The sequence below is a fragment of the Biomphalaria glabrata genome, chromosome 2, assembly GCF_947242115.1.
Source record: "Biomphalaria glabrata chromosome 2, xgBioGlab47.1, whole genome shotgun sequence".
Lineage (NCBI taxonomy): Eukaryota > Metazoa > Mollusca > Gastropoda > Planorbidae > Biomphalaria > Biomphalaria glabrata.
The window spans coordinates 20,422,032-20,476,475 of NC_074712.1; the positions used below are offsets into that span (position 1 = coordinate 20,422,032).

At 34.1% G+C, this 54,444-nt stretch overlaps 3 protein-coding genes across 4 annotated transcripts; 2 read left to right on the forward strand and 1 right to left on the reverse strand.

The window, feature by feature from the left end:
- The first annotated feature begins 1,341 nt into the window (after positions 1 to 1,341).
- On the forward strand, positions 1,342 to 13,996 carry LOC129924649 (85/88 kDa calcium-independent phospholipase A2-like). The gene is made up of 8 exons (XM_056021117.1): positions 1,342 to 1,495; positions 3,525 to 3,591; positions 3,802 to 3,934; positions 4,953 to 5,063; positions 6,061 to 6,276; positions 7,018 to 7,195; positions 7,836 to 8,016; positions 13,842 to 13,996. The coding sequence occupies exons 3-8, from the start codon at positions 3,816 to 3,818 to the stop codon at positions 13,994 to 13,996; spliced, it is 960 nt and encodes a 319-aa protein (XP_055877092.1). The 5' UTR covers positions 1,342 to 1,495; positions 3,525 to 3,591; positions 3,802 to 3,815.
- A 1,021-nt stretch (positions 13,997 to 15,017) lies between these two features.
- Positions 15,018 to 36,700, forward strand: LOC106073292 (85/88 kDa calcium-independent phospholipase A2-like). Of its 2 annotated transcripts, XM_056019617.1 has the most exons (18): positions 15,018 to 15,171; positions 17,201 to 17,267; positions 17,478 to 17,610; positions 18,629 to 18,739; positions 19,737 to 19,952; positions 20,694 to 20,871; positions 21,512 to 21,702; positions 21,856 to 21,952; positions 22,425 to 22,610; positions 22,899 to 23,014; positions 26,886 to 27,034; positions 27,289 to 27,398; positions 27,728 to 27,881; positions 28,836 to 28,986; positions 31,202 to 31,332; positions 31,718 to 31,872; positions 32,480 to 32,647; positions 33,276 to 36,700. In XM_056019617.1, exons 3-18 carry the CDS (start codon positions 17,492 to 17,494, stop codon positions 33,498 to 33,500), a joined length of 2,457 nt encoding a protein of 818 aa, XP_055875592.1. In that variant the 5' UTR covers positions 15,018 to 15,171; positions 17,201 to 17,267; positions 17,478 to 17,491; the 3' UTR covers positions 33,501 to 36,700. The 2 variants fall into 2 exon arrangements, with proteins under 2 accessions (XP_055875592.1, XP_055875593.1); XM_056019618.1 differs by lacking the exon at positions 27,728 to 27,881 and having other exon boundaries at positions 28,850 to 28,986.
- A 690-nt stretch (positions 36,701 to 37,390) lies between these two features.
- On the reverse strand, positions 37,391 to 44,612 carry LOC106073293 (beta-lactamase domain-containing protein 2-like). The gene is made up of 8 exons (XM_056019619.1): positions 44,330 to 44,612; positions 43,626 to 43,817; positions 40,778 to 40,877; positions 39,694 to 39,799; positions 39,435 to 39,557; positions 39,175 to 39,338; positions 38,690 to 38,944; positions 37,391 to 38,012 (listed from the first exon to the last, which is right to left on the reverse strand). The coding sequence occupies exons 1-8, from the start codon at positions 44,398 to 44,400 to the stop codon at positions 37,743 to 37,745; spliced, it is 1,281 nt and encodes a 426-aa protein (XP_055875594.1). The 5' UTR covers positions 44,401 to 44,612; the 3' UTR covers positions 37,391 to 37,742.
- Positions 44,613 to 54,444: the final 9,832 nt, after the last annotated feature.

Consider the following 54,444-nt stretch of genomic DNA (forward strand, 5'->3'; position numbering starts at 1 on the left):
TTTGCACAAATTACTTTGAATGAAAGAACGCCAAGAATCAGAACTCAAAAGAGAGAGAGAGAGAAATTCGATACGTTGTTCTTATTGTCAAGTCAAAAAATTGTGAGCGCAATCAAAATTACATTAAGTTTAAAGTTTTTAAATTATAGGCACATCATTCTAGAAGGTTTATCAGACGCCAGGCACATCATTTTAGCAGGTTTATTAGACGCCAGGCACATCATTTTAGCAGGTTTATCAGACGCCAGGCACATCATTCTAGCAGGTTTATCAGACGCCAGGCACATCATTCTAGCAGGTTTATTAGACGCCAGGCAATAGGAGGGCCTTCCTTTTTTTTTTTTTTTGGGGTGGGGGTGGGGGGGGGAGTGGACTCTGTCCGGCTGGCTTTTGTCTAAATAGTGAAAATGTCTGGCTTTTAATCTATTGTTAAGATCCATAGCATCATGGTATATTATTCGATAATCCTTCATATCATCCAGTTTAATAACACCTAGAATAAAAATGATTCGCTATTTGACAAACTCCTTCTTGAACAGTTGTTTATAGTCCTTTATTTGAGTCTGTATTCATAGCAAACATGTTTGTTAGAGCTCCTCAACCTCAAGGTCTGTGGGTTTTTTTTTCATTCCCGGACAAAATGTTTACGTTTAAAGAAAAGAGAAATCAAACATCTATTGACTCACTGTGAGACATTTTGTACATCTAAATCTGAAGAAAATACTGAGCTTAAAGTCCCACACATAATCTATGTTTACGTAAATGGTGAAATGACCAAAATGTTGCTTTGTTTGTTTTTTCAATATAGTAGTTTAAAAACAGCCTCTTATTTACTGATCTATTTCATCAAATAAATTGTAGGCCAGATTGTAAAGTTTACTTTGTCTTTGTTATCCTTCTCTGCAAGGATTTGTTCTTTTTGGACGTACAGAAGTCTGATGAGCTAATTTTTAACTTCATTTAGGTAATCAAACATTGTCAATGTATGCAAGTTGACAATGACTTCACCAGTGACACATAGTTCACCAGAGCAGTTATCATATTCTTGAGCCCGGGCCATAGGGTACCTTGCTACGCCTCTGCAATGTCCTACATTTCATGCACTCTCTCCCTCATTCATCTATATTGATTAGAGTCACACTAGTATTATAGTTAAGCGAAAAATAAAATATTTCAACATAAGTTTGATTTTGCATCAACATGATGCGGATGTGACTTTACTTATGTCGATGTTTCATGTTTATGCAGGTAGAGTTTATAACCTGACAATAAATAATTCATGAACAAAATATTCGAAATGAAAAGAATTTTCTCCCGGAAGTCATTCAATAAAATGCGAAATGTAAACATCAATCATGAGACTAGCCATTGAAAAAATAAATAATCTATTACTAGTCTATTACTAGACTAGATCTACTAGACTCTACTAGTCTATACTATACCTATTAGATCTATATCTAGATTAGATGAAAATAATGTACAAAATCTAGATTAGGTAAAGAGAGGTCTAGATTAGATATTATCATTATTATTTAAATAATATATTATATTATTATTAGATATCTTCTATCGACTAATCACTAGAGTAGATGTAGACTAATTTATGATTTTATCTAATATTCTGAGTTTAGACTAGATCTAGTAGATTCTAGATCTAGACTCTAGTTAATTTAGGCTTAGGGAATTTAGTACATACTTTTTACTTTACATACTCATACTCATAGTATAGACGACATAATAGACTTTAATAGACATAAAGTTAATAAAATGATATAAATCATTAATCATTCATTAATGATTAGTTAGATTTTTTAGATCATAGATGATTAGATCTATTCAAATCTATTCATCTAATCTAATTCATAATAAATAAATAATTATTATAATAATAAATAAACTGTCTGTCTCAATCAGACACTAGATCATGTAGATGATAGATCTTGTAATAAAGTAGTAACTAGTGAGTAGAAGTACTAGACTAGTTACTAGTAGTACGACTAAGTCTAAGTCTATTACTGACTAGAAGTCACTAGATCTATGACGACTATGACTATGATCTAGATCTAATTATTATTATAATTCTAAATATTCTAAATCTTGTCTTCTTGATCTCTTAATTACTACTATTTATGATAGATCTAGATTCTAATTAGTAAATGATAAATCCATTTATAAACTAAATAAATTTATAAATGATATCTAATATATACATCTACAATAATATTATAATTTCCGGGCTGACAGTCAAGTGTTACTCAGACTCTGAGTTACTGATTGTAGTTGCCTGAGGCAGCCAAGACGCCCAAGAAAACCAATGAATTGGCAAAATTTAAGTCATTGGTTAACATGCATGACTAGATCATAGATGCATAACAATGATAACGCATAGTAGGACGTTATCTTCTTTTTTGCCGTAACATCTGTATTTTAAAAGATAAGTTATGGAGATCATCATGAATGAACTTAAGCCATCATAAGGCAATTTTGCTATTAGGTCTGTTAGTTATAAGTTAATAACTAAAACTTATATCCATGTATAATAGCCAATAGCAGCCTGTGATTTACTGTAAGCTATTTAAGTCAAGAAGTAATTTCTAGAGTCTAGTATAGTAGTAGTAGTCTAATTCAAATTAAATCTAGATCTATAGACTCTAGAAGTCTCTACTAGCTAGCAGCTAGATTCGCTAAATCTATATAGATCTAGTGTCACTAGTGAGAAGTCTAGTGTAAAGTAAAAGTGGATCTAGATGCATGTAAACTATTACAGTAAATTGTCTTGTCTAGTACATTAGTATGTCTATACCTATAGAAAGACTGTAGAATACTCTAGACTAGTCTTTAGATCTAGTGAGAATTGTAATTTAAAGGTTAATTCTTTGATAGGGGCCCAATAAAAGCTTAGCATACCAACTACTAAATTTCTAGATCGGGATTATTCTAGATTCTATATATAATCTACATCTAGCACTATTACTAGATCTATCATAAAGAATTACTTTATGACTATGTTAACATTTAGAACTACTTAACTAGGTCTATATTTAGATTTTATTTTTGATCTATGAACAGATCTAGAATTCTAGTTCTAATGAATTTATCAATTTAATGACTAAGTGATACGTCATATAATACTATCACTAATAATGTTTTAATTAATAAATTAGAATCAAGATTTTTATAGTGACTATAATATAGTTTCTTATATAATAAAGCTATACAAGCACTAGATCTAGAAAATTTTTAAAGAAAGAAAAAAAAATATAAAGACATTATTTAAAAAGATCTCAATGGACCTGATCATACTTTGTCCTGCAGTTACTCTGAAAATATTTTAATTTATTATTATTAGTATTAAATATTAATTTATTAAACACATAATTACCATTTTAAAATTTGTTGACAAATTCTTCTATTGTGCATATTATATGTTTTGTTCTTGCTTGGGGATTGTTTTCTTTTCTGTTTTGCTTTCAAACAGAAAACTTGATTAAAAATCTTTTTTTTTTTATTTTCTCACTACACAGTCTTTGAATACATGGACAAGACACAACTTACTGAAAATTATAGTTTAAAAATTGGCATTAATCAATGGTAAGTTACTTTCTGTGACTGTTTTTATGTATATATTCTGTTTTAAATATGTTAATAAATTCATATTTGATTGGGGGGGGGGGGGGGTTTAAGGGAAAAGCTTATAGGACACTATTCATGTTTATATATGTGTAAAACAGCTAAAAGAGCTATTAATGTCAGATGCTTCTAAATTTCAACTAAGAGAATGTTTATTTGTGAAACCTACAGTTTAAGAAGCTAGGATGGCAGCATTTCTGAAAAATCTGGCTACTGGCTTCAATGATATTGTCACTGCTGCACAAGCTAAAATTAGCCCATTTACTGTCCAAAGTGCCACTGTGGACAAGTTTTCACAAAATGGGTAAGTTTGTTTCTCTTCTCTTGTTTTAAAGCCTTCTATATTGTATAAAATATATTGTATTAAATAGTTTTGGTTTCAAATATGTCTGAAATGTAATTTATGATCTATCCACTAATGAATTGTGTCTTGATTTCAGTAATATTTATGTTTCCTTACCTTTCATTGTAGCAATGTAAATAGCCTCGATATTATCTTTTATTTAACTTTGGTACCCCCTCCACTCTGGCACTTGAAGGAGCTGCCCCACCTGCCCTCTCCTCAGTATGCCACTTGACTGATCATACCCTACCATTCTTTAGGAGGTTTGGGTTTAGGAAAAGATATTTTTATTTCATTATTTCCATCATTTGAAAGCAGGACAAGAATCTTTTTTTAAGAGCCTAACTTCCGTAAAGACATAGACCACACATATTCAAGACCATCTATACGTTAAAAGTAAATACATAAACTAATTAAAAACTCACCTTTTGTAGAGCTTCAAAAATATCCATTAGGGTATCAGAACATCTATGCATCCCCTTAATCCAGTTGATGGCTAGAAAGAATTTCTCCTAACATTCAGGCATGGACCAGGAGCTCTTCACCCCAAGTCTTGTCTGAAGGTTCCACAATGCGGCAACCATAATTATGATTGGGTCATGTTCAATTATGGGCTCCGCTAGTTATGAACAACTGGAGGCAGCACTAACTACTGGGAATTTCTTCATATTGATATTCTGTGATGTAAGGACCGTGAGGCAGACTTGTTGGACTGAGAGATCAGGCTTCAATTTGATCCCCACCTTGGAGAGTTAAGAAAAAAAAGTTCAACTGAGATAACCCATATTTGACTATCTGTTACCACTAACAGACATTTCCACCCCAATGCCATGCTGAGGCCTTTAGGGGCTGGAATTACTATTTGTGCCTTATAATAATTGTGTTTGAGTTTTTAGTATTGTTTTTTTTTTTAGCTTGCATGTTTGTTCAACTATTTATTTTAAAAATCCAAACTGTTCAATTTAATCATCTTTGACAGGTGTGTAACCACCAAACAAGATGGATGCCTGACCTTGTATAGAAGAACAGCAACTATTCCAACTTACGAATGTACTATAACCAAACCAGATATGCCTACAAAAATATTTAGGTAATCTCTACTGCTGTACAATTAAATCCTAGAAATCTAAATCTTGGGTAAAGACACTTAAGTGGTGTCCACTTATTACAGAAACAGTACAAGTGGGAGGAAGACTGTCTCTCTGCACAGTTTAACAGAAATAATTGTAAATAACTAGGTTTTATATCAAGTAGCCCTTTTTTATGATTTTACTATACAAATATTTCTATTCATTCCCTTCAGTGTTTCTTTTGAGCCCTAGACATTTTACTTTTTAAAGTTTCCTTGTAAACTGAGCACTTTGAAGAATATGTGTTAGGTTGTTGTGATCTTGTGCCACACTGTGAGTACTGGCAAGAACATAGTCAAGGACAAGAAAGCAGTCTTGGCAAAAGAAAAATGTCAGAGCAGAAAGACACTGCAATCCACATAGGCTTCAGGTGGATGAATATTTAGCCCAGTGTGCAGCCAAACATTTCGGGTTCATAGAGTCTTCATTAGTCCCTTGAGGAGGCACTAAAATGCTATGCAAAAACCTCAGCCCCCTATAGGACAGAAGTGGTTGTGATGGTTGAACTAAATATTTTACAGCAGGTTTTAAGTGATAATAGTGTCAACCTCATTGTAAGAGCTGGGAAGATAAGGTTTGTTTCTTTTAGCTTCGGCTCTTCTGACATGCTCTTCATTTTTAGGAATCCCACTGCGCATAGTCAGCATGACAATTACTTCCTTGTTTATCTGAGCCTTATTTCTCACAGAGCTAGATCTCTGTGCATAATTATTTGTCTGTCTGTGACGGTGAATGTCTCAAGTTCAGTTCAATAAAATTAGAAATACTTTAAAAACCAGCACTATTTATGGTTATAATATAGCCTTTAAAGAAATGTGGTATTTCATATAAGCTATTTCTTTTTTAGATACATGTTCAAACTTTATGTAATGTCTTGTTTTGTTGTTGTTGTTTTTCACAATAATTATTTTAAACTAATGCTTTTACATTGTTTCTATGCACTTTTTTTTTTGCCAGTATCTTTCGTCAAACTGTGGAAACTGAAGCTGTTATTTTATATAATTCTTTGCTGACTATGATGCTTCCCATAGTTAATAGCTGCACTGTGCCATGTCAAGAAGATTACCTGCAGAAGCTACTGGACTGTATCAAGGAGCATCCATCATGGACCTGTGCTCATGTTGCTGCCTATTTGGGTTATCACACATGTCTAAAGTGCCCAGGCATTGTTGAGTAAGTTAATTTGAAATGAAAGCCATAAGGAAGTGGACAGATCATTGAACAATGTTGTGTCTACTTGAAAAGGGTTAGGAGTGATTTCTGTGCTAAATAATTCATTTTCATAGACTCTTGTTGAACATTCATTTGTTATTTCATTACTGTATTCTCATAATGGCTGAGTAGTTAGAGCAGTCATTATTTCTGACATTGATAGGGGATAGTAGAGATGGTAGGTCTTTAGGCTGGTCAAATAAAACCTTTTTCAACTTTTGGTCACATTAACATGTTTACTTGCCTTGTCCTATAGAAAGATTTCAAAGGGAAACATTTTTTTTTTTTACATTTTTCTTATTCTAAAAAAAAGATCAATGTCTTCAGGACATATGTCAGTGATTACTAAAGCATACAGGCTTTCTATGGTCATGAAGACCCATACATCTTATTGTAACCATTGCAAATGCTAAAATTATGTGGTCTAAAAGCGATCAGTCACAACTGATGCATTTATGTGGGTCAACTATATGAAACCTTATATTGCAAATTATGACTATAGATAAATTGAATGTATAACTCTTATTTAATAAGATATTAATTTTTTAAATACTTTTAAAAATATAGCCTTAAACATTCTGTATTCTAATCATTTTCAGGCTTCCTTGAATAATAAAGAATTGATTTCAATAATGTGATAAAGTAAAGCTCAGTTTATAAAAACATTTGTGCTGGTGAATTAAAGATCAACTTTTTTTATAGTTTTATAGATTCCCAGTGCAAGACTCACCAGATGACTCCACTAATGGTGGCTCTGATTGGAAAGCAAGCTCTGGCTGCTGAAGAGTTACTTAGATTGGGAGCTAGTCTAGAAAAAAAAGATAAAAATGGAGACACTGCCTACCATTATGCAGTTTTGAATTGTCCTCCTCTAGTCTCTGTGAGATGTTTTTCTTATTGTTTCATTTTATTTAATTTTTTTTTTCTTTGAAGCAATATAATTCAGACCATTCCGATGGAAAATGCAAATTAAAATTTTTTTAATTTCCTGTCTTAATTTGTAAAAAAAATATAAAGTTAAAGTAATTAACTTATGTGAAATATAAATTGTATACAAACTTTTTCAACATAGTGGAACAAAGATATTTTTGCATATTAGTTATGTGATACTATTTCTCATTGATGGGGAACAAAAATTTAGTTATTTATATAAATATGGAATGATTATTCGACCTGATGGAGAATCTATTGAAACTGAACCAGGATATTGCCCCTCTCATGGCCTCACTATACTCATGGGAGGAAGGGGCAAAGAGTCATTATCCTGACAAATGGAAGAAATCTTTAATGGACTCCATCTCAGGTTTAGCTTAGGTTCACCAGTTGTAGTTCAGCCAGCATTAAACGTATGATGGGATTTAAAGCAGTTAGGTGATGTGCCGGCCAAGTGATTCTCAAAACTTTAGCTCACCTATCCCATCATCCTCTTTTTAATGAAAGGAACTTTACTATCAGGAGGAGGAGCCAGATAGTCACACCCACATTTCACTGGCCAGGTACACAATTGTTTCTTCTTACAGCTCCTGGTAGACTATGACCACAATGGGGTTATCAACTGGTTGAATGGTAAAGGAGAGTCAGCTCTATTGATTGCCTGTGAGCGCAAGCTGTCTGAAGCCACAGAGATCCTGATTGGATCTAAAGCTGATCCTCGAGTAGCCACTGCTGATTGTTTACCTATACATGCTGCTGTCAGGTCTTGTGATAGAGAGGAATCTGAAACCGATAGAGAGGAATCTGAAATAGATAGAGAGGAATCTGAAACAGAGAGGAATCTGAAACCAATAGAGAGGAATCTGAAACCGATAGAGAGGCATCTGAAACAGATAGAGAGGAATCTGAAACGGAGAGGAATCTGAAACCAATAGAGAGGAATCTGAAACAGAGAGGAATCTGAAACAGATAGAGAGGAATCTGAAACAGAGAGGAATCTGAAACAGATAGAGAGGAATCTGAAACCAATAGAGAGGAATCTGAAACAGATAGAGAGGAATCTGAAACCAATAGAGAGGAATCTGAAACAGAGAGGAATCTGAAACAGATAGAGAGGAATCAGAAACAGAGAGGAATCTGAAACAGAGAGGAATTTGAAACCGATAGAGAGGAATATGAAACAGATAGAGAGGAATATGAAACCGATAGAGAGGAATCTGAAACAGAGAGGAATCTGAAACAGATAGAGAGGAATCTGAAACAGATAGAGAGGAATCTGAAACAGAGAGGAATCTGAAACAGGGAGGGAGCTGAAACCGATAGAGAGGAATCTGAAACAGAGAGGAATCTGAAACAGAGAGGAATCTGAAACAGAGAGGAATCTGAAACCGATAGAGAGGAATCTGAAACTGATAGAGAGGAATCTGAAACAGAGAGGAATCTGAAACAGAGAGGAATCTGAAACCGATAGAGAGGAATCTGAAACTGATAGAGAGGAATCTGAAACTGATAGAGAGGAATCTTAAACCGATAGAGAGGAATCTGAAACAGAGAGGAATCTGAAACCGATAGAGAGGAATCTGAAATAGATAGAGAGGAATCTGAAACAGAGAGGAATCTGAAACCAATAGAGAGGAATCTGAAACCGATAGAGAGGCATCTGAAACAGATAGAGAGGAATCTGAAACGGAGAGGAATCTGAAACCAATAGAGAGGAATCTGAAACAGAGAGGAATCTGAAACAGATAGAGAGGAATCTGAAACAGAGAGGAATCTGAAACAGATAGAGAGGAATCTGAAACCAATAGAGAGGAATCTGAAACAGATAGAGAGGAATCTGAAACCAATAGAGAGGAATCTGAAACAGAGAGGAATCTGAAACAGATAGAGAGGAATCAGAAACAGAGAGGAATCTGAAACAGAGAGGAATTTGAAACCGATAGAGAGGAATATGAAACAGATAGAGAGGAATATGAAACCGATAGAGAGGAATCTGAAACAGAGAGGAATCTGAAACAGATAGAGAGGAATCTGAAACAGATAGAGAGGAATCTGAAACAGAGAGGAATCTGAAACAGGGAGGGAGCTGAAACCGATAGAGAGGAATCTGAAACAGAGAGGAATCTGAAACAGAGAGGAATCTGAAACAGAGAGGAATCTGAAACCGATAGAGAGGAATCTGAAACTGATAGAGAGGAATCTGAAACAGAGAGGAATCTGAAACAGAGAGGAATCTGAAACCGATAGAGAGGAATCTGAAACTGATAGAGAGGAATCTGAAACTGATAGAGAGGAATCTTAAACCGATAGAGAGGAATCTGAAACAGAGAGGAATCTGAAACCGATAGAGAGGAATCTGAAACAGAGAGGAATCTGAAACAGATAGAGAGGAATATGAAACAGAGAGGAATATGAAACCGATAGAGAGGAATCTGAAACAGATAGAGAGGAATCTGAAACAGATAGAGAGGAATCTGAAACAGAGAGGAATATGAAACAGAGAGGAATCTGAAACCGATAGAGAGGAATATGAAACAGATAGAGAGGAATCTGAAACAGAGAGGAATCTGAAACAGAGAGGAATCTGAAACCGATAGAGAGGAATCTGAAACCGATAGAGAGGAATCTGAAACCGACAGAGGAATCTGAAACCGATAGAGAGGAATCTGAAACAGAGAGGAATCTGAAACCGATAGAGAGGAATCTGAAACAGAGAGGAATCTGAAACTAATGCAGAAAGAGTTTACAAAAAGTATATAAAAATTAAACACTTAACCCAAAAAGTAAGCAGACAGCTGCAGAGTGAATACATAAACAATGTAATATCTAAAGATAACAACAAAAACCTATGGTCATACATTAAGTCTAAGAAAATGGAAACAACAGGCGTAGCGCCATTAAAAGATGAACATAACATAATACACAATGATAATGAAACTAAAGCAAACATTCTAAACAAATACTTTGCATCAGCATTCTCAGCCCCAGGAGACAAAGACATATTACTGAATTTGAACCAAGTAGACAACATAGAAGATATAGTAGTACAAGAAAATGGAATTCAAAAACTATTAGCCAACACCAAACCAAATAAAGCTTCTGGACCTGATGGTATTCCAGCTAGATTACTCAAAGAACTAAGTAATGAGCTAGCCCCAGTGTTCAAAATACTCTTTCAGGCTTCACTTAACCAGGGCAGAGTACCAAAGGACTGGAAAGAAGCTAATGTCTCCCCCCTATTTAAAAAAGGAGAAAAATCTGACCCAGGAAACTACAGACCAGTATCACTTACCAGTTACCAGCATCACATGTAAAATCCTAGAACACATAATATGTAGCAACATCATAAACCACTTATACAAACATAATGTCCTCACACCATACCAGCATGGCTTTAGGAAATATAGATCATGTGAAACACAACTAATAGGACTAATTGATGATTTTTCAAAAGGTTTAGATAATAGTGAACAAATAGATGCTATCTTACTAGATTTTTCTAAGGCTTTTGACAAAGTTCACCACCATAGTTTGCTTAAAAAATTAAAATATTTCGGCATTAATGGTCCACTGCATCAGTGGATTAAAGACTTTCTGATAGGGAGAGAACAAACTGTAATAATAAATGGTTCTAAATCAACACCGATAACAGTAAAATCAGGTGTACCTCAAGGAACAGTCTTGGGTCCACTACTATTTTTAATTTACATAAATGATTTACCAAATTGCATTACTTCAGGAACAAAAGTCAGATTATTTGCAGACGATTGCATAATATATAGAACAATAAAAACAACACAAGACACAGATATTTTACAAAGAGAATTAGATGAATTACAGAAATGGGAATCAAATTGGAGCATGTCTTTCCACCCAGAAAAATGTCAGTTGTTAAGAGTAACAAAAAAACTAAAACAAATTAATTCCACTTATCTTATTCATGGCAAACCAGTAACACAGACTAAAAACGCAAAATACCTAGGTGTTATAATAAATGAAAAACTGTCATGGAATCCACATATTGATGAAACTACAAAAAAAATCAAACAAAGCATTAGGATTTATTAAAAGAAATTTCTATAAATCAAATAAGAACATAAAACTAAAATGTTATTTAACCTTGGTTAGGCCAATAATAGAATATGCATCCTCTGTTTGGGACCCCTCAACTCAAGAAAACATTAAGAAACTAGAACAGACACAAAATAGAGCAGTGTGATTCATAACAAACGAATATTCACATTTGACTAGAGTAACACCTTTAGTAAAATCACTAAATTTAGAAAGCCTTCAGGACAGAAGGCTCAAAAGTAAAGTAGCAATAATACATAAAACACTGAACCATAATCTTCAAATACAAAAACAAAATTTAATAAAATACTCTGAAAGACACAAAGATAAAGGCACATTCCTCGTCCCATATGCTAGGACAAATTTGTACAAATACTCCTTCTTCCCTAGTGCTATTAGAGCATGGAATGGGTTGCCTGAGCTAGCCAGGAAAACCAGTGACTTGGCAGAATTTAAGTCATTGGTTAATATGCATGACTAAATGCATGACGCGTAGGACGTAATCATCTTCTTTTTTGAAGTAACGTCTGTATTATATAAGATAAGATAAGATAGAGAGGAATCTGAAACAGAGAGGGATCTGAAACCGATAGAGAGGAATCTGAAACAGAGAGGAATCTGAAACCGATAGAGAGGAATCTGAAACAGATAGAGAGGAATCTGAAACCGATAGAGAGGAATCTGAAAGCGTTAGGAGGGAGACCTATTTAAACAAAAAAACGCAAGAAATTAAAAAGAGAGATTTTGAAAAAAAAATAATAATAAAATAAAGAAAGACCAGTAACGTAAAGGACTCCACTGAAAGTTTCACTGTTGACAGATAAGTAATAATACTAGCGAAGGGTTTAGAGTTAGAGGCTTAGACATTTGATTCTTAGTGGGGAAAAAAAAGGGGGCACAGAGATTATTATATGGTTTAGTAAAATACTTTGCTTATCAATACTTCCGTATTTTGTACACCGTATACGCATAAAAAAAGATTGCTGTTTATGGATTTACCTCATCTTTGAAAATCTCCAATAGTGCTCAAATCTATTATATATTCGTAAGGGCCATGACTGATGTAGCCTATTACTTATCACTAATTCTTTTGACCTGGACAAAAAAAATGACAAAATTTAACCCTTAATCTTTTACCTTGAATCTAGGACAACTAAGATATTTGCATGATCGAAACGGTTACATTTACCAAAAAATTTTTATTCACAATTTCGACCCAACTTGGTTTTGTTTTGTTGTTGTTGTTTTTTTAGTTGTTGTTTTTTATAGCAGACATATTGAAAAGTTCTCAATATTATACTTAAGTTGTTGTTTTTTTTCTGTTTTTTTTTATCACTTTTTCTTTCGGTAGAGCATCAGGGGTTCAAGTCCAAGTCCCTAATCGCTCGATACATTTTTTTTATTATTTTAATAGCATTTTTCGTACAGTTTAATTTTAATAATTCGAAGTTTTCGAACTACATAAAAATTAAAACGGAATTTAAACCCTCGATCCTTAGATGATTTGTAACACTTGATGAAACAATATATGGTGTTTGAAAGCATCAGAGAGGCTTTGGAATATTTCAATAAAAAGCTGAAAAGTCAAGGAATACTCATAAATTGTATGTAGGACTATTTTCTAAACCGTAGAGTGGGCGGGGGGGGGGGGGAGGGTAGTGATATTGGTTTTTGGTAATCAAATTTTCTGGCCAAAAAAAAAATGTGTTTGGAATGGATATTTTATATTATATTTAGAAACGTTACTTTAAAAAATAGGATGATTACGTCCTACGCGTCATACATCTAGTCATGCATGTGCAAATTAGATGTAACATATTCTAAAATAAAATGTGTCTTCAGGGGCGAGGCGAAAAAAAACGGGGGGAGAGAAAAGTGGTATAGGGTTCTCAGGCCAGAACTGAGTTTGGAAGGTCGATTTAAAGTGGTCCGTTCCAACTAAACCTAACATATAGTAGAATACTCAGGCCAAAAGAGAGTTGTTGAAATGTGATCAGTTTGATTGGAAGTGCAAAAAAAAATTATTATTTTCTAATATTATTTCGAGATATCCGTTGACGAAATGGCCAACACATAGAAACTCAAGAGTCATTTCTCGGAGACAAGAAGAAATACATACTAGCAATGAAAAAATCATCCATTGTCTTGTAATAAGCTGCATACCTCCTAGATCAAGCTATGATTGTGCCTTCAACATAGCTAGACAGAACTATGACGTCATATCAAAATAGGCGTTTCTGCAATTCAATATGGCGAGTAGGCTTTAGTCACTCAACATTGTCATTAAAGTGTGCTCTCTTCAATGTAGGGTGGTCTAAAAGCCATGCAATTGATATATTTTAATGTGCATGAGATGTTTGCACAAATTACTTTGAATGAAAGAACGCCAAGAATCAGAACTCAAAAGAGAGAGAGAGAGAAATTCGATACGTTGTTCTTATTGTCAAGTCAAAAAATTGTGAGCGCAATCAAAATTACATTAAGTTTAAAGTTTTTAAATTATAGGCACATCATTCTAGAAGGTTTATCAGACGCCAGGCACATCATTTTAGCAGGTTTATTAGACGCCAGGCACATCATTTTAGCAGGTTTATCAGACGCCAGGCACATCATTCTAGCAGGTTTATCAGACGCCAGGCACATCATTCTAGCAGGTTTATTAGACGCCAGGCAATAGGAGGGCCTTCCTTTTTTTTTTTTTTTGGGGTGGGGGTGGGGGGGGGGAGTGGACTCTGTCCGGCTGGCTTTTGTCTAAATAGTGAAAATGTCTGGCTTTTAATCTATTGTTAAGATCCATAGCATCATGGTATATTATTCGATAATCCTTCATATCATCCAGTTTAATAACACCTAGAATAAAAATGATTCGCTATTTGACAAACTCCTTCTTGAACAGTTGTTTATAGTCCTTTATTTGAGTCTGTATTCATAGCAAACATGTTTGTTAGAGCTCCTCAACCTCAAGGTCTGTGGGTTTTTTTTTCATTCCCGGACAAAATGTTTACGTTTAAAGAAAAGAGAAATCAAACATCTATTGACTCACTGTGAGACATTTTGTACATCTAAATCTGAAGAAAATACTGAGCTTAAAGTCCCACACATAATCTATGTTTACGTAAATGGTGAAATGACCAAAATGTTGCTTTGTTTGTTTTTTCAATATAGTAGTTTAAAAACAGCCTCTTATTTACTGATCTATTTCATCAAATAAATTGTAGGCCAGATTGTAAAGTTTACTTTGTCTTTGTTATCCTTCTCTGCAAGGATTTGTTCTTTTTGGACGTACAGAAGTCTGATGAGCTAATTTTTAACTTCATTTAGGTAATCAAACATTGTCAATGTATGCAAGTTGACAATGACTTCACCAGTGACACATAGTTCACCAGAGCAGTTATCATATTCTTGAGCCCGGGCCATAGGGTACCTTGCTACGCCTCTGCAATGTCCTACATTTCATGCACTCTCTCCCTCATTCATCTATATTGATTAGAGTCACACTAGTATTATAGTTAAGCGAAAAATAAAATATTTCAACATAAGTTTGATTTTGCATCAACATGATGCGGATGTGACTTTACTTATGTCGATGTTTCATGTTTATGCAGGTAGAGTTTATAACCTGACAATAAATAATTCATGAACAAAATATTCGAAATGAAAAGAATTTTCTCCCGGAAGTCATTCAATAAAATGCGAAATGTAAACATCAATCATGAGACTAGCCATTGAAAAAATAAATAATCTATTACTAGTCTATTACTAGACTAGATCTACTAGACTCTACTAGTCTATACTATACCTATTAGATCTATATCTAGATTAGATGAAAATAATGTACAAAATCTAGATTAGGTAAAGAGAGGTCTAGATTAGATATTATCATTATTATTTAAATAATATATTATATTATTATTAGATATCTTCTATCGACTAATCACTAGAGTAGATGTAGACTAATTTATGATTTTATCTAATATTCTGAGTTTAGACTAGATCTAGTAGATTCTAGATCTAGACTCTAGTTAATTTAGGCTTAGGGAATTTAGTACATACTTTTTACTTTACATACTCATACTCATAGTATAGACGACATAATAGACTTTAATAGACATAAAGTTAATAAAATGATATAAATCATTAATCATTCATTAATGATTAGTTAGATTTTTTAGATCATAGATGATTAGATCTATTCAAATCTATTCATCTAATCTAATTCATAATAAATAAATAATTATTATAATAATAAATAAACTGTCTGTCTCAATCAGACACTAGATCATGTAGATGATAGATCTTGTAATAAAGTAGTAACTAGTGAGTAGAAGTACTAGACTAGTTACTAGTAGTACGACTAAGTCTAAGTCTATTACTGACTAGAAGTCACTAGATCTATGACGACTATGACTATGATCTAGATCTAATTATTATTATAATTCTAAATATTCTAAATCTTGTCTTCTTGATCTCTTAATTACTACTATTTATGATAGATCTAGATTCTAATTAGTAAATGATAAATCCATTTATAAACTAAATAAATTTATAAATGATATCTAATATATACATCTACAATAATATTATAATTTCCGGGCTGACAGTCAAGTGTTACTCAGACTCTGAGTTACTGATTGTAGTTGCCTGAGGCAGCCAAGACGCCCAAGAAAACCAATGAATTGGCAAAATTTAAGTCATTGGTTAACATGCATGACTAGATCATAGATGCATAACAATGATAACGCATAGTAGGACGTTATCTTCTTTTTTGCCGTAACATCTGTATTTTAAAAGATAAGTTATGGAGATCATCATGAATGAACTTAAGCCATCATAAGGCAATTTTGCTATTAGGTCTGTTAGTTATAAGTTAATAACTAAAACTTATATCCATGTATAATAGCCAATAGCAGCCTGTGATTTACTGTAAGCTATTTAAGTCAAGAAGTAATTTCTAGAGTCTAGTATAGTAGTAGTAGTCTAATTCAAATTAAATCTAGATCTATAGACTCTAGAAGTCTCTACTAGCTAGCAGCTAGATTCGCTAAATCTATATAGATCTAGTGTCACTAGTGAGAAGTCTAGTGTAAAGTAAAAGTGGATCTAGATGCATGTAAACTATTACAGTAAATTGTCTTGTCTAGTACATTAGTATGTCTATACCTATAGAAAGACTGTAGAATACTCTAGACTAGTCTTTAGATCTAGTGAGAATTGTAATTTAAAGGTTAATTCTTTGATAGGGGCCCAATAAAAGCTTAGCATACCAACTACTAAATTTCTAGATCGGGATTATTCTAGATTCTATATATAATCTACATCTAGCACTATTACTAGATCTATCATAAAGAATTACTTTATGACTATGTTAACATTTAGAACTACTTAACTAGGTCTATATTTAGATTTTATTTTTGATCTATGAACAGATCTAGAATTCTAGTTCTAATGAATTTATCAATTTAATGACTAAGTGATACGTCATATAATACTATCACTAATAATGTTTTAATTAATAAATTAGAATCAAGATTTTTATAGTGACTATAATATAGTTTCTTATATAATAAAGCTATACAAGCACTAGATCTAGAAAATTTTTAAAGAAAGAAAAAAAAATATAAAGACATTATTTAAAAAGATCTCAATGGACCTGATCATACTTTGTCCTGCAGTTACTCTGAAAATATTTTAATTTATTATTATTAGTATTAAATATTAATTTATTAAACACATAATTACCATTTTAAAATTTGTTGACAAATTCTTCTATTGTGCATATTATATGTTTTGTTCTTGCTTGGGGATTGTTTTCTTTTCTGTTTTGCTTTCAAACAGAAAACTTGATTAAAAATCTTTTTTTTTTTATTTTCTCACTACACAGTCTTTGAATACATGGACAAGACACAACTTACTGAAAATTATAGTTTAAAAATTGGCATTAATCAATGGTAAGTTACTTTCTGTGACTGTTTTTATGTATATATTCTGTTTTAAATATGTTAATAAATTCATATTTGATTGGGGGGGGGGGGGGGTTTAAGGGAAAAGCTTATAGGACACTATTCATGTTTATATATGTGTAAAACAGCTAAAAGAGCTATTAATGTCAGATGCTTCTAAATTTCAACTAAGAGAATGTTTATTTGTGAAACCTACAGTTTAAGAAGCTAGGATGGCAGCATTTCTGAAAAATCTGGCTACTGGCTTCAATGATATTGTCACTGCTGCACAAGCTAAAATTAGCCCATTTACTGTCCAAAGTGCCACTGTGGACAAGTTTTCACAAAATGGGTAAGTTTGTTTCTCTTCTCTTGTTTTAAAGCCTTCTATATTGTATAAAATATATTGTATTAAATAGTTTTGGTTTCAAATATGTCTGAAATGTAATTTATGATCTATCCACTAATGAATTGTGTCTTGATTTCAGTAATATTTATGTTTCCTTACCTTTCATTGTAGCAATGTAAATAGCCTCGATATTATCTTTTATTTAACTTTGGTACCCCCTCCACTCTGGCACTTGAAGGAGCTGCCCCACCTGCCCTCTCCTCAGTATGCCACTTGACTGATCATACCCTACCATTCTTTAGGAGGTTTGGGTTTAGGAAAAGATATTTTTATTTCATTATTTCCATCATTTGAAAGCAGGACAAGAATCTTTTTTTAAGAGCCTAACTTCCGTAAAGACATAGACCACACATATTCAAGACCATCTATACGTTAAAAGTAAATACATAAACTAATTAAAAACTCACCTTTTGTAGAGCTTCAAAAATATCCATTAGGGTATCAGAACATCTATGCATCCCCTTAATCCAGTTGATGGCTAGAAAGAATTTCTCCTAACATTCAGGCATGGACCAGGAGCTCTTCACCCCAAGTCTTGTCTGAAGGTTCCACAATGCGGCAACCATAATTATGATTGGGTCATGTTCAATTATGGGCTCCGCTAGTTATGAACAACTGGAGGCAGCACTAACTACTGGGAATTTCTTCATATTGATATTCTGTGATGTAAGGACCGTGAGGCAGACTTGTTGGACTGAGAGATCAGGCTTCAATTTGATCCCCACCTTGGAGAGTTAAGAAAAAAAAGTTCAACTGAGATAACCCATATTTGACTATCTGTTACCACTAACAGACATTTCCACCCCAATGCCATGCTGAGGCCTTTAGGGGCTGGAATTACTATTTGTGCCTTATAATAATTGTGTTTGAGTTTTTAGTATTGTTTTTTTTTTTAGCTTGCATGTTTGTTCAACTATTTATTTTAAAAATCCAAACTGTTCAATTTAATCATCTTTGACAGGTGTGTAACCACCAAACAAGATGGATGCCTGACCTTGTATAGAAGAACAGCAACTATTCCAACTTACGAATGTACTATAACCAAACCAGATATGCCTACAAAAATATTTAGGTAATCTCTACTGCTGTACAATTAAATCCTAGAAATCTAAATCTTGGGTAAAGACACTTAAGTGGTGTCCACTTATTACAGAAACAGTACAAGTGGGAGGAAGACTGTCTCTCTGCACAGTTTAACAGAAATAATTGTAAATAACTAGGTTTTATATCAAGTAGCCCTTTTTTATGATTTTACTATACAAATATTTCTATTCATTCCCTTCAGTGTTTCTTTTGAGCCCTAGACATTTTACTTTTTAAAGTTTCCTTGTAAACTGAGCACTTTGAAGAATATGTGTTAGGTTGTTGTGATCTTGTGCCACACTGTGAGTACTGGCAAGAACATAGTCAAGGACAAGAAAGCAGTCTTGGCAAAAGAAAAATGTCAGAGCAGAAAGACACTGCAATCCACATAGGCTTCAGGTGGATGAATATTTAGCCCAGTGTGCAGCCAAACATTTCGGGTTCATAGAGTCTTCATTAGTCCCTTGAGGAGGCACTAAAATGCTATGCAAAAACCTCAGCCCCCTATAGGACAGAAGTGGTTGTGATGGTTGAACTAAATATTTTACAGCAGGTTTTAAGTGATAATAGTGTCAACCTCATTGTAAGAGCTGGGAAGATAAGGTTTGTTTCTTTTAGCTTCGGCTCTTCTGACATGCTCTTCATTTTTAGGAATCCCACTGCGCATAGTCAGCATGACAATTACTTCCTTGTTTATCTGAGCCTTATTTCTCACAGAGCTAGATCTCTGTGCATAATTATTTGTCTGTCTGTGACGGTGAATGTCTCAAGTTCAGTTCAATAAAATTAGAAATACTTTAAAAACCAGCACTATTTATGGTTATAATATAGCCTTTAAAGAAATGTGGTATTTCATATAAGCTATTTCTTTTTTAGATACATGTTCAAACTTTATGTAATGTCTTGTTTTGTTGTTGTTGTTTTTCACAATAATTATTTTAAACTAATGCTTTTACATTGTTTCTATGCACTTTTTTTTTTGCCAGTATCTTTCGTCAAACTGTGGAAACTGAAGCTGTTATTTTATATAATTCTTTGCTGACTATGATGCTTCCCATAGTTAATAGCTGCACTGTGCCATGTCAAGAAGATTACCTGCAGAAGCTACTGGACTGTATCAAGGAGCATCCATCATGGACCTGTGCTCATGTTGCTGCCTATTTGGGTTATCACACATGTCTAAAGTGCCCAGGCATTGTTGAGTAAGTTAATTTGAAATGAAAGCCATAAGGAAGTGGACAGATCATTGAACAATGTTGTGTCTACTTGAAAAGGGTTAGGAGTGATTTCTGTGCTAAATAATTCATTTTCATAGACTCTTGTTGAACATTCATTTGTTATTTCATTACTGTATTCTCATAATGGCTGAGTAGTTAGAGCAGTCATTATTTCTGACATTGATAGGGGATAGTAGAGATGGTAGGTCTTTAGGCTGGTCAAATAAAACCTTTTTCAACTTTTGGTCACATTAACATGTTTACTTGCCTTGTCCTATAGAAAGATTTCAAAGGGAAACATTTTTTTTTTTTACATTTTTCTTATTCTAAAAAAAAGATCAATGTCTTCAGGACATATGTCAGTGATTACTAAAGCATACAGGCTTTCTATGGTCATGAAGACCCATACATCTTATTGTAACCATTGCAAATGCTAAAATTATGTGGTCTAAAAGCGATCAGTCACAACTGATGCATTTATGTGGGTCAACTATATGAAACCTTATATTGCAAATTATGACTATAGATAAATTGAATGTATAACTCTTATTTAATAAGATATTAATTTTTTAAATACTTTTAAAAATATAGCCTTAAACATTCTGTATTCTAATCATTTTCAGGCTTCCTTGAATAATAAAGAATTGATTTCAATAATGTGATAAAGTAAAGCTCAGTTTATAAAAACATTTGTGCTGGTGAATTAAAGATCAACTTTTTTTATAGTTTTATAGATTCCCAGTGCAAGACTCACCAGATGACTCCACTAATGGTGGCTCTGATTGGAAAGCAAGCTCTGGCTGCTGAAGAGTTACTTAGATTGGGAGCTAGTCTAGAAAAAAAAGATAAAAATGGAGACACTGCCTACCATTATGCAGTTTTGAATTGTCCTCCTCTAGTCTCTGTGAGATGTTTTTCTTATTGTTTCATTTTATTTAATTTTTTTTTTCTTTGAAGCAATATAATTCAGACCATTCCGATGGAAAATGCAAATTAAAATTTTTTTAATTTCCTGTCTTAATTTGTAAAAAAAATATAAAGTTAAAGTAATTAACTTATGTGAAATATAAATTGTATACAAACTTTTTCAACATAGTGGAACAAAGATATTTTTGCATATTAGTTATGTGATACTATTTCTCATTGATGGGGAACAAAAATTTAGTTATTTATATAAATATGGAATGATTATTCGACCTGATGGAGAATCTATTGAAACTGAACCAGGATATTGCCCCTCTCATGGCCTCACTATACTCATGGGAGGAAGGGGCAAAGAGTCATTATCCTGACAAATGGAAGAAATCTTTAATGGACTCCATCTCAGGTTTAGCTTAGGTTCACCAGTTGTAGTTCAGCCAGCATTAAACGTATGATGGGATTTAAAGCAGTTAGGTGATGTGCCGGCCAAGTGATTCTCAAAACTTTAGCTCACCTATCCCATCATCCTCTTTTTAATGAAAGGAACTTTACTATCAGGAGGAGGAGCCAGATAGTCACACCCACATTTCACTGGCCAGGTACACAATTGTTTCTTCTTACAGCTCCTGGTAGACTATGACCACAATGGGGTTATCAACTGGTTGAATGGTAAAGGAGAGTCAGCTCTATTGATTGCCTGTGAGCGCAAGCTGTCTGAAGCCACAGAGATCCTGATTGGATCTAAAGCTGATCCTCGAGTAGCCACTGCTGATTGTTTACCTATACATGCTGCTGTCAGGTCTTGTGACATGAGGTAAGTGTAGACATGTATCCTAAACAAATAATTATGGCTAATTGTGTTGAAAAACATTAAATCCATCATTCAGACTCTTTGTCTTTATATTGTGTGATAATGTGAAGGTAGACATGTACAAGTAACCTCTATATAACAAAAATCTGTTAACAGGTCAGTGGAGATTATCATACAAGCCTACCCTGACCAAGCCAATGCAAAGGATTTTAAATATGGTAGCACACCATTACATTGGGCTGAAAATGTTGAAGTAAGGCTCATAGATATGAATTTTTCTTAGAATTTTTATTGCTAAATTTATTTTTTTTAATCTTTGGTTGAATGATAAGTTGTTTCAAAGTGTATATCTAGTTATCAAAGGAAGAACAAATCATAGAGCTTGCAAATGTTACCATCCAAACAGTTCACATTATTTTGTATGAATTTTTTTAAAAATATACATTAGAATTTAATGTTCAGAGTAGATCCCTAGAGATGATCTGTTTTTACAGAAAAACTTTTTATGTATTTGTGATATCATCACATCTTCTAGGTCCACTTTGGGTGAATAGTTCCTAACCCATTATCTTTGTCCCCATGTGAGATTATAATAGTTTAACTATAGCCCCTTGCAACATATGTTTCTTGAGTCACTTTGATTTTATAAAATTAGGGAGGTAACTCTTAACTCAACAAAGATTGGTGACCATTAATGGTTTTGTCTCCCTGTGTTTCCCCGACAGTGTATCCAGAGACTGGCTCTACTCGGCTGTGATCTAAATGCCTTAAACAATGAAGGTAATGCTCCACTTCATGTGTTTCTGGCCACCAAGAAAAAGACAGAATGTTTGCTGGCTTTACTGTGCCATGGTGCTGACTGCAATATTTTTGATGCCATTGGAGAGACAGTTCTTCACAAGGCAATTAAGGTAAGCAGCATTCTTCTTGCAGATAGCAAAACTTTCAGTTGTTGAAATGATTTCTACTGAGAAAAGTCTTTAACATTTTGTCTTCTGATACCCAGCAAAATTGAAGAGTTACAAGTCAAAATGAAAAAGAACAAAAAAAAAGGGCATGGTAGTAAAGGACACTTGTCTTTATTTCTAAAATGTCTGCATGGAAACAGGACTGACTGACTGACTATGCACTGACTGGTGTATATCAGACAGAAATAATAATATAGATTATCTATGAAAGTTTATGTGAATTTTCCCCAGAATGATGACCTTGAACTAGTTAGACAGTTTGTTGTGTTTGGTGCTGATGTCAACTTGAAGACCCAACATGGCTTCAGCCCTCGTCATCTAGCATCTCTTTCAAAAGGAAAGAAAAAGTGAGCTCAATGTATTAACATGCTTGTAGAATGACATCAACATATCAACAACACATCAATATATCAACAACACATTGAATAACATTCATATTGCATTTCTAATACTATTAGTAAAAGTGTGCATCATTATTAAAATATAAGGTCCAGTCTTCTATTTGATAGATATAATATTGAAAAGTCTTTAAAATGGTTTCATCTTAACAATTTTAAAATATCCATGTTCCATGTTAATATCTTTTACATTAAAATTAAAGACTATTTTTTTTTTTATTGTTGTTGTTTAAACACTTATTTTTTTAATTTATAGTATCTTATTTCTAGTAAGGTTTGATTTAATGTAAAAAGATTTTATTTTTGTACTCGCAAATAAATGATATTTCCTTTCATTTCATCTTTTCTTCAACGAAAACATAATATAGGGTTTGTATTTTAGTGCTTTGCTATCTCTGCTTTTTTTTTACTTTGTTAGAAAAAAAATGTATTGAATGACATTGATACTAATCAAATTTTGTCAAAGTTTTCTTGCTAACCAATGTTTGGATAGATTTTTTAAATTACCTTTTTACAAAACAAAAAAAATTCTTATTTTAGAACATATCATAGTAACATAGAAAGTGCAGCTATAAATTAGTGTAGTGAGCTATTTTTATGTTATGTTTAAAGATTTGCAACCTATGGCATGCATGCCAGACTTGTTACAGCTAGTTGATTTAAACTCCTAAGCTAAAAGAACATAATTGTTAAAAAAAAAATATTCAAAATAAAAAAAATGAACTAGTGTTCTAACAAATAATTATTTTTTTTATCTTCTAGATCATTTAACTTTAAAAAAAACAACACTTTTGAAAAAAAACAATTATATTAAGTAAAGTGTTTCATTCAGTTTTCTTCTTAAAGTCTTTCTCCACTCCACCAATACATCTCAGCTTGGTAGCAGTGAGTTGTTGCTATCAGTTCCTTAGCTTCTCTGCATCTCAGACGCACTAAGAGCTACTTGCTACTCTTTTTTCTTGAACTACTTACTTTCCAGTGTCCTTGTAGAGGCTAGCTGAAAACTTGACCACTTGTCAATCTCTGCTTGTATTAAACTTCTTGCATTCAAACAAATAAAAGATCTGCCCTACTAAAATTATGAATGATAAAGGAAATATTCAGCTTTTAATTCTAAACATAAAAAAAGTGTTTTCAAATAAACTTGTGATAATTCTGGAACATTCGGAGGCTAGGGACATTTTCATGCTTGAAAACATACAACACTTTTTCAATATATTATGGGAAAATTGTTTATAACTATGTTTCTCTACATCATCAATGTGTCAATGCAACAAAGTCCATGAGTAGCCTTGAATTACAATTTATAGCGATTAAGGAATAATGTTGTAGCATAGTAGTGCTAGTGCATTGTAGTGCTATGGGTGATACAACTATCACTAATACGATAGTCCTAAATAAAAACATTTACATTTACAATGTGATGTCCAAGTCTTCTTTTCTCCATGCCACAGAATCAATTCAGCTTTAGACAAAATAATGGTGTCAGTGGGGCTCAGAAAAATGAATGGGGTAAAAGAGACATGTTGATTGAATTATTGTTTGTCTCTTGTTACTTTTCACTCACTCCATCAACTTCTCCCTCTCTCTTTCCTCTCCTTCCCAACCTCCCTCCCCATCTCTCTCTCTCTCTTTCTCTCTCTCTCTTTGATAATACTTTATACAATTTTATTTGTAACTTCTCCCATGAGATGTCATGAATAATACTTTGTTTGTTCACTGTTCTTGGAAATTATATTTATATCTGAAAAACATTTGTTGAATAAATGCTCACAAACAATTCAACTAGATACCTTTGAGCTAAATATAGTTTATGTTACACATTGTGTGTTTTACCAATAAAATAGTTTTAAATTAGATTCCAAGTAAATCATGATCTGACTTGGTAAAACTTCCTGTAGACATTAGATTGAACTATTTAAGATTTCAGCAAGTCTGATTATTGAAATAAGTCTTTTGAAACCATGAGATCACCTTGAATTTGAATGCCGCTCTAAAGATAAAGTCAGAAGGTTTGTTAACTGTTTTCTTTTTCTTCTTAATATGAGACTTTAACCTTAACATTCTGGAAGCTTTTGTAATGTTTGTTCTTTTTAATTCATATAAATTTTTTTTCTAACCTACTATTTAACATTATGACATTAACATTTTTAAAAATATGCAAATATCCTTTTTTATGTGTTTATTTCCACAAAAATTTATATATCAAATTTTGATTTGTTTGCAAGCTAACTGTCTCAGACGCGTATTAGATTAATCCTTTAGTGCTGAAATTATAAGAGGTTCCTGAACTCTCCCTAAGTCTAGTAAAGTTCACCTTTCAGACCTTGTGATCTATAGGGCAGATGATGTTAAGGTCACCTGTTTCAAACCTAGGATCCTGGGTTCGAATCTCAGTGAAGACTTGGATTTATTAATTTCAGGATTTTTAGGGTGTCCCTGAAACAAAAAAACATGGACAGTGTCCTAAATGACATTCAATCATTCTGTCTCTGAAAAATTTCTATCCACATTTAGTATGTGCCATAGCACAGGCACTAAATGACTGATTCAACAGTTGTAATGCAGGTCACATTTCAATTCTTTGCTGGATGTATCAGCAGTCTTTGACATGCTAGACTATAACATTTGATGGACAGATTTTCTGCCACTTTTAGTATCTCAAGAATCATTCTAATTGGCTTGGTTCCTACCTGAAAGAATGCACTCAAATTTTCATAGTAAATGAGACAGTCTCACCTAGCTGGATGGTTGAAAATTAGATGACTGAAGATAAAGCCATTACAATTGTCATTATAGTATGAAAGAGGAGAGCACTGGAGTTTTCTTTGAATCAACTCTTTTGCTCAATGCACACATTGGTCAGCTTTGCAATGGTCTCTCTCTGCAGCTGTGTAGACTAGGCCAGATCTGAATTTGACAAAGAAGTCAACAAAGAAACTTGCTTTGGCATTCATGGTCTCCCACCTAGAATGTTGTAATGTTGTGTTAGCAGGTATACTTGACAAGAAAGTTACCTAGCTGAAATGAATTCAGAACAAAGCTGCACATATAGTTCTTGCAAATCATGACACAATTATGTCATATCCACACTCCATTGGCTTCCTACTTATAAGGTGGCCACACTTTGTCCTCAGTGCATCTGAAATGTCCTTGTACTTTATTCCTTCCCTCCATGGACTCAACTCTTTTAGTGGCGACATGTTTTTCTCTCAGAACTAAACCTTTAAAGTTCAAGGATCAGAACATTATAAAACTCACTGGGTTCAGACCACATGTTCTACTCTATTCAAGATCATCATCAAGACTTCCCTGTTCAAAACTTAGTTTGGCCTTACTTCTAATGGTGTTTGTTATGTTCTCTTTGCACCTGGAGCCAACATTATGTTTGTTAACAGTGATTTAGACATTATTAAAAAAACATACAGAAGCCCTGAAGATAGTGTAGTATTCAACAAGAAATAAAGAAATGACTTGAAACATTTCCTACAAGATAAGAAGACATGATTTATAACAGTAAAACTGTGAAGCTTATTTTCTTTTCCCAACAATCAAAAGACATTATTGCACCTACTTCTCTTTCCTGCTTGTGAATGTTTTGTGAAAGTTTATAAATGAAAATTGTTTTAAAAACTTTGTTTTGGCCATTCAGATTTCCTACTCGAGTGTTTAGTGGTAACTTCTTTGTTGCGTTATGAAATGTACAGCTTTAATGAAATCTCATCAACACTCGTAGAGCTCCAAGTGGACCAGGTGTTTTAGCTTTTAGTGTTTTAACATGCACTGATTGGCTAATGAAGTGATTGCTGCTCCTCCACAGGGACACAATTTTATTTCTCCTGCATGTATCTGGTGCAGTCAGGTGTGACAAAACAGTCAAAGGTTGCCTGCCTGGTTGTGTGGTTGAAGGTCATTACAATGGTCAACCTGACCAGACTATGGCAGCTCTGATGAAACTGGACAATGTTGGTAAGATGGGTCACTTCATCATTTTGTTTTGTTCCTCTTGTTATTTTTGTACTGTAGTCTTTTCTGATTTTTATGTTGAATGAGTTCTAATCAGGCAACTTACCATAAGTCTTGTTGTCTTTCTTAATGCTGTACACTGCAGTCTGACTTAAAACATACAATGTAAAGAATCCTAGATTCTAATTCTAAATGGTTAGGATCTCAAGACTGCATGTGACTCACATTCTTGACATCAATCTGTTTTGTAACTGCAGCTCTGTTTGATGAGCAGCTCATGGCTACAGTGGTCCACAGTTCAAGGTCATCTGATTTACAGGGAGCTGTCCTAGACATGACAGATGCTCCAGTCTCTATGGGGGACAGAGTAAGATTGTTTTTCTTTTCTATGTTAGTGAGACACACATTTTGTTCTATTAGTCACATAGTTTTGGTTGACATGATAGTTTTGTTATAAGCTTTGTAATTTTAGTTGCACAGTTGAAAGGTCGTCAGAGTGGAGCTGCTTTGATTTTTAATTATTAAAAGAAGCTTGTGGTTCTTGACCTAAAACACTTTTGTAAACCAGTCCACACTGCCAAGTGAAAACATTGTTTAGCTTGTCTTAGAATAGCTCAGTTTTGTTTTTCTTTTATTGTTTGTTCTTTGTTGTTGTTAGGAATTAGTACAAACTGGTCTGGCCTTGTATGCCCTCAGGTCCTTTGTTTAGATGGAGGAGGCATCAGAGGCCTCATTCTCATTCAGATCCTCATGGAGATAGAGGCAGCTGTGGGGAAACCCATTAGAGAATGTTTTGATTGGATAGGAGGCACCAGTACTGGAGGCATTCTAGCTTTAGGAATAGCAAGAGGTTAAGTACATTTGTTTGTAGCCACAAGTTGTGTTTATAATGATAGCAACAAAAGATTGAATACATAGAATGGTTGAAACAAAAGATTAAGTTATATCTAATGATACAATGATAATATTTTTTGGTTAACAAACTATGAAATTAACATCATTCATTATCACAATAAACTAAATGGCTTTCTTCACAATTCAATTTGTGGTCATGACCCATAGATTTTAAACCATTGAAGTTTTTCATTGTGATGTAGATCTATTCACAATTTAACACATGTTTTCATAAAGAATACATTTTAAAAAACCTACTTGAGTTGGTTGACATAATAAGGAAGGAACAATGTGTTCCTATGATGATAAGATGGTTGTTGACATAATAAGGAAGGAACAATGTGTTCCTATGATGATAAGATGGTTGTTGACATAATAAGGAAGGAACAATGTGTTCCCCTGATGATAAGATGTTTATTGACATAATAAAGAAGGAACAATGTGTTCCCCTGATGATAAGATGTTTGTTGACATAATAAGGAAGGAACAATGTGTTCCCCTGATGATAAGATGGTTGTTGACATAATAAGGAAGGAACAATGCATTCCCCTGATGATAAGATGGTTGTTGACATAATGAGGAAGGAACATTGTGTTCCCCTGATGATAAGATGGTTGTTGACATAATGAGGAAGGAACAATGTGTTCCCCTGATGATAAGATGGTTGTTGACATAATAAGGAAGGAACAATGTGTTCCCCTGATGATAAGATGGTTGTTGACATAATAAGGAGGGAACATTGTGTTCCCCTGATGATAAGATGGTTGTTGACATAATAAGGAGGGAACATTGTGTTCCCCTGATGATAAGATGGTTGTTGACATAATAAGGAAGGAACAATGGTTGTTGAACAAGTTGTTGACCTTGCCTACACATAGAAATTACTTTCAATGAACTTTAAATTTATTAGGTTTCTCCCTCCAGTACATGAAAGGCCTCTATGTCAGGCTGAAAGATGAAGTATTTAAAGGCAGCCGGCCCTACGACAGTGGACCTTTTGAAGAAATGTTGAAAAGAGAATTTGGTGAATACACTTTAATGGGAGACATCAAGCACCCCAAGTAGGTGATTCAATAGGGTTTGTTGCTGAACATAAAAATTATATATGTGTCAGACGCGAATAGCCCAATTTTCAGTAAAAAAAAATTACAAAACTCATTTCTCTATAGAAGAAGTTACGAAGGCTATATAAAATACAACTACAGACCTATATATACTACAATAAATATAGGTTTTTGATTGCTAGTTACGATTTATTTAGGTAGGTGCTGTTTTACTATTACATACCAAGTATTAGAGTTTAGAAAAACCTAGGTTTGTTTCTTGTGCAACGCTATTAGCTAACACCTCATATCATCTCTCCATTAATATATTTAGATCTATAATCTAATTCTAGTCTAGATATATATATAAAAATCGAATAGATCTAGTAATAGTATAGATTCTATCTTGAGACTAGATTGCCGAGTCTAGCCTATGCTATGCCTATAGTCAGTTTTTATTAGAAAAAAGTCTAGATATTAATAAAGACTAAATTTTTTTTAATTATTAGATTATTAGATATAGACATAAGACATAGATCTAATAATACTGTAATACGTTTACTATACTCTATACTTAATCTACTAAACTAGAGATCTATCCATAGATCTATCTATAATCTTGTCAATCTAGATCTATACAATACAATATTCATTATAATACTTCTACTTATAATGACTTATTTAATAAGTTAGTACTTAGACTTAGATCTATTATAGTTTATTATTAGATTTACTTTTCAATGCCTAGACCTAATAATAAAATTGCGAATGATGTCTATAATGACTGATTTTTATTTTTTTTTTATAATAATAGGCCTACTAAATCTAGGTCTAGACTCTACTTAAATCTAGTCTAAAATAATGACTGTCTAAGACTCTAGATGATTGAGAAGTTCACATAGAGGTGTTTTTAATAATACAGCATGTCGGCTGAAAGTATATAAAGTGCTTTTTTTTTTTATAAAAATAAAAAAGAGGCTCCAGTACTCATTGATAGATTGCATAACTTTCAACTAATAATAAATTAACAATTAACGTTGAATTACAAGAAAAGTAATCATTTTTCCCGACATTGAAAAAAGGTGCTGGTACCCCGTACCGGTGCTTACCGTCACAAAAATATATGTATATCTCAATCTTCTTTCATTTAATTTTTTTGCGGGGTTATTGCTACATAATACATTGATACTGGATCGATTTAAATAGGACCTAAGTATACAAGCAGGATTTCGAGCATTGGATAAATTTATTTTTTAAGTACAAAGTTTTATGGAAGTGGCAATATATTAGTTGTTTGAAGATTGTAACTTCTTAAATTCAGGCTAAAAATATCGAAGCCTACATTTTTACACTCATTTCTAAATAGTCAGAAGAGATGGACTGACTCATAGTGTAGCTTGTGTACATCTGCAAAAACACAAACTCAGTTAGACTTTCAAAACTATTAAAAGAAAAACTTAGTGATTATTTTTACTGTATAATTCTATTATTATTCCTTTTTAGAATTAGGATATAAACAAAAATTTGCCATATGACTTTATCTAACAGAAAAAAAAAATAAACTTACATCTATTTATGCGGTTATTTATAGTTACCTAGTAATATAAAATATATTGAAATAACACGTACATTCATCATGATGCAGCCATGCGATTTTTCCTTTATAAACATAGCATTATTTAGGACCAATATTTTACTAAGGCTGCTTGGAGAAATCAGGTATACCCATTAGGAGAAAAACGACCCCTTTACTCAAGAAAAATTTAAGAAACTAGAACAGACACAAAATAAACAGTGACATTCATAACAAAATAATATTCAAATTGATTAGAGTAACACCTTTTTAAGTAATCATTTAAAGTTTGAAATCACTACAATTTTTTTCAACAATTACTTTGTGTATTAAATTGTGTATCGGAAAATGCCGGGTACATGAAATAAGCTAGTCCTAAAAAAACAACACAGATCTTGGGTAAAATACTCATAAAATAAATAAATTAAAAAAGCGACTTCCGGCCCAATACTTTTTAATCAAAGAAACGAAACGGACTAGTCCAACAAACCCTATTCATATTTCTTGAGATATGCTTTCAAAATTATTGCTCAAAAGGTTTAGTCAATTTGTGAGCACATATTAGGAACTAAAATACTTTCTAGTATTATCCTCTTTATTTTTGTTATGTGTATACATTTTAACCAGAAGAATTGTAGCTACTTTTTTTTTGTTATTAAGAATTCTAGTTACTGCTGTACTTGCTGACAGACACCCTGCTGAACTGTATTTTTTCCGCAACTTTGAAAAAACTTTGACTCATCCAAAATCATCCCCACGCAATGCACCAGAAGAAGAGAAAAATCCTTGGGGTAAATATATCAAGAGTGTTTAGAGATATTAGAGAACATTCTTGATGCTCTACACTTTTATTTAGATAAGCTAATTTTAGGAAGTCAAATAAAAGGAAATGGAGTTTGATTACGAAATGTAATTATTAGCATAATTATTGTACCAGTCGACTTTCAAAAACACTTTCCAAATATAGTGCCAATGATACATTAAAATTGTCTATAAAAGCTATTATGAATGATAAATCAAACTGCTAAATACTTCTGTTAGTGGAGACCTAGCTTTGAACTACCCAGATTTATTTCTGTTGCCTGCCTTGTCCAACTGAGTCAGTATTTATTTCTGTTGACCATGAATTTATCAAAATGTATTTGTTTTACTTTGACTTTTTCTCTCCTTCCATAGAACAAAAAGTTTGGGAAGCTGCAAGGTCTAGTGGAGCAGCGCCAACATATTTCAGAGGGTATGGACCCTTCTTGGATGGTGGTCTTATAGCTAACAACCCAACATTGGATGTCTTGACAGAGATTCATGAATACAACATGGGGCTGAGTATTTCGGTACTTTGATATTTTTCAAGTTAACACCAGCAGTTATTTAGGCATTGCTTCAGATAATATTGAAATCTATATTCTGACCAGCTTAGCTTTTCTTTAGAACTACATTGAAATAAAGTTGTTGTTTTTGTTTAGACCTGCTGGTCTGTGTGGTAGATGTTTTCTTTCATCTCTGTTTAGGAGGTTAACATGACCAGCAACCCTTACTTTCTTTCGTCCCATTAGATTTGTGTTGAATCTAAAGTACATAATGTGTGCTTATGGAACTTTACTTTTGAGAGGAGACTTTCTCATAGTAGTAAAGTCCTCTTTTTAGGAAAATAAAACTTTGTTTTCCATTATAGCTAGCTAATTAAATCTAAGGCCCCCAGTCAATAGATTATTCTTTGAAAATTTTTTTCTTATTTGTTTGTTTTTCTGTTTTTTTTTAACTTATTCTGTAAAGCCTTTTAGTCTTATTGTAAAAAGAGTCAGATTTACAATGAGTGTAGATGAAAAATAAAAAAAATATATTAGTTTGGAAATCAGTTTGACATAACATGCAAGAATGTTGATTTTGGTTTTGACTAGTTTACGTAGTGTGAGCAATGCTTACTTTTTGTTAATGCAGAAACGAGGTCAAGAGGTTCGTCCTATAGGATGTGTTATTTCTTTGGGCTGTGGGAGGATACCTTGCATTGATGTACAAAGCACTGACGTCTTCCGTCCATCTGGACCGCTTGATGCCTACAAAGCTGTGATGGGAGCCTCTGCTCTTGGAAGGCTTGTAGTTGATCAGGTTTGTAGACTTACTTTTTTTTTTACCATCAACTGATGCAGGTACAATATACACTCAGTACAACTATAAATGGTGGCTAGGAGGTAGAGTGCTTAACTTCTAAATAAAAAATCTTTTTGAGTTTTTTATTTAGAATTTGTATGACCTTACTTAAGTCCAGACCTCTCTCAAATTGGTACTTGACTTAGGTTGAGGAAAGTCATGATAACTGAGTCATTTTAAGAACACACAATTGTAAAATGTTTGCAAGAGACATGTGTGATCTTTATTTTGTCTGCTCCAAGAGAAGAAAGCTTACAGATTTATAAACTTAACTGTCTCACCCCATTCTTTGTGTTCAATGACATCATATTGTCTGTTTTGTTATGCAGGCCAAGTGAAGTTTCTTTCCCATTGAAATAAATTTGAGATTTGTTCTAAGCACTGTCCTCTATTTCCTTTTTTAACTTTGAATGAAACTTTCTTGGAATGTGCATTGTAAAAGTTCAGGATGAGAATGTTTTGCATTAAAGTTTTCAAATTGTTTTATTCTAATAGTCTTCATCCTAGTAACAAACTAAATCTTATATGTTTAACACTCTAATTTCATATCATGTTTTGAAGAAGGTTTTGTCTCATCTGCATCTAGGCAACTATATCTGAAGGTCGGGTTGTGGATCGAGCGAGAGCCTGGTGCAGCATGATTAGCGTTCCTTACTACCGCTTCTCCCCCCTGCTCTCAGAGGACGTCAGCCTGGACTGCCATGACATCAAAATTTTAATCAACATGCTGTGGGAGACCCACTGCTACATGGTGGCCAACAAGCATCGTCTGACTGAGCTGGCCTCATTGCTCAGGGCCAGTCTTCGCTGATAGCATAGAACAAATTCTCATTAATAATTTAAGTTGAAAGACAAACATTCAAATGTGCAATGTCCATCAGAATGTAATACTACAAAAATATATGTAATTAGTCATATCAATACTGGTACTTCTGAAAGTCAATAGGCCAGGTGTTTCATATTTCTACCACTCCCCCTAAAGAGCTTGAAAAATGTATTTATCTATCATTGATACAAAAAAATTTGGTCTAATGAAAAATTGGTCTATATATTTTCAAATTTCTGTTTCAATACTCTCTGTATATGCAGTCTGTCAAAAGTTCTTTTATGTGAGATTTAAAACTGCCCATTTTGTATTGCTTTAGGAAAAAAAAAACTTTTTATGTATTACTCATGGAACATTGTTGCTCTGTCTTCCTGCAATTACTTGGTTTTATTTTTCCTGCAATTACTTGGTTATTTATTTTATTTTGGTAATTATGTTCTTGTTACACTTGGTCAGAAATTCTTTAATTTTTTTGTTGAAATCCTTGCATCATTACAAAGTCACATGACCAATTATAGAATGCATTTATTCCACTAAGAGAATATGTGGCATCAATGTTTTTTTGTTGTTTTTATTTATTATGTATGTTTCCCATGTGAATATTGTTGGTCACATGTAAAATATCAATATCCTATTCTTGAAACCAAAACAAAATAAAAACAACTCCTGATAGTTTAATGTGTATTTAAATTTTATACACACAAATATATGCCTAGATAATGTATATCATGCTTATTATCTCTGATATCAGATATGTTTTGACACATTTTTTTTTTCAGAGCTATTTTATATAAAAAGTGTTTTTGAGAGTTGTATAAAGATGGTCTTTTGTCTTTATAGCCCTTTTTATTATGATTTTCATTCACATTTATCTTATGGCAGGAGTGTTGTTTTCTTTAATACAGTTTAATATATATATATAATTATTGATTATTTATATTATTATAAATTATTATTATTTATTTATTATATTACTAGCCTGACATTACACACGGCCTGCGGATCTAAGTTTGTGTTTACTAATCTAGTGGATTGGATTTAGATGTATGTTAAACTTAGCTAATGATCCTTTCAAATTTTTTTCTTTCACTACGAAAATAAAATTAGTTTTGCGAAAATGGGTTTACCCGAAGCCGATACATACATATCTATTAAAAACGAAAGGAGCAATAGATGATTAGGATATAAAGAACAATTAAAACGGGTTTACCCGATTTGTTAAATGCTGGGATTATAAAGTAAGTCAGGACGTTCTGAATTCTCAGATATATGGAACGAATTTATGTAAAAATGCTTTTGAAACACAAATTTGAAGGTTAACTCTATTAAATATTGAAATCAATAGACTATATTTTGTATTTTCATGTGTCAAAGTAAAAAACTATATGTGCAAAGTGTAGTTCTTAAAATAAGATCTAGATCTAAATCCTTTCGATCTTTTCTCATGTCAACATTGTAAACAAAGCCTAGATTCATAAATACTATAGCTTTAATAGAGTTAATCAACTTTTTTTTTTTGAGGGTCTTAAGTTTGATTTAGGGCTACAATACATACACTACGGTCTAAGTTAGTACCAAAGGAATATTTCTGCCAAGTTTTATCAAGATTGGTCAAGCGGTTTTGATTTCTATTCGTAACATACATACAAACATACGCCTTACAGTCTACTTTATAGTATAGATTTATATATATATACTATTTATATTACACTATTTTTTTTCAATGAAGCTAACAACGAACTATGGCTATGGTTTTACTTAATTGTTTTATTATTCAAATGGATATTTTGTGTTATATAAAGATAATACAATTATTCACTAATGTGAATGGATCACTTTCTTTTTTGTTCTACAATGGGGACATTAAAAACTTCATAAAGTCCCTTTGACTATTTCCATGGATAATAACTAGGCAAATAATGAGATGTATTTGTAAGTCTCATGTACTGAGTATTTATATTTAATTTATTACTCACATTGACGAGAAGGTGTAAGTGAGTCTTACACTCTGATAACAGGCTTTGATATCAGTGTTTATAAATAGAAATACTGGAGGCTATCTTCAGGCTGATATGTGAATTGATGCCACAGAAGCAACCCATAATTTTATTGAATACACTATAAGATAATAGATTTAAATTAGGTTTAAAAAAAATAAATTCAGAAGTATTTGATTCAAACAATTGCATGATCCTTTTAAAAGAGATTACCTTTAGGAATTGTTTATTTGAAACTAATGTATAGAACAACTGTTATCTTCAGTGGAAACTTAAATGAAATAGCCTGACTTGATGAACCTTCAAGCTTCTCATTGCATCTACAGAGCTTTGACTTTAACAAAAAAAATAGTGTTTTTTTTTTTTACTTTATCTTATTTTTGTGTTTTAGTTTCAAAGTAATGATGTGCAGGTTTATCTCCCTTGAATAGGATAACCATAACCAACAAACTGTCTACATATCTATGTTATACACTTGGAATACACAAAATAAATTGTAACAACTCACCAAATTGTGTCCTCTTTGCTATTCCACTTGTGAAGGTTACTAAAAGGTTTATTGTCTTATGTTAAATGTATTTCAAGACCAAAAAACTTCTTCCATTCAATACTCTTAATTTATTCAGTTGTTATCTTTGCAATATTTTAAACATTTTGATTTAAACTTTTTTTTTTATACATGTGATACTTTTTATTTATAATTCAATTCTTATTAAAGTATCTATTATTCCTACCATCTTCTTATCTATTGTATTCTAATGCATTCCCTCAATTAGAGACATGACATAAATGAAAAACATCTTTAATTCACTTCATTTTTTCATAACCATGAATAGTAAAAAAATATATATATTATAAAACTAATTGAATTTCACCACAACTTGACACTTTTAAACACTGTGTCAGTTATTGTTGTGCAAAGTTTAATCCAAATAATTTTCATGACAGTTGCATTTTTCCATGTCATATATTTTGAAATTATAGATCTACATTTGAAATAATACAACTTTTGCATTGGTTCATTTTTTACTGTGCCAATAACTCATATTTGTTCTGAAGTTAATGTTTGTTTTCTATGTGTTTGATGTTTACATAGCAGTTTAAAATGAATTTGTTTATTAATATTAATGGACATTGTTTCTATTCAATTGGATACTTAGAAATAAAATACAAAAGCTACTAAGTTTCCTCAAGAGTTATGTGCTGATCAATCCAACCATTACTCACCAGGTAGTCTTCTGATCACATTTTGTTCCTCCTCGTGTGTTTGTAAACTGTGCTCATTGTTTAGGTGGTCATTGTCAAGGGTATAAGTGTCTAGATTATCAACAACATTGAGTTACAAGTTTTATCTTTACATATATATATATATGTATATACCCTGGGTCTCATAAAGTAAAGTTAGGAGTTATGTCAAGAATGTAGACAGTGGGAGTCACTAAGCAACATAGACTTCCTATAATGGTTATAGTCTCTTTGTGAAGTTTGACTTCTAAGTATAACCATAAAATACTAGTGTCACACATTTGTCGACAGACTGACTTGAGAGGTTTAGTCCCAGTACTCTTGGTTACAAATTTTATTAGTTTGTTCAGTCCCACTGTTAGACCTTGTGAAGGCATATCTGTGGGATATGTCCAGATTGCATTTTTGCGTAGGACTTTGACATGTCATTGATATCAACTATGGAATGAAGGGATCTTCTTAGATCTAATGGTGCATAAGCAGCTAATGGAATTAACATCTCTTTATAAAGAATTAGCAGAATAACATAAGTAGTACTAGAAGTGGTCTGCTCTCTGGTCACTCATGCTGGTCCATGAGTCACAACATTACAAAAATGGATCAGATAATCATAAAATTTAAAAAAGAAAAGCAGAAAGTTTTTTTTAAATTTTATTTGAATGTATATATATATACTGTGTCGGATACAAAATGTAATGAACACAGAAAAGAAAGTGTACCATTACACTGGCAATTCATTCAATGAATAGCTCTATAAAAAAGCATAAAAAGTAGTTAGTATTTTCTTAATTATATATAAGTTTATGTTGAAAGACTTGAAAAATGCTACAAAAACACAAGTAACATTCAATAACATTAACAACCTAATGCTGTTGATAAAATAACACAGGCAAAACACATAAACAGCCAAAGCTACAAGTATATTCCAACTTTCACTATCAAGTCTTTCCATGCAAACATCTTAGCATTGCAGTCAAACATCACATCAAAGTTTGCTTCTGTTTAGCAGCCAGCTCTCCAGTTTCTCTCTTTCTATATCAGAGTAAGAGGCCAGTATCCTCCTCTCAAGTACAACTCCTTCCAGGTCGTGTACACACTCAAACAAAGACTGTATCAGGGGAGACCACTTGTGTTTGCTGTTGAAGGCGATGAAATCATCAGTGAAGTTTGTGATGTATGCCCAACCCACCTTATAAACAGGATCAACTGCACAGTACTGGTCTCCTTTTCCAGAGTGGCCCGTCATAAACCAACACTGGACAACACAAAATAGAAAAACATATGCTATATAGAATTCATGAACTTGGCTAATTGTTTTTTAATTTTTAAATGTGCATATAATCAGATAAAAATCAAAATATAATGAGGGCTTTAGAACTGACATCATTTAAATATGCTTAGAAATGCAGGTCAAGGTAAACACAATGACGAAGTGATATTGTCTTTGACTGACATGACTAATGTCCTGTTGAATAGAGACATAGAATGATGGGTGCATGACATTTTAGAGACAAATGAAGTCAATTGGTCTTTGTGCTTATGTCAGCATCATAGACAGGTTCACTTCAGTTTCTTCATTGTTTAGGTGTTTAAAAAATTGTAAAATTCAATGCAGAAGTCAGATAGTATGTTATAAAAATACAACAGAACATTCACAACAAAATTGAAATATTATTTACATTTAGATAAGTCTTTTTGGTTGTTCTGGATTGTTTTATGTTTTTATAGCACCTTAAGCTTAATTATGTTTGTTAACAACGCTATATATAATAAACTGTTACATTAAAATTGTCAGAACTTGAAATAAAAACTACCACAGTATAAAATATTTCCTAAAGGATAAAAATATTTTTTTTAAAGCCAAGAATATTTTTAGCAATAAGAAAAATAGTTAAAAACCACAAAAAGTTGAAAATAGTTAGAGATGTTTACCTTGCTTCCCTCAACAACAGGTAACAACATTGTACCCCTCCCCAAAATCTCCATTACCCCAGTGGTAAGATCAATGCCATGGGCCAGAGGTTGTTGTAACAGTTCTATACTGCCTTGCTGCAAAAGAATATTCCCATCATGGGAACCACCATTGGCTAAAATTCCTGCCAGCTTGGCAACAGCTGCAGCAGTTCCAGCACCATGTGAAGCAGAGCATGGAAGTGACATAAAATCTGGGTCATTTAATTTACGAGACTGAAACAAATAATAATTAACAGAACAATAATTGAGCACAAGCCTAGAACACATTAAAATAATTAGATAGTTTTTACTCTTTAAAACAGTAGTTAGATATTTCCTACTCATCAAACACCAGGACCAATTATCTTCTTATCTTATCTTATAAAATACAGACATTACTTCAAAAAAGAAGATACTATTAAGTTTATTAGATGACTAATCCAGGTTAAAATGTGACCACATACAGAGTTCCAATCTTTTGGTTGACTAAAAGCTAACTGGAAGAGAGATATATCTCCTTGGAAACTCCCCATCATCTCAGCCATGCTGTCTTTTGAAATAATTGTTGGTTCAAGCCTTGCTACTCTATATTGCAAATGTTTCGGTACACCAATGTGGAAATCTATACCTGTAATGAGAATCATAAGTTGGGTTTTATGTTATTTTGGATTTTTAGTCTATAATCTTAAAAGATTTAGATGTTAACGCTAATTGTTACTCTTACCAAATGGAATGGCTATCTCATCATTAAAATATTCTGAGAGCTGTCGACCCTTTTTGTCTACTTTTTTCACTATCTCATTCAGATAAAGGCCTATAACTATTGGGCTGTAACCATGGGCAGATCCTGAAATGAATGGATGGCTTTTATCAACTTTGTCTTTGAGGATAATTTTTCTAATTAATTTTTGCAGTGCCACTGGATTTTATGCAAATAAAAGAATTATTAAACTTAAAAATATTTGCACATAATGTATGTTCACCTGGAGGCCACAATGGTGCCTGGGCCGCTAGCATGTCAGTGAGTTTCTGTGGGTCATCACGCATCCACCGCAGCTCAAAATTATCACTTAATGCTGCTAGACCTGCCTGATTATTACATTATTTAATTGATTTACCACATTTTAAAAGACGCTACATTAAAATGTTAAAAAAAAATGAACAAGGTTACAAAGACAGTTTATGTGGAAACACAAACTCAAAATGGGCCCCCAAAGTGATCCAACCAGGCAGGTAAAAAGGCAGGTCTTAATATTTTAAGAAAGAAAACCAGAATGTAATTCTATCAAAGGCAAATGACAGAAACGAATGGAGAAAGAAGGTTGACAGATCCTGTGTGGTGCCTCAATGAATGGGCAGCCCAAGGGATATGTGAAAGTGAAGATGAAGTAAGATGTGAACCTGGCCTAACTGATGTCATATAATGATTAACTAAATGAGCTGATTGTTATGTAAAGGGTCAATCTCTTATTCAAAGCCTCAAAAAAAAAAAAAAAATTTCTGTAAAAAAAAATTTGTTTTACATCTTTTAGTTAAGTGTTCCATAGCTATAGTGCAGCACTGCAGTTCACACAACAATATGAAAAACTATTTATTAATTGTTGTTTTAAATAATGTTCCACTTATATGCATACTAAATAGATTTTTTCATTATATATTTTACTTGAATGTTATGTATATAAGTGAATTTGAATTCATCTGTTTCTGTAATTTCACAAGGGTTTCTGTGGTCAACCTTTTAACTTATAAATAGTATTCATAAATACTAAGATATATAAACTCTTTAGGTATAGAAGGTAACAAAAAAGGGCCTCTTTTTCACAGGTATAGCCATTAGACATTGGGGCTGTTAGCAGAATAGTTGAAAATAACCTTTTTAGCCATGGAATGTGACTGGCCAGCATTAAAATCAAACATTTTCATCTTAAATTCACATGTATTTAATGACATCAAAAGTTGTTCGAAAAATGACTATTGAATAACCAAAAATTTCAAAAGCATTATTTTTTTAAATTAAATAAATGTTAAAATAGACAGAGATTGTTATTTTAATTACTAAGATCTTACTTTGTGGGATAAAAGCATTTCCAGTGTAATATTTTCTTTTCCATTTTGGGAGAATTCTGGCCAAAAATTTGATATTTTATCTTCATAATTCAACAAGCCTCTGAAATAGTTAAAAACAGAAATTAAAATGTTAAGTTTTCTAAATGTTTTCTTTGGTTATCATGTTGGAACATTATGTATAATTGTACTATACAAACATATTTAAATTAGATCAATTAAAATTACAATGTGTTAAAATGTTGTGTTTTTAGTTGTTTTTTTTTTGCATATTGCAAATTTCAATTTCTGTTATTTTTAACAAATAACATTAAAAAATTTTGTTTAAAAAAGACAATTCCTCTTTTAAGAATCAGGAGTGCATAATAAAGCTACTCCTCAAGTTTGAAAATAAAGCAAGTGAAGTATTTCATACTCTGATGCAGACTAATCTGTGTCCTATTTAATTTGCCACATCCCATGCAGAAAAAGGCCTCAAAAGGTCTTCTCAGCAACCTTATTTATATTTCAGAAAAATATTTGTTTAACAAGGTTGAAATTTTCCTCTCTGAGGGAATGGTTACCCCACAAGGTGAAAATAATGGGGTTTCGTATGCCCAGCAATTTCAAGATTCCTTCAAAGACTCCAGGCCATAGAGCTATCCTTCAGACCTAACCTTGCACAAGTTCTAGTCCAACTTTCTTGTTTTTCCTTATTGAAAGACATTTTGCCTAGTTGTTGTAATGATGGAGTGGTATAATGAAACCTTAAGAAAAACTTACAAAAGTGAAAAGAGACAGACTGGGAGAGACTTTCAAAGACGAACATCTAGGACATTATATTGTTACGATCTCTCCTACTATCCACGCTCCCTTCAGACTGCACCACACGATACAACGAACTTAAAGAACCTCACAACTCATCAGGGCTTCAAAGTAACAGTAACAGTTTAATTTCAAATACTGTACAGTTGGCAACAACATCACACTAACTGTCCAAAACCTAGCCTTGCTCCACCTGACTTCACACACCGTCTGTCTCTAACTGGTCACATAGCCAGGTAACGTCCGTCCCGGACAGCATCCATCTCATGACATGGGGTGTGTAGTTTCATCACTGCAGGTGGGGGTCGATCGGTGAGGATGACAGTGGGCTTGCCTCTTGAGCTAGACGAAGCAATCAACGTCGCATTCAGCAAATGTCGCTTTCGTCTTTTCCTCCAGCTAACCTTCACCTGGTTGCACTGACGTCGTGGTTGCATTGCCTTGCACTTTGGACTCATCAAACGTTGCCTTCTTCTGCCATGCACTACTGAGGGCAGCCACTCAACACATGTGGAGGGATAGGATGTCAGGGCCGGGGTCACCAAGACAGTTGGTCTAACAGGTTTCTTCATTGGGCTTTGGGGAGAAAGACTTGGGGGTTGGGTTTCAGGTTCACAGGAGGGGAAATTGTGGTACACGTCATCATCTTTAGCCTCCAATTGACTTCCTGGACCACCATCATGGCTTCTCTCTCTAGTCTCAGCAGCGGACCAATTGTCTGTTGAGTGCAGGCCCCGTCGATGATTTTCAGCTTGCAGGGGTCCACCAACTGCTGCATCAGGTTTCGTTGCATTCTTTTGAGCACCATCAGGACTTCTCTCTCTGGTCTGGGCAGCTTTACAAACTTCTGTTGGGTGCAGACCTTGCCGATGGGTTCCTTGGAGTTTGCATTCTCCCTGCGAAACTCGACACGTGAAGTTCGTGCCAAACATCTGGGTGCAGCCTTCAGGATTTGAGTTACTCCCATCAGCACTGGTATTTTGACAGATGTCTTTAATGTCCTCAGCTACAGGCTTGGGGTAAGACACAACATTGTCTTGTTCCATCTGGTTGATGGAGGCACTTATATCAGGTACGTCTACAGCAGAAGCTTCGTTTACAATGTAGACGTGTTCTCTCTCTTCTTCATCTGTCTGTTTCTGTAAGTCACCCTTCCACACATTCTGAAAGTCAGCCAGCATCTGTTCTATAAAGGTGATCAACAGCTCCACTACATCGGGTTTGAACTCGAACAGGTAGGTGTCGGATCTTCACCTTATTCAGTTAGTTCATCTCGGAGACGTGCTTGCAAGGTTTCTTCATTGGGCTTTGGAGAAAAGGGCTTTGGGAATGGGTATCGGTGGACAGATGGGTAGTAAGGGTAGGTTTTGGACAGTTAGTGTGATGTTGCTGCCAACTATTGCTTTGTGTCACAAAAGCTTTTAAACTTGATTCTGCCAAGACCTATATAAAAGATCTGAAAACTGACTTGTGATGTCATAAACAGGTTGTGACGTCGCCGACAATGTTCAGGCTTTCTATAACAATTAGTCTCGATTCTGCAGTGCCTAAAAGGTGTACAAAAATTATTATATGCTTCATTAAATACATAAATTATTGGTAAAACGTGACACTGATTTTCATTAATACTTCCATATTCTATAGGCCTTCACTGAACACTCCATTTTAGAAACTTTCAACAAACATATGCTGTTTTCTTCTTCCAGCTATTGACTGATAGGTGTGTCTCCCAAGTATCAAGACATAGAACTCCCGGTTGGTCTGCAATTCAAACTTTTGCCATTTTTTTGGGTGAAGGGGTAAATCTTAATTTAAAAAAAAACATTGTGGTGTTGACTATCTCCATCAGTCACTAAAAATTCAGAAACAAATGATCAAAGGTAAAGCTATACCTAACGCTACTTTGATTTATTGGTAAAACTTCCCATCGAAGGCTCCTAGTTTTTCAGGTCAATTATTTGGCAGCTGTCTATCTGCATGATTCATCACTTTGAATACAGATTCATTCTCTGAGTTCATGTAAGGAAAACCAAAAAGAACTGGTTACCTTTCTACCATGTGAGCTATTGTGACACTTGCAAAGAATTTTGTTGTTGAATAAAAAAATCCATATGTATCTTCTTTCCATGGTCGCTTGACTTGTGCATCAGCCAGACCACCCCATAAGTTTATAACAAGTTGTCCTTTGTAGTAAGCTGCAAAACTGCTTCCTTTCTCTTGACCATTTTTGAAGTTTTCACTGAAAAAAAGAAATTAGAATAATTTATGTAGTAATCTGTTTAGCTCATGCATTAACCAAAGTCAAAATACCTATCTATGTCTAAATTTAAATTATACCTATTCACCAATACCATGAGTTATCTCAGACAAAATTAATATCTAGACTACAATTATAATTATACTAATTATACTTATAGGCCTACTTATAATATAAGTAGGCCTATAAGTATGCCTATCTATAAAATCTAGATCTAGATATATATATATATAGATGATTAGATCTATCTAGAAACTAGATCTATATATCTTATATTTATCTTTAGAAAATGAGCAATCTATTATTCTATAATCTATATTATATAATATTATATACACTACGCAGTATACTATACAGTAAAGTCAGTCTACATAAATGACATAATTTAAGTAGGTGTAGGTAGATCTAGATATTAGTACTAATACTCTAATTGCTAGGCTAATAAGTAGGCTACTAATAATATTATTACATGTACCACTACTTGACTTGTATACCTATAAACATGCAAAACTTTTTGGAATCCGGGAGCAACATAACCTGTAGGTAATGGTATTCTTAAAGCCATATATTGTGTTGTTTTTGTCACTCGTGGTCTGACAGTTACACTTAGACCTAGATTGACCTAGATCTACTAGATTATTTAGATCTATAATCTATAGCTAGATCAAAGAAATCTAAGACTATTCTTTACTATTAGTATTACTAGATCTAGTAGGCCTATTAGGCTAACCATGGAACTATACTAATGCTAACTCTAACTAGATCTAGATTGAAAAAAAAAAAAAAAAAACTTAAAATAGGGACAATATGAAATATGGTAAAAATCAACAGATTAAAGTTCATATTCTGTTCATGTTAAGTAAAACTGAGTTTTCCCAATCTGGCTTGTAATTTGAATATGACAAAGGTCAAAGCGATAGATCTAGACCTATAATATAGGCTATATATCTATTTAGTCTATTATATAGTTTAATCTAGATCTAAGTAGATCTATTTAGAATCTAGATCTAGTGACTCTAGTCTACATATAAATATATAGATCAAAATCTAGATTAGATACTAGCAGTAGCCTATAATACGCATCGGCTAAGCCTGTTGATTTGTACCGTAGGCGTTTTATTGTTTACTAGTCGACCGGCGGCGTAGCATATGCCGCTATTTTGCAGGGCCGACCTTAGGCCACTGCAATTAACCTATGCGACCGCAGTGGGCCCTGCCGTGACCTCCGTGACCCCTATGTCGAAGGCGCCGGCCCTGCACGTTTTTAGGACCCATGCTAATTTTAGGTGTATAAATTATTAAATTGAACCATTTTATAACTCATAACGGATTTCCCGCGGCCTCCTGTCGATTTAACAGGTGGTCCTGGAAATCTCCTGAAATTGCAAAATATACGAAAAAGTCCTGGAAATATCCGGAAATTATTAAAATCTTTTGAAAACTCATATGAATCTCCTGAAATATATACACGAAAATTGTCATTTTGGGGTGTCATTCAATATCGTAAACGCCACCCCTACGCGCGTTAAAAAAAGAACAAAAAAAAAAACGGCATTATGCAATGCCCGCAATAGTGGAATCTAATAGTGAAAGAAGCTTCTTTCGCCTCAAACTAATGAAGAATTACTTGAGATCAACCATTCTCGTAGATAGATTGAAACATTTGGTAATGTTTGCTATTGAGCATCATCTATGTAGGAAATAGATGTACTGTATGACTTCGCTACATGCAAGGCTCGTAAAGTAATTCTGTACGTAGTAAAGGATGAATAAAATTTTCACTTATTATCCGTATCCGTACCCAAACTTGGCCCAGCGAAATCCGTTTCGCATAAGGCTCTATAATGGTTAAGTCCGGTTCTGCTAATTAGTGACGGATGAATACTATTTGCTCCTCGACCCTTTTTTTTTTTTTTCGCCTCTTAAATTACCTAGGATAGCTCCCTCCGTCCGAGTTGCAAAAATAAAAGAGTGATCTTTCCATGGTGTCCAAACTCTTGAGCGTGCTATGTCGCCTCTATAGTTACTACAGAGTAGATTACTCCCCCCCCCCCCTTTTTTTTCTAACGTGAGGTAGAAATAAAAAAAAAAAGAGTGATATTTCTTGGTTACAATGGTCCGGCCCTGCTGTTTTTTGTGACTACGTGTTCTCTCTCCCCCCCCCCCCTTTGTTTTCTCGTGGACTATCCGCAGAAATAAGAGAGTGATCTTTCCTTTACTTCTTCTCGTTTAAACTGTTGAGGGATACGCCGCTATTTTGCATGGCCGGTCTTAGGCCACTGCAACCTATGCGACCGCAGTGGGCCCCCACTTTTAAAGGATCCGCACTTTAATAGGACCAGCTCTAATTCAAGGTGTATACATTTTTAATTAAACCATTTTATAACTTAAAACAGATTTCCCGCGCCCTCTTGTCGATTTACCAGTAACTCCTGGAATTCTCCCGAAATCGCAAAATATACGAAAAAGTCATTAAAATATACGGAAATATATACAAAAAAATTGTCATTTTGGGGTGTCATTCAATATGGAAAACAATTCTCAAAGATAGATTGAAACATGTAGTAATTCTTGCTATTAAGCGGGATCTATGTAGGAAACAAAATTATTATGATATACTGTATGATTTTGCTACACGCAAGGCTCGTAAAGTAATTCTGTACGAAGATTGAATAAAATGCATAGACGAATTTATTTTCTAATACAAACTCTAAAATTTCACTTATTATCCGCTTCCCTACCCAAAGTTGTCCCCCGCGAAATCCGTTTCCCATAGGGTCCCACAATTTTTAAGTCCGGCCCTGCTATTTACATAGGCCTATAGTAGATTATTTAGATTAGTTCCTAGTCCAAACCTCCCGAAGGACAAAGGAGGGTGGGAGCGGTCAGGACTTGATACATTTAAACGACAGTCAAGCGCGCAGCCAGTCATCCGTAGTGTGAATACTACTCCTGTTTCTCGAGGACAGAAATACTTCTTACTACTCGACAAACTCTTGAGGGAAGAAGAGAATTATATATATAGAAGATTATGGCCGGATTTGTTCCTATAGCCTATAGGCTTCATATTGCTTATTATAACCGAAACACCTTTTTCTTTTCCTTTTCTTTTTTTTTTTTAAATAAACAGCTACATTTTTAATAAACGAGCCACATTTTAACGATCAACCAAACATAGATTTTTACATTTTTAGCCAGTGAATTAGTGTAGGCTATTACAATAAAAGTTCACGGCCCGCTTTCTTCTTTTCTCTCTCTTTCACTCTCTGGAACCCAATTTTTGTTTTCTTTTTACCAGCGCATCGTAATTTCTCCCACTTAGAATTGATTTGAAAAGACCCGCTTTATAATTCTCCCTCGAAACTGTCGAAACATAGCCTATACGGCTTCACATTATAGGCCCGTTGATTTAAGTAGCCCTTTTACTTATCCCCCCACCCCTGCCAAAATTTAAAAAGTTAGTCCTTCGTACACAATCCCGTTCTACATTTATCTTTTTTTTTTTTGTTCTCTAAATAAAAAGAAAGTACCCGGTGACCGAGTCTCGCTCGGTTGAATAATTTCTTAAGGAAGGATATATAGGCCTACTTTAAGTCATTTGAGAATATTTTTTGTAATTACGAAAATGAATCATCTAGTAAAGACTACTAATCTGAAGAGTTGCTTTTGTGTTCTTTTAGTTCTAAATGTAATTGTAGGCCTACATGAGGATTAGAACAGAAAGTCTCTTAAGTCCCCCCAACAGAATAGAAAAACCACAGCATCACGTCGTGTCGTTTAGCATTGCATCTTTTGATTAAAACTATTGGCTTGTAAGAAAGCCTTCTCAAATGGTTACATTCAGACATTTAATATTGCAATTATTATATTCATTTTGGCTTAAGTACGAAGATCAAGTGATTCAAAATCTCTACGTTTTGGGGTAAAACAAGCACTTTGTAACAAAGTAAAATGACGCGTTTTTACCTAATTGCGTTAGTATTCTAAAGAAGCGTTTCCTTGGGGCTTCCCGTTACGCCGACTCCCTTTTGGCTCACTAAAAAAGATTGCCTTTGTCATATGTTGGTCCTCCATACGGTATATCGGCCCTGCCCAGCGTGACTGTCGGACTATAAGAAGTTCATGCCCGGCATTCGCAAGTACATCTCTGTTTGTAGTTCAGTCTTGTCACCGTAAGTCCATGATGGCATGCAAAAATCTTTGGTGAAAGCTTTCAAGAAGTCTTAATTGCTTTCTGTCTCAGATTCACATAGTGGAGTTGAGAGAACCACTGCTTGGTAGACACTGATTTTTGTAGGCAGGCGGAGCGATTTATTTCGCCACACTCTCGCTTGGAGGCGTCCAAAAGCACGACTAACCCTGATCAGACGCTTATCAACCTCCCTTGAAAGCAATGCGTCATTTGATACTATGCTTCCCAGATATGTGAAGTTGTCGACCACGTTAAGGAATGTCTATTCGCGGTGATCTTTGGGGCTGAGTAGGTTTTATTGGGTGACTTCTGAAACATGGCATCCATTTTACAGACGTTTATGGTTAAACCAAATGAGGGGGCAGCGTACGCAAATTCGTTGATCGCATAGAGAAGCCGTGTTTTGACCATTTCATTTGTTTTTGTATGGGACAGTAGACTTCAAAGCTTGAACACATTGTAATAATTCACCTGCAAACACAACAGCAAAGTAAAAGCTACCTACACGGCTCTACGAAATTAAAGTGTAAACAATTTATAAAGCACTTAAAACACAATGACTAATCATACATCAACAAATTTAATTTCATTATTTCTCTTCCATAGTTTCATAGTAGGCTAAATAAATCTACAATAAGATTGAGCCGTTTTCGAAATAAAATTTATTTATTAATACAAAAAATACATACAAGAATTGCTCGCTTAAGAGTATAGGATAGGCCTATATCCTTTTATTTGACCCTTTTGAATTTAGCGAAATGACAATGGATCTAGAATCTAGATTTTGAATGTCATTAGGATTTAGTGTTGTTGTTTTTACAGTCAGTGGTATACAAAGTAGGCCTAACATTCCAGGCTCTCTCCCTTTAGCCTTTCTCTCTCCCTCTCTCTCTCTCGAAAAAAAATAAAAATAAAACAACTCTAGATCTGTTAAAATAAAACGAATACAAAGTTGTTGATTTTTTTTTACTAACTCTGAGGCTATTTTTTTTTAGAAATATTAAAACAAAAAAAAAAAAGTTCAATGTATTTCCTCAGTAATAGGCCTAAGCCTATATATACAGATCAACCAGCTACTCTCTCCTATGTCAGTTACGGCAATTTGGCTGTCATTTCCGTGGGGCACTTCTGTTACGCATACATTCGTCCATACGGGATACGTGCCCTGTCCTGCGTAACTGTCGGACTATATAAACATATTAACGCACATACCTGGGCTTCATCCACCGCAAGCAAAAGAAATAAAGGACCATACCAATGGCCCGAAATTCTGCAATATTCTAGATTCTATCGACAAATTTTCAAAACATTCCTCACGAATGGTGTAGGACCAACATTTTCACACATAGGCCTTAACTTATTGTTGCCACATCAATTGGATAATTGGTAGACTATCTGAAGCAGTTTGACATGCCTGTTGTTGAGTAGCATAGCCAATGTCTACATCTAGACTTATAGAGTCGAATAGTATCTTGCGATTTCTCAAAAGTTTTTTTTATTCCTCACCGTATGTTTTTGTAAGCCACTTGATTGCAATAAATTGGCTAATAATTTCAGCAGCTTCTCCTGGAAGTTATTATATTTCCACATTTTAACTCACTCAACAGTGGATCATCAGGGGGGAAACAATTTTACGTTGTTTGTAGGCCTACGCAATGCGCCTAATTTTTTTTTAATTCGTTCCAACAGATAATCCCTGCTAGTGTTGCTACCTTTTCTCTATAGTCCTACCGGTATGTCTCTGTGTTAGAAGCATCCATTGAACATTGTCAAGAGAGATGGGTATAACGAGCCTGCATCATTCCTTTGTTGATGATAAGAGGGACCAAGACTTTGTGACCATTGCTACATATTGTGAATGTGTTAATACTGATTGAAATAATTTGATTAATTTTGATCGATATCTTTTTTTTTAAGAAAGCTGGACATTGGCCGTCCCCAGAGGCGTAGTGAGCAAAACGTGCGCCCGGGGCAAGGTTCTTTATCGGCGAGCCCCCCCCCCCCATTTTCCATGAAAATCACATAGACATATAGGCTGCGTGTGGCGCCTCACCCCCAGGGTGGCGCCCGGGGCATCGTGCCCTCTTGCCTCTTCCTTCGCTACTCCTCTGGCCGTCCCTACCATAATTTTATGAAAAGCGTGACATGCAGCTCAAAAGGTGACTGTCGCGCCAAAGGTAGGACGTCTGGTCACCTTAAGTAAATGCTATATAACCATGGTTTGACCAATATTAGAAAAATAGAGTTCTCTGTTTGTGACACCTTAACTCAAAAAAAAAATAAAACCGTGAGATCTATAACAAACGAATATAGTTGACGCTTGATAACACGACACTATTTAATCCGACACACCCAGTAAACCGAGGCTGTGACGATGTAGGTGGCGCTATACTTCAGCTGCACATGCACGTTTTAAGGAAGAAAGACATTCAAGAAAAACTCTTGTCAGATAGTTTGCTTAGAAAGAAACAAAAGACTCCTTAACTAAGGGTCTCGGCGTACCTTTAGGTTTGTGTCGTTGGAATAATTATTTGTAGACAGTAAAGTAAGCCTTGTACTAACGACGCAACCCTATGGTGATAACACACCGTCAGATTGGCACAACAAAAAGTCATACGAATCTCTGGTGAAGACTGGGATTTAACATTTCGTGATTTTTTTTTTTTTTTGGCTTATTTGAGCCCACCCAATTGTAATAGGTACTTGACGCTAGTTGGAGGAAAAGTAAAGGCGGTAGGGCGTTGTGCTGGCCACATGACACTCTCGTTTACAGTAGGCCACAGAAATAGATGACCTTTACATAATCTGCGCCATAGATCGTAAGGTCTGAAGGGGGGAGGGGAAGACATTCTTTTTAATTAAATTAATTAATAAAGTTAGTTGCATAAAATGGGTTGTTGTTTTCCTTATTGAGTTGTTGTGTGATAGAGGGGGGAAAATAGAAGAAACAAAAATGGAAACATATTACTGGTAGGACTGACACTTATCTTCTCATTTGAAACAACATCTGTAATTAAATGCCAGAAATTGGGCTGATTATGAGTGAGAGGAGGCCTGGGCACTCATCATTCGTTTGCGTTTCAAAACGAATACGTGGACGATTTACAAGCGTGTGCTTTTCAGCATGTACTCTCCTAACAATTAGGATTGGAGCCACAAATCTTCTAAAATTACCCATTAAGACTATTTAATAGCCTAATGCCAAATTCAGTCAAGCATCTCGCCATCATTAATAAGATGAGATGATCACTTTTAGATGTTACTATGACCCTAAACGTCATGTTTGAAGGAATGTCTGAAACTTTTAAAAAATTATTTCCCCCTAAATTGAATATCTCAGTTCATTGCTTGCCTCAACAAGATTTTTCCTGCAGGATTTTTTTTTTTTTTGCAAGGACGGGGGAGGGGGTTGCAAGTTGTTTTGTATTAATTGTCAAAATCCAAGAATAATTGTGATTTCTTTCTGCTGCTGTTAATCCAAATCGCAGGTTTGACTCGGCCAAGGGCATGTGAAGAACTTTCTTATACGTATTCTCTGCCGTCGTAGACGCGTGAAAGTGTTTACTGAAACCTATTCACTCTTATTTAAAGAAACTCACACATATCTAGGTGTAATAATAAATGAAAAGCTCATCATAGAATTCCCATATTGTTGAAATTATTTTTAAAAATCGAGCAAAACAATAGGTTTATTAAAAGAAATGTTTACAAATCAAACAAGAACTTTAAAAAAGCTTAAATGCTATTTAATTTTAGTTATGCTAATATTAGAATATGCATCCTTTGTTTGGGATCCCTCAACTCAAGATAACATAAAAAGAAACAAGAAAAAAAAATTGAGCAGTGAGATTTTGTTTATAACAAACGAATATTCCAATTCGATGACAGCATGGAACTATTACAGTAACACCATTAGTCAAATCACTCAACTTAGAGACACCTCGGAACAGAAAAATAAAAAGTAAAGCAGCTATAACACATAAAACATTGAACCAAAATTTACAAATAGAAAAACAAAACCAAATAAAATACTCTGATACAAAGATAGAGGCACATTTCTTATTCAATTCGTACAAGTGCTCCTTCTTCCCTAGTGCCATTAGAGAATGGAATGGGTTGCCCGAATCAACCAGGAAAACCAACAACTTAGCGGAGTTCAAGTCATTGATTAATGCATGCATGACAAGATTAACACATGAAATATATAGGACGTAATTATATCTTTTTTTTTAAAGTAACGCCTGTAGGAAGATTGGAAGCTAGATCAAAGTCTGTAGGAAGATTGGAAGCTAGATCAAAAGAGCAATTAAGATAGTAGAGAAAAACAGGCGCCTTCGTCACGGAGGTCACGGAAAAACTCCCAAACTGCTGGTTTTGTGGAGGCAAACTTGGCTACAGTTAACAGGGAGTCGTATCCTGCATGGGGAAAAACATGCAATAAATGCAGAAGGAACAAGGTCACAAAGACTGTGTGAAAACCAAACACCAAAAATCCCGCCTCCCCCCCCACACACACACATACACGAATAAACTTTCGAGTGGGGGGAGGCGGTCCCATTAATTGGTAGAAATCACATCTTGTTTACAGAATCAATTAAATATCTATAGGATTAAAATTAAAACTTGTCATTGATATTGTAACCGATCTTTATATTATGTCGTTCCCCTGTTGGCCGATGGGGGAGTGGGGTGGAAATACATCTACTGCCCCCCCCCCCCAACCTAAACCCTTTGAGTGAGCGGGGCGGTCCTACTTTGATGGAGAAATCATAGTTTGTGAACAAAATTAGTTGAATTACTATAAAAAAAAAATATATTATGTCGCTCCCCTTCTGCTATCTTGTCCGATTAGTTGAGGTGGGAAAGGCGATTGCATCCAGTGCCCTCCCCACTCTAGCCCTCTAGCGGAGAAATCATGGAGAAATCATAGTTGGTGAACAAAATTGGTTGAATATCTATATTATATTTTATGTCGCACAACGCTCTAATTTCAAATTTTATTATTAGTATATATATGTAAAATGAAAAAAAGGTTGTACCAGGTGGGAGTGACGATACATGCAATCGCCCTCCGCCCAAACCAATACTTTTTTAGCGGCCCCCGAAAGGGGAAAAGACGCTATTAGTTTTGTGCGAAATGTCTGTCCGTCTGTCCCGTTTAGATCTCGTAAACTAGAAAAGATATTGAAACACCGACATCACAATATTTTAGACCATTCAAAGTTCTGATGCAACGGCTACTTTTTTTTTTCTGAAAGCGAAAAATCTAATTTTTAAAATCAGTTATGCAAGCAGTTTTTTAAAGAGAAAAAGCTAATTAGTATGCATTATAAGTTAGACCTAATTTAAAATGAATAGTAATCTTATAAATTTCATTTTTCTGAACATATTTTAATTGCGGAAATTATTATTTTTACTTTTTTGAGGATTCGAATAAGAGATTGAGCCTGTTCAAAACAATTAGATCAATTATAAGACATCAGTTAGGCGGTTAGGCATATCTGCTAGTAGTGCTAGATCTAGATCCTTTACAAAACGAGACATTTGTTCACCATTGTAGATCTAGAGTTTTAATCCATGATGAATATTTTGATAAGTCTAAATCATATTTAGATGAAGATTCTATTTGTTTCAAAAGAAATCTTTCTGTCTATGTAAACTACACAGCAACACAGTGGACTAAGTGGTTACGTACACAAGCATCATCAGTGACGCATAACCTTGGCCTCTGACCAGTGATGACGTAGGCCGAGACCTGGTCAGAGCTAAGGCTTTCTATGTCGAAGGCGCCGGGTTAGGCCAGGGGAGGCGCGGTGGCTGAGCGGTAAAGCGCTTGGCTTCCGAACCGGGGGTCCCGGGTTCAAATCCTGGTGAAGACTGCTCTAATAGGTACCTGATATTAGTTGGGGAAAATTATAGGCGGTTGGTCGTTGTGCTGGCTACATGACACCCTCGCTAACCGTAGGCCACAAAAACAGATGAACATCATCTGCCCTATAGACCACAAGGTCTAAAAGGGGAACTAGTTAGGCCAGGTTCACATCTAACTTTACATTCACTTACACCTATCCTTTGATCTGCGGGACCGTTGGGGCACTACACAAAATCTGTTAACTTTCTTTCTCCATTCTTATCTCTCATTTGTCTTTGATATAATTTCATTTGGATGTTCTTTCTGAAAATATTGAAGCTTGCCTGGGTGGACCTCTTCGGGGGCCGATTTTGAGTTTGTGTTTCCACACAAACTGTCTTTTGTAACCTTGTTCTTTTTGTATTTAAGAAATTACAAAATTTAAAAAATGTCACTGATATAATTTATATATGCTATAAATAAAATTCTTATATCGAGTCGCCCCACCTCCTATTCTTTAACGCCAAAAAGGAGCGAGGATTAATCGTTTTCACTCTACCCCCCCC

Coding starts and splice junctions, on each gene's coding strand:
- LOC106073292 (XM_056019617.1), top strand. CDS start 17,492: ATGGCAGCATTTCTGAAAAATCTGGCTACTGGCTTCAATGATATTGTC. Junction 27,882..28,835: donor AGCTTTAGGAATAGCAAGAG/GTTAAGTACATT, acceptor TAAATTTATTAG/GTTTCTCCCTCCAGTACATG. Junction 31,873..32,479: donor ACATGGGGCTGAGTATTTCG/GTACTTTGATAT, acceptor TTGTTAATGCAG/AAACGAGGTCAAGAGGTTCG.
- LOC129924649 (XM_056021117.1), top strand. CDS start 3,816: ATGGCAGCATTTCTGAAAAATCTGGCTACTGGCTTCAATGATATTGTC. Junction 3,935..4,952: donor GACAAGTTTTCACAAAATGG/GTAAGTTTGTTT, acceptor CATCTTTGACAG/GTGTGTAACCACCAAACAAG. Junction 7,196..7,835: donor ATTGTCCTCCTCTAGTCTCT/GTGAGATGTTTT, acceptor TTCTTCTTACAG/CTCCTGGTAGACTATGACCA.
- LOC106073293 (XM_056019619.1), bottom strand. CDS start 44,400: ATGGCTTTAAGAATACCATTACCTACAGGTTATGTTGCTCCCGGATTC. Junction 40,878..43,625: donor ATAGCTCACATGGTAGAAAG/GTAACCAGTTCT, acceptor TAACTATTTCAG/AGGCTTGTTGAATTATGAAG. Junction 38,945..39,174: donor AACCAAAAGATTGGAACTCT/GTATGTGGTCAC, acceptor TATTTGTTTCAG/TCTCGTAAATTAAATGACCC.